The sequence below is a fragment of the Equus quagga genome, chromosome 10, assembly GCF_021613505.1.
Source record: "Equus quagga isolate Etosha38 chromosome 10, UCLA_HA_Equagga_1.0, whole genome shotgun sequence".
Taxonomy (NCBI): domain Eukaryota; kingdom Metazoa; phylum Chordata; class Mammalia; order Perissodactyla; family Equidae; genus Equus; species Equus quagga.
In genome coordinates this window covers 1,929,577-1,996,173 of record NC_060276.1, presented here as the reverse complement: position 1 = coordinate 1,996,173, position 66,597 = coordinate 1,929,577, and the positions used below count along the sequence as shown (strand labels likewise).

At 50.2% G+C, this 66,597-nt stretch overlaps 1 protein-coding gene across 4 annotated transcripts; it reads left to right on the top strand.

The window, feature by feature from the left end:
- The first annotated feature begins 49,443 nt into the window (after positions 1-49,443).
- On the top strand, positions 49,444-59,657 carry DUSP9 (dual specificity phosphatase 9). Of its 4 annotated transcripts, XM_046672716.1 has the most exons (6): positions 49,444-50,039; positions 53,934-54,000; positions 54,610-55,078; positions 55,671-56,072; positions 57,349-57,795; positions 58,138-59,657. In XM_046672716.1, exons 1-6 carry the CDS (start codon positions 49,531-49,533, stop codon positions 58,461-58,463), a joined length of 2,220 nt encoding a protein of 739 aa, XP_046528672.1. In that variant the 5' UTR covers positions 49,444-49,530; the 3' UTR covers positions 58,464-59,657. The 4 variants fall into 4 exon arrangements, with proteins under 4 accessions (XP_046528672.1, XP_046528673.1, XP_046528674.1 ...); XM_046672718.1 differs by lacking the exon at positions 53,934-54,000 and having other exon boundaries at positions 49,899-50,029; XM_046672717.1 differs by lacking the exons at positions 53,934-54,000; positions 54,610-55,078 and having other exon boundaries at positions 49,444-50,029.
- Positions 59,658-66,597: the final 6,940 nt, after the last annotated feature.

The following is a 66,597-nucleotide window of genomic DNA, read 5'->3' as shown; positions in this document are numbered from 1 at the left end:
GCAGATGTTAGCTTAGGGCTAATCTTCCTCAAAAAAAAAAAAAAAAACATAGATCTTCTGTCTTTTAGGTAAACTTACTCCAAAATAAAGAAAACCTTTTTGATGTGGGCTCAGTGAGCTGAGGAGTCAAAAGAAAGATTTCTTGGACTCTCAAGATCTGGTAGTAGTGCTCCTTTATTCAGAGAATAGCATGGAGTAGCATGGGGACAGGACCCATGGGCAGTGAAGAGCTGTCAGCATGGGGACAGGACCCATGGACAGTGAAGAGCTGTCGGCATGGGGACAGGACCCATGGGCAGTGAAGAGCTGTCAGCATGGGGACAGGACCCATGGGCAGTGAAGAGCTGTCAGCATGGGGACAGGACCCGTGGGCAGTGAAGAGCTGCAATGGGTTGAGGGTAGGGCTAAATTTATAAGGCATAGGTATGTGAGTTATTTCTTTATAAGACAAGGGAAAGATCATGTAAAAAAGTCGTTAAAATGGTATCAGGGCAGGTGGGGTCTGGTTATCAGGTGGTCCTATAACTTTGGATAAGAATCAGATTGGATCAGGTCAGGATGTCCTATTCTTCCCAGAGGATGATACAGATCAGCGAGCAGGGCAGGACGCCTTGGGCTTCTCTCCCTGGGGCAGCCTTGATCCTCATCATAAAACCCCCCTGAAATCATTTGGCCCCAAAATCTTTTGGGGATATGGATGATGGTCAATCTTCTGTAACTACTTCCGGCTGTACAAGGTCGTAGAGCTGTCCCGAAATGGGGCCATAGGTACAGGTAGGAGGTTCAGTGGACCGGAATGTTGTGCCCGTGGAGTCCAAGGCTGACAAGGTACACAGATCCTCTGGAGACGAGAGAATCATTTGACGAGAGGTGGTCCAGAAGGTGAAACTTTGTTGACATGAGGTAGACAAACAACAAAATAGACAACAAATTAAATAAGAAATACAAGCAATATGATTAACCCAATGAATAAAGCTTTGATAGTAGTCCAGAGACGGGGACCTGACCAGGAGTCCAACCAATCATTTAGGGATAGGGTAGGGTCAGACATGGATTTAATTTGGTGCCTCATATCAGATAGGAAGCCAGAGATATTTTGATGGTAGTCAGGAATATAGACACAACATTTGGTTTTTATAATGGCACAAGTGCCCCCCTGCGCTGCCATCAAGACATCCAGTGCCATTCGGTTTTGGAGGACTGCCTTATGCACTTGGGATACTGATAAATCGAGCAGCAAAAGGCTATGTCGTGTATCGTTTAATGCCTTCATGGTAAATTTGTTTAGGGCTTCCATGTGCCAGATGACACTCTTGATTCCTAATTGGGGAAGGAAAACTGAGGCAAGGTGATCATACCAGTGGAAGACAGAGCGGGTCCAGTGCTGTTGCAGGTTGGGTAGGTTAGCAGGAGGAGATATAGTAAACGTAGTTCTACCTTGCATCCAGACGAAGCCTAGGGTGCATCGTCCAATCCATCCAGGTGGCAGCCAAGGCCATAAGATGGAGCCACATAGCCACTGAGCGCCATTAGGGGCTAACCAACGCGTGCTGGGCCGTCTATCCCAGTCAGTCCCAAACCAATCAGTATTTTTTTTTAAGGCTATGATATGAGAACACATATAACGGGGAACTTGTCCCATAGGTCAGATGCTATTAGGCCACGTATCACAAGTGTGATTGGTTTCTTCCCAACATAGAGTGGCCTTTTGACTGAGTTGACCACTAATAGGAGTGAGCCAAATATATTTGTCCCAAATATGATGCAGTCCATCCTGTTCGTATCGATAGGTTGGGGACTTTACCTATGCCCTGCTCCAGACTGGAACCCAGCCCAGTTCCAGTCTAGGAACTTGTCGTTTGTGATCCACCTGTGACAAGGCAAATCTAGTTAGTATCTGGGCAGTAGAGTGGAAGGAAAAAGTTTGATTGGGGTCAGGGAGCTCCCAGGTATCAGAGACAGATGGCCACGAGGAGACATTATGATTAGTAACAGATGAATCTTGTAGAAGAGAAGAGCTAGAATCTAATATCCGTGAATGTGTGCTATAGCTTCTACTGAAACATACTTTGTCTCTCTAAATTTATCACCCTCATTTTTATAAAAGATAACCAAATTAAGATTAACTGGTTTGTAAAATAAGTGTAGTTTCAATAAAACTTGGTCCAATTATTTACATAAATTCGGCAAGAATAACAATTGATTGTATAAGCTCTTTTAAATCTGATTGGCTGGAATTTTTTATTAGGAATCTTAGATTCAACTTTAAAGGCCTCTTGATGCCGGGAAAACCAAGCCGAAGACTTGCCATCAGATTTTGCCTGTGATACCTACAGATTTGGGTGGATTCCTCTCTTCTCGAGGTCCCCCAAAATATTTCGAGGTTCCAGGCACCTGCCAGATAAGTGAGCTTCCTTGCTTACCAGGTAAGATTGCTGGAATCTCTGTAAACAAGGTACCAGGCCAATATTTCCAATTGGCTTTATTCCAGAAAGTCCAATCTTTGTTCCTGAAAAGCTGTCTTGTCATATCTGAGCCTGTATGTTTCTCTCAAATATGACATTCCAGTCAAAACCTTTGTAATATAACCAATGTGTCCTGTTATAAGGAGAACAGATTCTTATTGAACTTATGCAAATAACTATATTGCCACGAAATAACCATACTCACTCATAAAGAGTTTCCAAATTCCAGAGGGATCAGGTAGGGAGAAAAAGATAAGTGTTTCAGTTCTGCTCACAAAGGTATAATTTCATCAAATTGCTATAAGTCATAGTTAGTATAAGAGAAAAGAGAAAAAGATTTCCTTAAATCTGAGAAAACAAAACAAAACATCAAAAACTCAACAATATTTCAAACAAAAGTTATAAAAAACTATAATCATCCTCATCAGTTCACACAGTCCTGTATAATCGATTCTTGATCTTAATCTTCTGTTAGCAGTTTTATGAGGTAACAGTTTCTCCATTAGAATTCTGTAATTTCTTAGCCAGTTCAGTTTTACGATCTGAAAGTTTATCGGAAACCTGTGTTTAAGAACCCTGTGTCGGAATCCTTTCCAGGAATTTCTCTGAAGATGAAACATATTTGCAAAAGCAAAAAGCATCAAAGTAAAACAGCAACTATCTGCAAACGACAAGAGACTCAAAAGGGCAATTGACAAAGAGACTTGGCTATTTCTGTGACATACAACTCTTCAAGATAGTAACTAAAATTATGGCTGAGAACCAGGACAGATCAGAATTTTAGGAATGTTATATAATTTTAAAGCACCTATATCAACAGCATCCACCCACACAATACCACCGAGGAAAGTTTATCATCGCTTATCTGACAATGCTTCCCATGTAATTTAACAGACCAAATAAGCCTAATTAGTTTAGTATCTTCTTTATAGGAAGAGAGAGAAATTTCTTAGAGAAGTCTCAGGGACCCTCCGAAAATCCTCAGAGAAATTTTCCTCCTTCTGCCAGGTCAAAAGAAAGCCTTCATTCGGGACTTGAATATTCTTTTGAGGGAGAAGCTTGTCAAAAATATCGAAAAGTTTTAAAACATTTGTTCAAATAGGAAACAACGCTTACTGAGAAACAATGCTCAGGTATCTATTCAAAGTCACAATAGAAACAGTCAAGAGCAGTTAAAACAGTCAAAAAATCTTAAGAGTGACCTCTTTCTTTCTGAACACAGGAAATTATTTTAGCAAAACATAGATTTTCTGTCTTTGAGGTAGAGTTAGAGTAGGCCAAAAGTTCAAGAAAATTATCCTTTGAGAGAAAACCAAATTTTAACTTTTACACCAGCTTATTTTTAACATTAAAACTCATCTACTTAATTGGATTTACTTCAATCTTAGCCAACTTGACCAGGTATAAAATTCTTTTCTGAATTTCTCCTTCACAAACAACTTTCTTTTTACCTTCAGAATTTGTCCCATGCTTTCTTTCTTCTCTTCTAGCACTTTAGGGCAAATTTATCTTTCTTAACCCGACAAACAAAAATACTTCTGTTCTTTATAGCTTCTTTACTGAAAACATACATTTTAGTTTCCTTGAATACAGAGCCATTTTCCTTATTAATTTCCAGTAGCTTTTTTTTTTTTTTTGAGGAAGATTAGCCCTGAGCTAACTACTGCCAATCCTCCTCTTTTTGCTGAGGAAGACTGGCCCTGAGCTAACAACTGTGCCCCTCTTCCTCTACTTTATATGTGGGACACCTGCCACAGCATGGCTTGCCACACAGTGCCATGTCCACACCCGGGATTCAAACCAGCGAACCCTGGGCTGCCAAAGTGGAATGTGCACACTTAACTGCTGTGCCACCAGGCCGGCCCTCTAGCAGCTTTAATTACATATATTAATTACAATTTTTAAACCCTTACAGACCCTAGTGAAAACTAAAAAACCAAGCACTTATGAACTGCCTTTTATATCAACATTCTAAACACTTTTCATAATTTCTAGGAAATATGCTACTACACAGTAATAAAACACAGGTATATTTGCTAATAGACCCAAACATCCTTTAGCCTCTCTGCAATAAGAAGCCAAAAGTAGATAACTTAGACACATTCAGCAATGATGTTTCAGTGGTCCATCCTATCCAAAAATGACCCAAATTCTCAACAGATTTTTATTATTTAACTTAACTTGACAAAACTGAAGATTTTTACCAAAGAGAATTTGGAAGCTAGTTTTTTCCCAAGTATACAGACTATAAAACATAATTATTGTACCCAAAAACTCTTACCCATTTTCATCTATCCAAATCATTTGTTTCCAACAATTATGTTCAGATTTCCCACAAAAACCTCATGAGATATTAGACAAAATTAGCTATCATTTAAAGTTATTATTTTGCTGATGAATTTCTAACAGATAACAGAGCTTATTTCACTAGTGAACCCAGGCTGCATGTCTGCATCATATCCAAATACTGACAACTCTGAGGACATGACTATTTCAATCAAACCAACAAACTTAAGCTTTCGTTTACCTAAGATTAATCTACATCATGTTAACTTAGAAGACATTGAGTTAATTTCTATTACACTTAGAATTTATGTAAGTGCTTACTTGAAGCCAATTAAACAGAGCTCTTGATTTTGGCCATACCATCAGAGGTAAAATACCACACACATACAACATACATATAGACACACATACACAGAGCCTCCCCAGCCATTGTTTTAAAAATTACTGCCAAAACTCACCAATTATGAATCCAAATTTTGTTTTGAGCCTTTTTACTAATGTTTGTGGAGAAGACATTTAAGATGCTAGGTTTTTTGGCAAGGGCATGCTTATGGCCATTTTTCCTTTTTCCCTTTTTTTTCTTCAGTCTTAGGAGTTAGTGATAGGCTAGACAGTCCCCAGAGGATTTGCAAGCTCTTTGAGATAAGGGAAATGAGTGGAACCTGAACTGCCTGTAGAGCTGTATTTCCAGTCTTACAAGGATTTTCCAAGGACAGTTGCTCTTGACTTCTCAAAAACTGGGTTGTAACTCAAATAACATTATAGGTTGATCTACCTGTCCAACTACATCATCAAGGCACAGAGAAACCCCTCAAGTTTTCTCCCAGATGGAGTTTCTTGGGCATATTCCATCCAATTGAAAGTGTTTCCAATTAGTTAAAATTCACCTGAGTGGGGGCTGGCCCTGTGGCCGAGTGGTTAAGTTCGTGCACTCCGCTGCAGGCGGCCCAGTGTTTTGTTGGTTCGAATCCTGGGCATGGACATGACACTGCTCATCAGACCACGCTGAGGCAGCATCCCACATGCCACAACTAGAAGAACCCACAACGAAGAATACACAACTATGTACCGCGGGGCTTTGGGGAGAAAAAGGGAAAAAATAAAATCTTTATAAAAAAAAAAAAATTCACCTGAGTGATGAGGCTCCAGGGATGCTTGGGGCGTTCCCCACAGCAGTAAAGCCGGTGTCCGACTGACTGTGGCTGGAGAAGGGTGCAGAGCCCGACTGCAGGTGTTACCATAGTTATAAGATTTAGTTAAGTCCTGCTCAGCCGGGGTACTTAGTCCCTGAGCCAGCACGAAGCAAGCCAGGGAAGCAGGAGGCAGAGGCATGGAGCTGGCTGGGGGCTGGGGTTCCCAGTGCCAGGGTTAAGAATTAAGTCCCTGGCAGGGGCTGGCCTGGTGGCACAGTGGTTAAATGTGCACATTCCACTTTGGGGGCCTGGGGTTCACTGGTTCGGATCCCAGGTGCAGACATGGCACTGCATGGCCAGCCATGCTGTGGTAGGCGTCCCACATATAAAGTAGAGGAAGATGGGCACAGATGTTAGCTCAGGGCCAGTCTTCCTCAGAAAAAAGAGGAGGATTGACAGATGTTAGCTCAGGGCTAATCTTCCTCAGAAAAAAACAAAAAAGGAGTTAAGTCCCTGGCAAAAGGTTTTCAAGTTTTCGATTTTACAGAAGGTCCAGGTTCTGCTCAGGTCCAGCCTGAACTTAACCTTGACTTGGTGACAACAGAGGAGGTGATGAATGAGACAGACAAAGAAAGGAAAAGAAGAGATCAAGCCTCGCCCTCATGGCCTCTTCCCCAGGATTATCGAGATAAGGGTCATACAACAGTTCCCATGCCAGGGTACACGACACCGGCAGGAAAGTTCACACAATAAATCACAAGTCTCCTATCCTCATAACCAACTCAGTAGGCACCTAAAATACTCAACAAGTCAACTGCCAAGAGAGGGCACCCCACTTGGGGTCACTGGAGTGATCAGGTCCAGAAACCGGGGAGGGGGTGTTCCCAGGGGTGGAGCCTTTAACTCTTTAAAGATTTCTTTGCTTCTCGATTGCAAAGCTCAAGAGGAGCCAAAAATGGCCACTGTAACTTTAAGAGTGATGAAAGAAGAGGGTCCATTACCTTGAAAATCCCCCTTGAACTTAGGGCAGCATCCTACCATTTGTTCCTCCTGTGGGGTTCCTATAGCAGGGGGTGATGGGTGTGTCCCCTGGCATTGCATCCCTTGTACATCTTCCCTATTATGCCTGGCAGTGATAGGTGCCTGGTGAATGGTCCCAGAGATAAAAGAAGAATAGAGAAAAACAGTGAAGAATTTTCTACCAGTCTGAGGGAGGTCCTACCCAATTGTGTCCTGGAGCCGTTTTCCCGAGAAGTGGTTCCCATACTCAGCCAAAGGTTAGAGTTTGGTACTTTCCTTGAGCCAGGACCCCAACTGGGACTTTCTCGCAGTTTGGAGTGTGGTCAGGAGCCATAGAGAGGGATCCCAATCCAGCCTTAGAAAAAGAAACCTGGCATGGAAGTTCTGGAGATTGGCGACCATCCTAATGACTTAAGTGGTGGACTCGTGCCCATGTAAAATTTACATATTAGAGATAGGATTATGAAGGAATGTATTAATTCATTCTTCATTCCCCTGAGGCTTAAGGTACTCATTCTCTTCAGGCTGAATACCACAGTTTGCCCCATAGAGTAGCCATGGGTAGCAAACGTGGATTCATACAGCTATCTGAGAAGGTTCCTGATGTGGAGGTGAATTTAGATCCATCCTTGAAAAAGAGGAAGGCACAAGGAAGAAAAGTGCTCTTACCAGAACTTCAGATCACAAGCCGGTGAAGTAATGTCCCCATACAGGCCACCAGAAGAAATGATGTGGGCTTGGCAAGCCAAGGAGTCAAAAGAAAGATTTCTTGGACTCTCAAGGTCTGGTAGTAGTGCTCCTTTATTCAGAGAATAGGATGGGGTAGCATGTGGACAGGACCCACAGGCAGTGAGGAGCTGCAGCATGGGGACAGGACCCATGGGCAGTGAAGAGCTGCAATGGGTTGAAGGTAGGGCTAAATTTATAAGGCATAGGTATGTGAGTTATTTCTTTATAAGACAAGGGAAAGATCATGTAAAAAAGTCGTTAAAATGGTATCAGGGCAGGTGGGATCTGGTTATTGAGTGGTCGTATAACTTTGGATAAGAATCAGATCAGATCAGGTCGGGATGTCCCATGCTTCCCAGAGAATGATATAGATCGGTGTGTAGGGCAGGACGCTTTGGGCTTCTCTCCCTGGGACAGCCTTGATCCTCATCACTTTTATCACCTCTTTATCAAGAGCAGACTGAGAGTTTAAGAAAATTATCCCTTTGAAGAGAAAGAGAAAACCAAATTCTAATTTTTGTACCAGCTTACTTCTGATATTAGAGCATATTCACTTAATTAAATTTATTTTAGTCTTAGCCAACTTGACCATGCATAAAACTCTTTCCTCAGGGTTTCTCTTCAGCAAACATTCTATAACTTTGTTTTACATTCAGAATTTGTCTCATGCCTCTTTTTCCCTCCTGGTACTTTGGGACAAATTTATCTTTCTCAGCAAAACAAACAAAATATTTCCATTCTTTATACCTTCTTTACTGAAAATGAATTTTTACTTTCCTTGAACACAAAGATGTTTTCCTTATTAATTTTTAGTAGCTTTAACTACATATATGAATTAGAATTTTTAACTCTTTTTTTTTTTTTGAGAAAGATTAGCCCTGAGCTAACTACTGCCAATCCTCCTCTTTTTGCTGAGGAAGACTGGCCCTGAGCTAACATCCATGCCCATCTCCCTCTACTTTATACATGGGACGCCTACCACAGCATGGCTTTTGCCAAGCGGTGGCATGTCCACACCCAGGATCCAAACTGGCAAACCCTGGGCCACCAAGAAGCAGAATGTGAGAACTTAACCACTGCACCACTGGGCCGGCCCCCAGAATTTTTAACTCTTACAGACTTCAGTGAAAACTAAAAAGCAAGCAATTATGAACTGTCTTTTACATTAGCATTCTGTGGCTTAGCAAGTTTATAAATACTTTTCATAATTTTTAGAAACATGCTACTTCATAGCACACTTTTTAATAAAATACAAGACATGTTTACTAGTAGACCCAATGAGTAGACTTATTTCTCTGTAATAAGAAGCCAAAAGTAGATAAACCTAGACGTGTCTAATGATAGCTTTCAGTATTTTATCTTATTTGAAAAATGACCCAGATATTCACAGAATTTTTTTTATCATTCAATTTTACCTAGCAACACTTCAAAGTTTCGAGTTACCAGAGAGATTTTGGAAGTTATCTTAAATATACATGCCATAACACATAATTAAAGTTCACCCAACACTTTTATCTTTTCACATTTATTTAGTTACTTGTTCCCAATAATTACCTAGATAGCTTACAAAACTTCATGAGATGTTTGGCAAAATTATCCATAATTTTAAGTTATTATTTTTGTTGACTAGTTTTGTAGCAGAGATAACATCAGTTTATTTGACCAATAAATGTGGAATAAAGGCTGCATGTCTGCATCATATACAAAGCTGATAATTATGAGGACTTGTCCATTTTAATCAAACCAGCAAACTTAAATAAGCTTTCAGTTACCAAAGATCAATTTTATCATGTTAACTTGAATGACTCTTGGGTTAGTTCTATTACATTTAGAATTTATGTAAGCACTTACTTTTAGCCAACTGAATAGAGCTCTTTAGAAATTATACCATCCAGAGGTAAAAATATCACACATATGGGCACACATACATAGAGACCCCACAGTTATTATTTTTAAAATTATTGCCATGAATCAGGTACAGTAACACAAGTCTCCCTAGCTATGAATCCAAATTTTGTTTGAAGCTTTTTTACTAATATTGTGGAGAAGACACTCAAGATGCTAGATTTTGGGCAAGGGTGCTCTTATGGCCATTTTCCTGAACTTTTTCCTTTTTATTTTCTTCAGTTTTAGGAATTGGTGATGAGCTACATAGCAGTTCCCACAGAGGCTATAATGCTTTTGGAGATAAAGGAACTGGGTGGAATCTGAACCACCTCTAGAGCTGATTTTCCAGTCTTACGAGAGTCTGTAAGTTGAGGACAGTTGTCCTACCTGTCCAACCACATCACACTAATTTGCTTTTTTTCCCTCTGGGTGTTTAGTTTTATTTTAACTTAGGGAAGAAGGCCTGGAAAGAAAATTCCTATCAGGCTCTAACTATCAGCTTCCAGTCTGGCCAAATTTCTGATCTTAGGTTGCTAAATCCTTTTGAACACCTTGCCAGGTTTCAGCCAGGACAAACAGTAACTACCTAGCGGTATTGAACAGTTCCAGTAATCTTCGGTGTAGCAGTATCCCAAAAAATCTCTGAGTCTCATCAACTTGGAGAGTAGATTACAGGGGTGTCTGTAAAGTCATGGCCTAAATATATTCCTGTAAGTGCTATCTATAACTTAATTTTCTATTAGCTTTTTGCAGCAAAACTTTCAACAAGATTATTTTGGAATGTTGAAGCTTTTGCCTTTAAGTGCACTTCTTAAACAATCTTATCTAATCAAAACGTTCCTTCTAATGGCCAATGTGATTCCCCTGAGGCTGGCAGCAGTTTGGTAGGACCCTTAGCCATGAATGGAGTGCAACTCACATTTCTGCCTATCTCTGACCACAAAATGGGATGCAACCACATTTTATCTGACTGTATTTTGGGACCTCTAACCTGATGATTATTAAGCTAAGCCCTTAGGACATGAAACAAGCTTGGTAGGTTTTTTTTTTTTTTTTTTTTTGCTGTTCTTATAAATATTTACAGCTTCTAGAACCTTTAGTTTGAGCAATTGTGCTGGAAGTTGGTGAGCTTGACTCTAAAAATTTTTATTACCTGGCTCTTAAAAAGGAGCCCCACAGTGGCCACTGTAATTTCAAATTATCCGTCATTACCTTGCCAGCCATTTACAGTTATCCTTATTCTGTTAACCACTCAAGAGTCACAGCATGAAGCCAGCCAGAGTTCAGAGGTGAGGCTGCCCATTCTGGAACGGGTCAGCTTTTAGAAGCTCAATTTCTCACTTTTCTTTTAGTTTTGTTTTGCTATAAAGTCTGAACAATTTCTAAGGACACTATCGTGGGTCAGAAGTGTACTTCTTGTGAGTGTTACTCCCTAAGGAAAGGTTGTAAACACTCTCTCACGTGCCTCAGTTTCTCCCGCCAGCAGCCTAAAACTGCCGTGGGGGCTCCGAGCTGGGGTGACCAACCCTCAGATGAGCTTCCCCGGGTGGGCCTTTCATTAATTAATGTGAATGATAGTGGAGTTCCCTATGGGACCACTACACATCATGAGGATTTGACCCTCTGACACTCTTGCTAAGGTTCTCAGTCACCTGAGAATGCCTTTCGGCCAGAAGGAGCAATGTCCATTTTCTTTGGAGCTGAACACATTCAGTCTCTCATTTCTCCACCAAGCAGTTTGTTCAGACATTTTTGTTTTTACAGATTGGCCCTGAGCTAACATCTGTTGCCAATCTTCCTTTTTTTCTTCTTCTTCTCCCCAAAGCCCGCCAGCACATAGTTGTATATTCTAGTTGTAGGTCCTTCTAGTTGTGGCATGTGGGACGCCACCTCAGCACAGCCTGGTGAGCGGTGCCATGTCGTGCCCAGGACCCAAACCAGTGAAACCCTGGGCCGCCGAAGCAGAGCATGTGAACTCAACCTCTCGACCATGGTGCCAGCCCCTGTTCAGACTTTATAGACACAATTCTTTCCAATTTGAAGCCAAATTAAAGGGGTCAGCCTGCCCTATTCACTCCAAAGTTCTTTCTAGGCACCTTTGGTCTAGGAAATTCCCCCTAGGTTTCTCTTTCCTAGGAATCCCCTCCACCATGTTCCTCTTACCTAGGGTATGTACCAGTACCCCATTAAGACACCTAGAACTAAGGTTTGAAACAGCTCATGTACACTCTGGACCTTTGACTTAAAATAGGGAGGTCCATGCTTTAGGAGAATTCACCAGGGTCACCTAAAGAATGCAGAGATCCAGGGGAGCTCCATGGGCCTCTTTTGGCACTAAATGCTGGCTCGGTGTAGATTCCAGGTGGTCTCTGGTGGGTTTCTCTGAAATCCTGATGACTACACCAAGAAATATCAACATAAATCATCCACAGCAAACTTATACATCAAAATTGGGGTGAGTTTGTTACGAGCCAGAGTGAGGATTATAACCCAGGAAGGCCTTACAAGGCGTTCTAGAGAAGCATGAGTTTCAGTACAGTCTTATATCTTCTTAGAACAAAGAAGATACATTAAACACACCCAGGATACATTTCCATCAAAATTTCAAAGAGGTATTCAGTTGCAGTTAGCAGGTCAACATGACCATGACATCAAGAAAGGGACCAAGCCAGGCGTTACCAATAGGATGTTACCAATAGGGCGTAGGAGGGGAAGTCTGCATTCTTAAGAGAGTGTATTCTTTACCTTCGTGGTTAAGCAGATGTACAATGTATGTTTGATAGACCATAAGTCAGGCTTTTTAGTTCAAGCCGAATCAGTTTTGAAGCCGAATAGTTACCCACTATACCTCAATATGTGAAAATCTCTTGTCACAGTGCAGGGAGGACCCCTGGGGGTGGGGCAAGTCCTCAAAGTCTTGAAATGGAGCAAACAGTGTCAGTTCTGTCAACGTAAAATAAGCAATAACCATTCTATAGATGAGAGAGATTGACAAGTTTTACTTGAGCCAGAGTGAGGATTATAACCTGGGAACGCCTTCTCTAGAAAGGAAGAAAGCATTCCGGAGAAGCACTGTTTTCAGTACAGGCTTACACATTTTTGAACAAAGAACATATATTAAACATTCCCAGGATGCATATTCACCAAAGTTTCAAAAAGGTAGTCAGCTGCAAATTAGCAGGTCAACATGACCCCAATGTCAGGAAAGGGAACTTGTTTTAGGAGCACTCATATGGGCAGGTGCTACAATAAGGTGCTACTGCCTTTGTCGGGGGGGAAGTATGATTGTTATTCTAATGGTTAAAGCAGATGTACAACTATATTTGATAGGCCATAAATCAGGCGTTTTTTTAGTTCAAGCCAAAATGAGTTTTGAATCAGAAGAGTTCCCCATATACTCCAATATGTGACAATCTCTAGTCAGTTCTGAGACACAAGACCCCTTCAGTTGGGGAGCTGGAGTGGACTGTTGGAGATGGAGGAACATCCAGGCCTGGGGGTGCTGGTGGAGAACTCCACTCTGTAGTTTTGCACACCCAAAGCCCACCAGCCGGAGAGGGGGCTGATGGGGACATCTTGACCCAAGTCCATCTCATGGGTGATCTCCTTAACCCATAAGCCACGTAAAGATGGAGGCAGGGATTGAAGCGATGTAGCCACAAGCCAAGGGACACCTGGAATGACCAGAAGCTGGTGGAGGCAAGGAAGTTCCCTCCCCTAGAGACTCCAGAGGGAGGCTGGCCCTGCAACACCTTGATCTCAGACTTCTGGCCTCCAGCACTGGGAGAGAAGAAACTTCTGTTGCTTAAGCCACTCGGTTTGTGGTCATCTGTTTCAGCAGCTCTGGGAGAAGTCCCACAAAGGGGTAAGGAAGGGGGTGGTTAAGCCTTCCCCTTGACGTCCGCTGATGAACTTGAGACTGTAGAGAAGATGAATGTCACGTCCAATGCACGGGCCCCTCCTAACCCCTGTTGGAGGGAAGAAGGCCTGAGGAGGCATAATCTTCATCCTGGGGCATCAGGAAATAGAACAGGTGAAAAAAATGCACATGCAGAAATCAGATCCGAGGAAGTCAGGTGGCTTCTCAAGGTCACCCAGCACGTGGATGCTGGTAAAGAGAAAAACCGGAGGCCCTAAATGGCGTCACTTGTGCTAAAGCCCATGATACAAACCTGATTTAATTGCAGCTTGACCTTCCCCAGAAATGTCATCTTAATCAACCAGTCTGTAATTTTCTGCCAGCATCAGTGAGGTCCTCTCTCACACGGGCCCTCTCCACCCCCAAAGGAAGAAGAGGCAGTCTGCGTGATAAAACCCTTGCTTTCCCTTCACCCAAAAAGGATGCCCTGGTCCCAAATAATCCTTTCTTTCCTTTTGTTAAGACCTTCTTGCCCCACCCTCCTTCTGCCCATAAAAACCTTCCATTCTGTACAACTTCTTAGAGAGCCCTTCTAGTTGTTAGGTGGGACACTGCTCAATCCATGAACTACCTAAGAAAGCCAATTAGACCTTCGAATTTACCCAGCTGCATTTTGCTTTTTAACAATGCCAATCAATTGTGGGGCTTTTAGCTCCTGGCACAGTGCTTTCCTTGTTATCCCAAGTAGCCCTCATTGAGATTAGAAAGTGAAATCCTTGCCAGTTTTGTCATCCTTGCCAGGTCCCTCTCACCTGTATACCATGTTGTTGTGCCTCTCTAACTCTAGCGCTCTCAGTTTCCACTGGACCCTCTTGAGGTTGCTGCCAACAAAGCCCTTCCTGTGGTTGGGATCACTGAGGCTCAGGGCCAGAACCACTGCCTTCTCTGCCCTCCTCCCGACTTCCCCACTCCCGTATCTTTGGCCATGGGACCAGAGCAGCCCAGACTTTCACTCACGTACCCACCATCATTTGATAAACTCTGTCTCTAAGGTTCAAAGGCCAGTGGGAGAATTTGGATGAGCCTAGTTTAAGAACATATCCCTCTGACACAGGAAGCCACCTTTGGTCAAATCAACTGGAGGGCAGTCCAATGTGTGTACAGGTTCCTGAGGAAGGGAGTATGGGGAGGGAGGGAGGGATCGGCCACACCAGCCCAGGAGCCCAAGGACATCCACTTGGCAGAACCACTCTAAGGATACCTGAACCCATTGCCTCAGGTGTCACACTTTGTGCATCACCCCCATACACCTAGAAAGGGACTCAGGCAAAAGGCGGGTAAGATCAGTCAGAGATCTTGTCTTTGCTATTTCACTGAGCAAGGAAGTCAAACCCTCAGCTCTCTTGCAGGCAGTCAATAAAGAAGGTCTAAATGGCTAGATGGAGAAATAGCTGTGGAAGCCAGTTGTCGAGTGATGTGGAGGCAACTACCAGAAGAGTTCTGACATTAAGACGAAGGCAAGCGAATGAAGTGATAAAGTGCATCCAGACTGGAAAGGGAGAAATGAAACTCTATTTGCAGATGACACAATCTTGTATAGGAAAATCAAAAGGAATCCATACACAAAAAAACCTATTAGAGCTAATAAACGAGTTCAGCAAAGTTGCAGGACACAAGATCAACATACAAAAATCAATTGTATTTCTATACACTGCCAATGAACAATCCAAAATGAAATTAAGAAAAGAGCTCTATTTATAACAGCGTCAAAAAGAATAAAATACCTAGGAATAAATTTAACAAAAGAAAGGCAAGACTTGTACAACAATATATTATTAAAAGACGTTAAAGAAGATCTAAATAAATGCGGTCATATCTTGCCTAATGACGGGATACGTTCTGAGAAATGCGTCATTAGGTGATTTCCTAATTGTGTGAACACCATAGAGTGCACTTACGCAAACCTAGATGGTACAGCCCACTACACACCTAGGCTACGTGGAACTAATCTTATGGGACCACCATGGTATACGTGATCCGTCATTGACCAAAACGTTGTTATCGGCACATGACTGTAGAAGGACATCCCATGTTTGTGGATCAAAAGACAATATTGTTAAAGTAGCAATACTCTCCAAATCGATCCACAAATTTAATGCAATCTCTATCAAAATTCCAGCTGGCTTTTTTGCAGAAATTGAGAAGCCAATCCGAAAATTTATTTGGAAATGCAAGGGACCCAGAATAGCCAAAACAATCTTAAAAAAGAACAAAGTTGTAGGACTCATACTTCTTGATTTTAAAACTTACCACAAAGCTACAGGAATCAAGACAGTGTAGGACTGGCACAAAGATAGACTTATAGATCAATGGACTAGAACTGAGAGCCCAGAAATAACCCCATACTGCTATGGCCAACTGATTTTTGACAACGGTGACATGACATTCAATGGGGAAAAGACATTCTCTTCAACAAATGGTGCTGGGGCAACTGGACAGCCACATGCAAAACAATGAAGTTGGACCCCCTACCTCATGCCATATAAAAAAATTAACTCAAAGTGGAGCATAAACCTAAATGTTAGAGCTAAAACCATAAAACTCTTTTTTAAAAAAAAGCATAGGCATAAATCTTTGTGACCTTGGATGAGGCAATGGTTTCTTAGCAACAACACAAGCAAGAAAGGAAAAAGATAAATCAGACTTCATCAAAATTAATCAATTCTGTGCTTCAAAGGACACCACCAGCAAAGTGAAGAGACAGTCCACAGAATGGGAGAGCCCACCTACAAGTCACACGGCTGCTACACGAACTGTATCTAGACGAGATAAAGAGCCATTACAACTCAGTGATAACAGACAACCCCATTGAGAGGGGGAAAAGGATCTGATGGGATAGCTCTCTGAAGACTGTGCACAATGTGCCGTGAATTTGTGAAAAAACGCTCAGCATCACTAGACATTAGGAAATGCAAGTCAAAAGCATGAGATAAGGGCCAGCCCCGTGGCTGAGTGGTCAAGTTCATGCTTTCTCCTTCTGAGGCCCAGGGTTCACTGGTTTGGATCCCAGACACAGACCTACACACTGCTCATCAAGCCATGCTGTGGCAGCGTCCCACATACAAAATAGAGGGAGATTGGCACAGATGTTAGCTCAAGGACAATCTTCCTCAAGCAAAAAGAGGAAGATTAGCAACAGATGTTTGCTCAGGGCCAATCTTCCTCACCAAAAAACAAACAAACAAATAAAAACGTGAGATACCACTTCACACCCATCACTGTAGCTATAATTAAAAAGAGATAATAGCAAGTGTTGTCAAGCATGTGGAGAAATTGGACCCCTCATACATTGTTGGTGGGAATGTAAAACAGTGCAGCCACTGTGGAAAAGTTTGACAGTTCCTCAAAAAGTTAAACATCGAATTACCATATGACACAGAAATTCCACTCCCACCAAGAGAAATGAAAACGTGGCCACACAAAATCTTGTACATGAATGCTCATAGCAGATTTGTTCATGATAGCCAAAAAGTGGAAACAGCCCAACTGTCCATCAGCACATCAGCAGATGACCGGATAAACAAACGGCGACCTGTCCACACAACGCAATACTATTCGGCCACAGCGGGAACGAGCACAGGAGTGAAATCCTGATGCAGGCTACAGCGTGGATGGACTTTGAAAACTGATCTCAGTCACATAAGGCTCATAAATGCGACTTATAAAACATAGAAGTCAAAGAAGCCAAACACAAAAGGTCACATACTATGTGATTCCACTTCTATGAAAGGTCAGAAGCGGGAAATTCATAGAGACAGAAGGGAGACGAGCAGCTGCCGGGGGCTGGGGGCAGAACGGGGAGTGACTGCTAAATGGGTATGGGCTTTCTTTCTGGACTGATGACAATGTTCTGGAATAAGATAGTGGTGATAGTTGCACAATGTGGTGATAGTGATGAATATTCTAAAAAGCATTAAACTGTATACTTTAAATGGGTGAATTGGTATGTAAATTATATCTCAATAAAGCTGTATTTTTTCAAATAAGGCCAGAAGGGAATCCTGAAACTGTTACTGCCCTGGGGCAACTCTAGCTAGAAGGTAAAGGAGGTTGTCCTGAGGGAGGGCCACAGCCAGTCTCAGAGGCACCGTGAGGACAACAGGCAGTGGCCTCCGGGGCCAGGTTTGACATCGTGCTACAGTTATGTAAGATGTCACCGCTGGGGGGAGCAGGGGAGGGTACACAGGACCTCCCTGTACTGTCTTTGGAACTTCTTGCGAATCTATAATAATTTCAAAACATAACAAAACAAACAGAAGATGTCAGATGGGTTGGGCTCTTATCTGGAGGCTCTGGAAGATTCTGCTTCCAAGTTCATTCAGGTTTTTGGTAGACTCCACTTTCTTCAGGCTGTAGGACAGAGGTCGAGGTTTCCTTGACACTGGCCCCTTCACCTTCAAGATGACAATGGCAGGTGGAGTCCTTCTCATTATCTTTTCCTCAGTCGGTGAAGCTCTGCTTGTACGAGCTCCAGTGACAACACCCAGCCCAGCCCATAGTCCAGGCTAAGCTCCCTATGTTCAGGTCAGTTGGTTAGTAGCCTTAATTACACCTGCAAAGTCCCCCCGGCCAGGTAACATAACACATTCACAGGTGTGTCCTGTGTACCCTCCCCAGCTCCGCTTGTCAAGCCACGATGTGGCAGGCGTCCCACATATAAAGTAGAGGAAGACAGGCACGGATATTAGCTCATGGCCAGTCTTCCTCAGCAAAAAGAGGAGGATTGGCGGCAGATGTTAGTCAGGGCTAATCTTCCTAAAAAAAAAAAAAAAAAAAACGAGTAAAAAAAACCCACAGAAGCTATTTGGGATGTAGACCTTCCCCAGGATGGGTGAAGAGTTGGGTGCTGGGGAGGAAGAAAGAGGGGCATCAAGGAGGTGTCCCTAGTTTGGGGCAACCTGAAGGGAAAGGCATGGGCAGCCGAGAGGGGCAGCAGTCACCCAAGGAGAAGGTGGCAGGTGGAAAAAACGGCCAGGCAGGAGCCAGCTGCGATCCCCTCCTGGGATGCTCTCGGGAAACAAGCTTAGCCTGCAGTTGTCTCCTTGGACCCAACATCGAAGGATCAGTCTCCTGTTTGTCTCCTTCTCCGAAGACCCCTCGCCTAAGTTTGAGCTGGAAGGAATCCCAGTGGCAGCCTGGCCCCCACGAGTCCAGCGTGCTGGCCGCAGCCTGCCACTAGGGGGCAGAGTCGTCTACACCAAAAGCCACACAGCTGGAGTGTGCGCCTGGGTCTGCGTGTGCTCATCTGTGTGCGTGCGCGCGTGCACGCACGTTGGGGGCTCGCTCATCGCTGAGTTGAAGGAACGCAGCTCACCGCCTGCACCATGTCAGAGCCTCCGCCTGCCTACCTGGAAATGGGAAGCAGGCTCTTAAAACAGGAAGAGGCCACCCAGTGAAAGGGAGCCCCCAGTTGGTCTCCTTGCCACCCCAGTCATCCCCAAAGCACCTATCTTCCCCTGTTCTGGCCGAAGGAGGGATCCGATCGGATGCTAGAGATTGAGTCTTGTGGCAGATACAGGCAACCTTGAAGGTTGGGGTCAGGAGTTGAGACTCTCCTTCAGAGAAAGAAGGGGAGCAGGTCACTTGACCAGCCCCCCAAACTTAGGCCCAGCACCCTCAAGCCCAGCTCTCCAGAATTGAAATTCACAGTAAAATGCAAAACTAGTGAATAACTGGGCTCAGGTCCCAGAAATAGGCTGCCCTTTCCACGGGGCGCCAGGAAGATCCTCCCCGCTTTCTGTTGCCATGGTTTCCACTCAGTGCCAGGCAGCCATTTCCCACAGTGGGATGCTGGTGCAGCCTGGGTGTGCAGCTGGTGGTGGCCAAAAGAGAGAGAGATGGGTGAAAAGAACCTCATCTTAGAGATCCCCCGGCCAGAGATTAAATGTCAGGGCATTACATACTCCTTGAGCACGCAGAGCACAGATCAAGAGACCTCGAAGAGAGACTACGCAGAAAAACATCGCAAGATGCTAAAGCCAGCCCACGCTTGGTCAGAGCAAGCCATCGAATTGAGCGCTGGGCCTAAGTTCTTGGGACAGGGAAGCCCATCTTTTCTTCTGGCCAGAGAAACACAGAGAGAGGGGAGAGCCCTCAGCCATGCTCCCCACAGAGAGGTATCTTGAGGGTCCCCATCCTGAACAGCACAACAGACTCTGCAGTCCAGCTCCTTTGCGCCCTGCCAAACCTAGGACATTGCTAGCAGGCCCAAGCTGGGGGCCCCATGGTCTGTAGCTGCACTGTTGGGCCCAGTCTGTTGGCCGCAGGCCCAGGGATGCCCTCTAGGCCTGTCCACCCCGGTAGCCTGCCACCATCCCAGAAGAGCGGGCAAGGATCTGAGCCCCTCTGGTCCCCTAACCTGCAGGTTGCCCCTGTGCCAACTCAGGGACACTCTCACCTCTGCCTTGTTGTTTGTCCCCAAACCACAGCCTGCTTCTTTTCTATCTACCCTGAGTCTCTCCTCACCCTGCCCAGTAGCCTCTGTTATGGGAAATGTCTTCTGGGGTAGGGACGGGCCACCAGTCCCCCCGGCTCGGCTTTGGGAAAGTAGAGGGTCCCTTGGGGTGCTGCCCTCCTGCCCCCGGGCTCCTCTCCCGGCTGCCTTCTGGGGGAGACCTCTCTCCCTGGGCACTCGCCTGCTGCTCCCTGCTCTACCCATGTGCCAAGCCCCAGCTGAGGCCCACCTGCCAGCCCCTTGTGGAGGGGAGAGGGTAAGGAGGCCACCCCAAGGCCTGGCCCGGGGCTGGACATGCAGAGCACCTGGGTCTGCAGCCCCCTAGCATTTCCTGGGGCTCCTCCGGCCATTCCAAGTCTTTCTTTCTGGCCTAACTCACGATGGGCTTTGTTTATGCCAGTCACGGTGTGTTCTCGCACCTCCCCCCCACCCCCACCCCCTCACCTCGACCATTAACTTTTCTGGTCCTTTTAGATGATTAAAATTCAGCCCAGACTCACGTCCCACTCGAAGCTCCTCCTCCCCATCCCCAGGACTGGACTGGACTGGAATGGAGACAAGGTGCTCTGACCTCCCCTCCCTTCCCGACCCCCTCCCTGGGCTGGGGCAGGCAGGCCTTATCTTGCGCCACCAGCCCAAGGTCCAGGGGGTGGGGAGGGTGCTGCATCTTTGCCTGTGGCCTCTGCCGAGGGGGTCACCCCTTTCCCAGTGTGGGCTCAGCCCCCTTCTTGCTAAGGACTCTTTGGAGTTGCCCAGCCCGGTCCTCTTTGGACGCCACTCATGACCACAGATCAGCCCCCTCTTTCTCCTGAAAGGCCAGCTGCCTAGGCAGCCCTCCCAACCTCAGTCCTCTGCTCCCCATGCTTCCCGCTCCCAGGGGCTCCATCCTTTCCTTCCCAGCACACACCCTCAGCCCCTCCTGGCCAGCTGGGCAGCTCCTCCAGCAAACCTCCTGCCCCTGGAAACCCCAGCGGGCAGACACAGGTACCCCCACGTGAATCCAGCGTGCGCCCCCATTCCTGGTGCCACACACCCAGCTCTCCCCAGAGCTTGCTCCTCACAGGTTCCGCATGTGACGGCGGCCTGGAGCTGGAACTGGGCTTTCCGGAAGAGAGCAAGGGACTCTTCTCCCCAGTGACACTCTGAATCACCCCCTCACTGGGCTGCGGGTTACCCTTCCCCCCCATTAAACCATTCACAGCTTCTGGGAAGGGACAGTGTGAGGGACAGTGAGGGAGGCAGAATGAGGAGCACAGGCCTTGCCCTCCAAAGATGGCGGAGGCTTGGGGGAGGGGCCCAAGGAAGCTTCCAGGGGAGGGTGCTGAAGGGAGAGAAGGATCTAGAGCTCTCAAAGGCTGAGGGAAGGCCACGAAGAAGCCACAGCGAGGCTGTGGGGCTGCATTTGGAAGCTACTTCAAGACTGGAGAGCGCCGACCTCCCAGCCTCCAGGTGCAGTGAGCCGGCTGGCTCTGCATCTGTATCAGGGCCTTATTTTCACCCAACTTTCTGGCATTTTAAGGATTAAAAAGAAAAGAAAAGAAAACAAAGCCTTCCTCTAAAGGCAGCTTGCTTTAATCTGTGTTTCTATAGTAGTTAAAGTGGACCTCCAGGCCAGCTCCACAGTAAACAGTAAGTGGATTAACCCGCCAGCTCCTCCACCGAGCTGAAGGACGCACCATGCTCGCCCCATTTGACGGAGGAGGCTGGGGTGACCTGCCCAGGGTCAAGGGCCAGTGACAGCAGAGCCATTGGGTCCAGAGGCCAAGAGGAGCTGGGAGGGCGCTCAGCACATGTGCAACATCTTTTCTGTTTTCTCTTCTCTGGAATACTTTAAGGGCTTTTTTGCCTTTTGGTATAAAGATCTTTTCCTGAGGTTGTTTTGTTCTAGGAATACGTATATTTTATCAAGATACGTTGTCCTTCATTTTGTGTCTCCCAATCCCGTTTTCCTTTGTGAATTTGATAGAGTGAGACATAACCTGCAGCTCAGGGCATTACCTCGCCACCCCACTCGCCCCTTTGCCGGACAGACCCAGGCGCGGCAGCACCAGGGCTGCAGCGAGCGCCCACCTCGGGCACATGCTGGCCACCTGGTGCCCAGGCAGAGCAGACCACTGCCAAGCCCGAGGGCGAATGGGCGGCTCTAGGAAACACTGCAACGTGGAGACGTGTTTACAGCTAGACACATCTACTTTTGAAAGAAGAAGAAAAAGAGCCCCCAGGAGAGCAAGTCACCCCTAACCCAAGTGCGAAGCAATCCTCAGAAGCAGCCGGAGACAGAAGGGCCTTCGGTGAATTGGTTTCAACATGCTTAATTTTTTTTAATTAGGCAAATTGATCATTAGAGAACGGATTAAGCTGGAGCCACTCTTAGAATAAAAGCTGAAAATAAACTCCTTCATTTGAATTCCAAATTCAGGCTTGGAGGTGACCTGGTAATTAGGCGAACGGGTCGTTAGGCAAACTGGCTGTGGGTGGACTGGGTGGCAGACAGACCTGGTGGGCGGGTATAACCTTGAGTCTTCTCTCCTCCAAGAGTGGGGGTGCTGGGCTTTGCCACAGAGCAGGGGCTGCAGGAGGTGGCGTAATGTTCCTCTAACTTGACCCCAGGGGACCCAGGCGCAGAGGCCGCTCAGGGGCTGGAGCAGGATCTCAAAGGGCCTCTGCTGTGCCCGCCTAAGCACTAGTCACAGGATCAGGATGGGGGCAGGCGGCCCCATGGAGGGGAGGCTGCTGCAATCAGCAGGTGGGAGCATTTGAGCTGCAATTTACCAGTGGGTGCCGAAGTACTTCAGTACTTACTCACGGGTGCCACCCTACCCAGAGTACCACCTGCTGTGGCCGAGCCTGCAGGCTCAGAGCACTGGGCTCTGCTCCCTGGGGAGGCCCCCGGGCCGAGGGTGACTTCTGAGGTTCCCAGCCACAACAAGATCACCATAGGTAATTCAGCAGAGCTCTTAGTGTTTAAAATTGTTTCTATTAGATGTTAAGAGGACATGAAAGAATATTTACAAAATATGTGTGAGTATGAAGAACAATTCCAGGAGCTCCTGTGTACTCACCACCCAGCTTGGAAAAAAGAAAGGTGATATTACCTGTGAAGGACCTAGGGTGTCCCTTCTTGTCCCCTCCGGGGGTCAGAGGTAACCTCTGTCTTGAATTTTCCATTTCCCACTCCCAGGCTTCTCTTTCTCGTTTCACCTCCTTTATATGCTTCCCCAAACAATGTGTTCTTTCCTTTTGCCTGATTCAAACTTCATATAAACGGAATCACGCTGTTAGTATTCTTCTGCAACCTGCTTTTTCACCGAACATGGGATTCCCAAGACTCATCCACACCACTCCCTGAGAGCAGAAATCCCTTCGTCCTCCCAGCATTCCTTTCCGTTGCGGGACTAACCTCCATCATTTAGTCCCATCGTCAGCCTGACGGACAGTTGGCTTGTTTGCACTCTTCGTGCTGTTACAGACAGGGCTGCTCTGCGTGCTCGTGGACAGAAGTCCTGATGCCCTGAACGAGGTTCTCTAGTGATCACATCCAGGGGCCAATCCCTGCACCCCAGGAAAGGTACATCCTCCACTTTGTGAAGGAATGACAAGTGGCTTTCCCAAGCAGCTGCCCCAGTTCCCAGGCCCGCCTGCAGTATCTGAGTTTCCTTGTGGCTCCCCAGGCTTGCCAACACCTGATGTTGCCCGACTTTATTTTTCATATGGATAACCAATCATCCCAGCATTATTCATTGAAAAAACATCTCCTTCCCCCACTTACCTGCGATGCCAGCTTTGTCATAAACTGAGTATCTACACATGGCTTCCGCATTGTCTGTTCTGTCCCATTGGTCCATCCGTCCATCCTTTTGCCGATCCCGCACTGTCCTGTAGAATAATTCTCAGAATCTGCTACGGCAGCCGCCTCTACATCCTTCCGTAGGAGTGTCTTAGCCATCCGCTCTTCCATATAAATTTAAGAACCACTTTGTCAAGCTCCATTTAAAAAATGGCATTTAGATTACAATTGTATTCAACCTATAAATCAAATGGGAAAGAATTGTCATGTTCAAAACATTGATTTTTTTGGAGAATTCTGGGTAGCCAAGATAATGGCAGCCACGTAAATCTGGAACTCTCAACATAGCTTCCAAACAAAAATCAATTTAAAAACACAAGAAAAAATAAAACCACACAAAAACCATGCCCTCAGCATAACTAGAGGACAGAGAGCATCCAAACTTCGGATTATCTAAAATATACGCAATCACAAGGAAGGGGGTAAACAGCCAGCAGCTGTGAGCTCCCTGAAGGGGAGAAAAGAAGGTCCCCTGTGGACACAGTCTGGGACTCGTGCCCTCAAGCTAAAGAGAAAAAGAACTAGAAACAAATATTGAACCCTAGAGAGTGGATTTCTTCTTTCCGGAGACATGAGTTGACCGTTCTGCAGCTCCATTCTGAGTCATCCAGCGTCAAGGAAATCCGGAGACGTGATGCGGGTGAGGGGGGCCAGCCTTCCCGGCATGGAGTGAGGACTCACCAGGAAGCAATGGGGATGAAGACTCAAACGAACCTGGGACTCACAGCGTGAGTATGAACTCGTGGACGTGGATGGACGGACGATAGATAGGTAACTGATACACACAGAGATAGATAAAGAGATAGATATTAGATAGATACATAAATGCTAGATAGATAGACGATCAACACAGATGTGTGGAAGTGTCCATACACATATGTATACGTACATCTACATATATGCATGAATGTTTTATATATATATATATATGTATGTACGTATGTAGTGTGTTTGTGTGTGATTTTCCGATAGGTTTCTAAGTGAAATTACCCATTCAAAATGAACCAGGGATCCTAGGATAAATGGCTGATTCTAGGAATGGGGCATAGGGAAAGTCTGGAGGAGCATAGAACATCTTGTTCTTCTAGAAGATAAGGAACCCGTGAGTCCACGTTGACATAAATAAATAAGTAAATGGGGAGAAGGGAAGCTCTTCCTCACAGTGGAAAGTCAAATAATAAGTGTAGAAGGAATGATAGAACTGGAAAATCACCATTTGGCAGCCATCATAGTAATGATTGATTCAAGCAAAAATTATCAATGGATTAAAAAAACTAGTGGGTGAAAGTTTGATGAGGAAAAGGATATTTAAATAGTCTCAAAATATCTCCCCATAAATGGAACATAATAGCAACTTGACAGTGGAGAAACCTGGCAGACACCACCTTAACCAAGTGATCAAAGGTCCCAGTAACGGGACCAACTGCCACTGCGTGCCTCCAAATCTGTGCACTGAGACGGACACATCACTTCTCTGACACTCCTGCCCAAAGTGCAAAAGCTGAGGCTAATGGTGAGGAAACACCAGACGAACCCAAACAGAGGGACATTCTACAAAATAACTGGCCTGCACCCTTGAAAAATGCAATGCCATAAAACCCAAAGACCAAAGAACTGCTCCAGATTAAAGGAGACTCAAGAGATACGACAATGAATGCACTGCGTGATCAGAGATTCGTCCTGTTCTAGAAAGGACGCTATTGGGACAGTTGGCAAACTCTGGATAAGGTCTGTAGATTATAATATTGTACCAACGTTAATTTCCTGATTTTGATAGCTGTACCCTGGTTAGATAAGAGAATGTTCCTTGTTTTTAGGAAATACACACTGAAGTATTTAGAGGTAAAGGATCATAATTTTTCAACTGATTTGGAAGATTCAGAAAATAAGTGTGTGTATATATGTGTAGATATATGGAGACAAGAATAAAGAAAATATAGTAAAATGTCAACATTTGAGGAATTTATATGAAAGGTATAGGAGAAATCTATCTACTATTCTTTTTTAACGGCTCTATTGAGATCTGGTTCACATGCCATACAATTTATCTCTTGGGACTATACCTAGGAGTGGAATTACTGGGTCGTATGGTAACTCTATGTTTAACATTTTGAGAAACTGCCAAACTTTTCCAAAGCAGCTGCACCACTTTGCATTTCCATCAGCAATGTACGAGGGTTTCAGTTTCTCTACATCCTCACCAACGTGTTTTGTCCATTTTTTGCTTCCAGCCATTCTAATGGATGTGGAGTGGCATCTCATGATGATTTTGGTTTGCATTTCCCTAAGGACCAATGATGTTGAGCATCTTTTCATGTGCTCATTGACCACTTGCACATCTTCTGTGGAAAAATATCTATTCAAATTCTTTCCCCATTTTTAGAGTTGTCATTTGTCTTTTTATGGTGGCGTCATAAAGTTTCTTTATGTATTCTAGACACAAGTCCCTTATCCGATATAAGATTTGCAAATATTTTCCCTCATTCTGTGGATTGTCCTTTCACTTTCTTGATGGTGTCATTTGCAGCACAGAACTATTTTAATGAAGTCTAATTTATCTGTTTTATTTTTTGTCACTTGTGCTTTTGGTGTCATATCTAAGAAACCATTGCCTGATCCAAGGTCATGAAGATTTACACTTATGGTTTCTTCTAAGAGTTTTACAGTCTCAGCTCTTATATTTAGGTCTCTGATCCACTTTGAGTTACTTTTGGTGTATGGTGTGAGGTAGGAGTCCAACTTCACTTTTTGCCCTTGGTTATCCAGTTGTTTCAATGCCATTTGTTGAAAAGACTATTCTTTCTCCCATTGAATTGTCTTGGCACCCTTGTTGAAAGATTAATTGACCATAAATGTAAGAGTTTATTTCTGGGCTCTCAATTCTATCACATTAATTTATAAGTCTATTCTTACACCAGTTCCACACAGTCTCGATTCCTGTAGCTTTGTAGTAAGTTTTGAAATAGGGAAGTGTGAGTCTTCCAACTTTTTCTTTCTTTCTCAAGATTGTTTTGGCTATTCTGGATCCCTTGCATTTCCATGTGAATTTTAGTATCAGCTTGTCAATTTCTGCAAAAATGCCAGCTGGAATTTTGACAGGCATTGCATTGAATCTGTAGGTCAGTTTGGAGTGTATTGCTATCTTAGTATTAATTCTTTGATCCATGAACACTGGATGCCTTTCTACTTATTTAGATCTTCTTTAATGTCCTTCAACAATATACTGTTGTTCAAGCCTTGCCCTTCTTTTGTTAAATTATTCCTAAGTATTTTAATCTTTTTGATGCTTTATAAATAGAATTGGGGTTTTGTTTGTTTGCTTGCTTTGCTGAAGAAGATTAGCCCTGAGCTAACATCTGTGCCAATCTTCCTCCCCTTTATATGTGGGTTGCCGCCACAGCATGGCTGATAAGTGATGTAGGTCTGTGCCTGGGATCTGAACCCACAAACCTGGGCCACTGAAGCAAAGTGCACCAAACTTAACCACTATGCCATGGGGCTGGACCCCAGAACTGTTTTCTTAATTTCATTTGGATTATTTATTGCTGTGTATAGAAATACAATTGATTTTTGTACATTGATCTCACATCCTGCAACCTTGCTGAGCTCATTTATCAGTTCTAATAGTTTTTAGTGGGTTCTTTGGGATTTTTAATGTATGAGATCATGTCACCTAGGAATAGAGATAATTTTACTTCTTCCTTTCCGATCTAGATGCATTCTACTGTATTTCTTTTTCTTGCATAATTTCCCTAGCTAGAACCTCCAGTACAATGTTGACTGGAAGTGACAAGAGCAGACTTCTTTGTCTTATTCCTAATCAGTCTTTCACCATTAAGTTAACCATAATGTTAGCTGTGGGGTTTTCATACATGCCTTTTATCAGGTTGAAGGTGTTCCCTTTTATTTATTTCTACTATTCTTATAAACTTTCTATAAATTTGAAATTATGTTAAAAAAGTTAAAAGGAGAAATATTATGTGTTCCAATCCATGAACATAGCATATTTTTTACTGTTTTTTGTCTTTCCTTCAATGTCTTTCAAATTATTATAGATTTCTACATAATGGTCTTGCATGTCTTTATTAGATTTATTCCTACATAGTCATATATTTTATCCTATTGTAAATATTATCTTTCCTTTGATTACAAATTCTGTCTCTGAGGCTGGCCCCATGGCCGAGTGGTTAAGTTCGCGCGCTCCGCTGCAGGCAGCCCAGTGTTTCGTTGGTTCGAATCCTGGGCGCGGACATGGCACTGCTCATCAAACCACGCTGAGGCAGCATCCCACATGCCACAACTAGAAGGACCCACAACAAAGAATATACAACTATGTACCGGGGAGCTTTGGGGAGAAAAAGGAAAAAAATAAAATCTTTAAAAGAAAAACAAAACAAATTCTGTTTCTGTTTACTTTTATATACTGATTTTGTATCCAGGAACCACGCTAAATTTTCTGATTAATTTGAATAATTTATCTGTGGATTCTTCAGATTTTTTGCATAAACTATCTTATCACTCACAAATAATTTCTAAATCTTTTTTATTTGCCTTGCCTTACTGCACTAACCAGGAACTCAAGTACAATGTCAAATAGAATTGGTGTTAGCCGGTAACCTTATCTTTTGCCTGATCTCAAATGTAAAGCTTTCAACATTTCACAATTAAGTAATTTGGTTTTTAGCTATTTTGCCCTGATGTCCATTTCTCTTCATTTATTCTGCATGGAGTTTCCAGGCCCTCTTTACTGTGTGGTTTGAGGTTTTCCTCCATTTTTGGAAAGTTCTCAGCCATTATGCCTTTTAATATTGTTTATGCCCCATTATTTCCCTCCTCTTCTTCTGGGACTCCAATTACACATGTGTCAGATCTCACTGTATCCTCTCTGTCTCTTTCTCTCTCTTTTTATTGTCCATTCCTTTGTCTTTCCATTCTTTATTTTGGATAGTTTCTTCTGACTTACCTTCCTGTCCACTGACACTCTCTTCAGCTGCAGATATTCTGCTGTTATGCCCATTCATTCATTTAATTTTGGTTACTCTCAGTTTTAGTTCTAGAATTTTCAAATGGCTTTTTTATAGTTTCAGCTCTCTGCCGTAGTTTTCAATATTGTCATTTACATCTTTGAACAGTGTATGCTTAGTTATTTTAAAGTTTATATTTGATAATTCCAATGTCTGGAGCCACTGTGGGTCTTTTCCTATTGTCTGTTATTTCTCTTGATTTTCATTCATATTGCTTTCTCTCTTCATATGCCTAGTTATTTTTGTTGTTTGCTGCACATTGTAATTGCAAAAACGTTTGTAGCAATAACTTGAGGGTGAGGATGATGCTATCTTCCTCCAGAGAAGATTCCACTCAGCTTTATGAGCTTCTGAGGACACTACCAATCTAGGGTCATCCTAATCCACTTTCAGGAATTGAGAAGACAAAGAGATAGCTGAAGTCCTAGGAGACTCTTTCTCTTTCTGGATCACCTTAGTCCCAGGGAGCAGCTCTTCAGTGTCTCAACTAAAATGAGGGATATTCACCAGGGTGCTCCCATGGTAGGCCCTAGATTCTGATGTCTGTCCTTCTAGCCCTGTGTAGCTGTCAATACCCATCTGGAGTCTCCAACTCACCCATTCTAGACTCTTCAGAAGCCCCCAGGGGGTAATCAGTTCCAAACACTGGCCTCATCTCCCTCTGGTTCTGCCCTTCTCTGCATCTTGGCCTGGAAATTCTTTGTCCTCTTTTTACTCCGTGATGCCTTCAAGCAGGTGATTTTTATATTTTTCCAGCTTTTTTAATTGTCCTCATCAAGAAATGAATTAACTAATTTATCATTACCAGAGGTGGAAGTCCTTCATTGAATTTTTTCTTTTTTTAAAGATTGGCACCTGAGCTGACATCTCTTGCCAATCTTCTTTTTTTTTTTCTTCTTCTCCCCAAAGCCCCCCAGCACATAGTTGATATTCTGGTTGTGAGCGCCTCTGGTTGTGGCATGTGGGACACCGCCTCAGCGTGGCCTGATGAGCGGTGCCACATCCACGCCCAGGATCCAAACCGGTGAAACCCTGGACTGCCGAGGCAGAGCACATGAACTTAACTACTCGGCCATGGGGTCGGCCCCCTTCATTGAATTTTTAAATTCAATTATTTTATTTTTCACTTTTAGAAGTGTTATTTGGTTCTTTTTCATATGTATTTATATCTATTCCCTTTTTCACTTGTGTGTTTAGATTTTCTGACTGGATATGTTTGTTTCTTAGAACTTCATGGTGAAAATGCCTTGAAACCTGAATGAGAGGTGGTTTCCTCCAGAGGGGATTTGCACTGGCTTCTGACGATTTTCTAGGGGCACTCCAACCCAGAACCATCTTAAACTAAATTCTCAGTGTGAGGAGTTTACAGACTATCCAGGTGTTATATTCCAGCTGCAGAGCCGCGTGATGCTGGCTTGTCAGTACAAACTTGCAGAGCAGATATTTTCCCCTCCCTCTCCTGCTAGGGTTGGAAATAAGACCTGGTGGGCGAGGAGGTGAGGTTGGCGTCTCTAGGTCACCCTTCCAATGATGACGGTGTAGCCTTTTCCATCTCACCTTTGCGTGGCAGGGGGAGGGGGTGTTTCCTATCGGACTTCTTATTTTGCAAGCCTTGGGCTTCGTGGCCTGTCACCACAATCCATGAGGCCATGACAACTGAAGCTCAAGGTCACCAGGACCCACAAACGCCCCTAGGCTGAAAGTTGGCCTCAGTGTTCTATTACACTCTGGGTTCCTGCCTTAACTTAACTTTCGGACTCTGAAGTTCCATACTTTTTCACCATCTCATTGGTGCATTTAAAAAGATGATTTTAAAATCTTTTATTCAACAATTTTCATTATTTTCATCAGAAAGGTCATTCAGAGCATCTAGTTTATAATACTGAAGGAAACAAATCAACTTGTACCTTTTGAAATGTCACAAAACTTACACGCACACCGACATAAAAGCAGCTTCCTTCTGGGTTTTCTGATTGCAAAAATCTGGATGTGTTCCTCTAAGGTGAGCCTCTCTTTCACTCTTGGTTTTTTGTTGAGGGGCAGCCTTATATCTTTTTCACAGATATTTTTGCAATAGTAATCACACACTTACTTATTAGATGTGTCATCAAATGGCTGTGCCCTCCCTAGATAAGAACAGAGACCACGGCTGTTTGGTTTTCTCCTCTGTCAGTTAGGATTAGGTTCAGGTACACATATGAGAACAACCTCCTAATAATGGAGGCTTACCCAGGTGGGCGTTTATCAGTCTCTTGCGTTAACGGGGCCCAGAGGGAAAATGTTCAGGACTAGTACAGATATTCCACAAAATCATCAGGGATCAAGGGTCCTTCCAGATCATTCCAATTCACTGCTCCATAATCCCTAGGGTGTGGCTTTCATTGCGTTGATCCAAGCTGGCAACTAGAGCTCCAGCCGCCACCCATGAGGGAGACAAGGAAGAGAACAGCGCAAGGGGAGCACGGGAACAAGGAGAATCCCAGCATCTCTGAAAGGCCCTCCCGGGAGCTGCCAGTCAAGACTCCCAATCAAATTGTACTGGCTAGAACTGGTCACGTGGCCACCCTTGGCTGTGAAAGAAGTTCAGAAGCGGCCCCGGCTGAGGATCTGTCACTGGAGAAGAATGGGCGAACAGAGGCTGGGGAAGCAACCAGCAGATTCCATTGCAACCACTGCGTCCAGAGAGCCTGGCCCAGTGTCTGGCACACAGCCAGCACTCTGCATGTATTGAAATAATGAAGGAATGGGGAGAGAGAGAGGGAATCTGACAGACCTGTCAAGAGGAGGGACTTCTCAGTAATGGCAAATGACTAGAAATGACGCCACCGCCTGTCACTCAGGCCTTATTGCGTCAGCTGTGCTAGGCCTGCCTCCTGGAGCGCTCTGCGCTGGGTGAAGGATGTGAGGATGCATCTGAAAGCAAGGCACAGGGCAGTATGCCACCTTTGGTCTAGCAAACCAGGGGATCAAATTATACAGATAGGGTTTCATGAAAAATGTTTTCTGTAATTTAAAAAACCCAAAAGAAAAACAAAGCAATCCCTAAGTATCAAAACCAAACAGAAACAAATGAACGTGACCATGTAAACATTGGTGGCATAACCGGACAAAGGAGAAGAACTTCAAGAGCCCTGAAAGCATGGTATTTCGATTGTACAAACCTAACGGGACCTACCTGGAGGATAAAAAGGACGGCGAGGAAATCCGAACCTGGACTCGGCAGGGCCCAAGCGTGCTGTCTCAACACCACTTCCTTCCACAAGGCACCAGGACTCCTTGGAGAAATGTCACAATCCAGGTCTGGAGCAGGAAATGTACAAGATAAGCCTCGGACATCCTGCTGTGGCAGAAAAAGAGGAAGTCCTCAGGCCCCTAGGACCACCTGAGGGGGACATTTGAGTCACCTCAAAGGAGCTCCCGCGGGCCAAAGATGGGACCCTCTGAGTATTGGCAGGAAGCTTGAGGGTGACGGCTGCAACCTGTTCAGTGTGGAAAAGCCTGGGTCTCCTCAGTGGCTGCTCGTCTGGCAGCTGCTGGGGAACCAAGTCATTACTCTGAAGAAGAAGAAACCAAAGAAGGACTGTGCATCCATCCTGCTTTTCCTGCATCACCTGTATTTCATAATATCCAAATAGTCAATGAGGGAAAGCACTTCCGTTACAGAATTCCAACTCTGAAATGCATGAAGAATTATAGACAGGGACAATTGTCCCTTTGTCCCTAAACGATGGACCTAGACGGAGATCATTAATGGCTACTAAACCGCTGGGTGGAAGGTTGCTGGGGAATTTTATAAAGGCTGGATCAAGCTGACCCCACCTGCATCTACGGATACATATTAATGTCATTGAAAGTGGGCCACAGGACACGAGGAGTGCCTCGTGGGGTCATGGGATGGGAAGTGCTTGGCCCCACCCAGGGAGTCATCTTGCCACAAAAACCTAGCCTGAATCTGATCATGCCTCTTGCTCTAACCACTGGTTTATAGGAAATTCCGGGGTCCGAGGAACATGGCAGACACCACAGGGGTGCCACCAGCCACACCCAGACTGTGAGAAATGCTACAGGACAAGGGACTGACTGGCTTTTCCAACAAATAGATGGCATGGAAAAGGGGGAGGGGGTCTGTTCCAGATTTTAGAGGACATAGGAGATGCACCAACCTGTCCTGATCACACACCAGCTGGTGCTCACATCCCAACAAACCGGCCATAAAATGGCATTTGTGAGACAATCAGAGAAAGCAGGTGTTAGGTGGCATTAAGGACTTACTTTTAGTATCAATCATTAGGTGTGATAATGATGCTGTGGGGTTGTTTTTAGAAGCCCTGATCTGTTAGAAATCCATGGGTGAGTATTTATATGTGAAATGGCATGATGTCTAGAATTTATTTTAAAATATCCAGACTAGAAGCAATGCGGGGTCCTGGATGAGATCCTGGAACACAGAAAGGACATTAGTGGAAAAACTGGTGAAATCTGAAGGAAGTCTGGAGTTCAGTATCAATGTTAATCTCTCAGTTTTGACAAATGTACCTTTGTCATTTAAGCTTATTAGGAGAACCTGGGTGAGGGGACATGGGCACTCTCTGTACCATCTTTGCAGCTTTTCTGTAAAACTAAAGTTATTCCACAAAAAAGTTCACTTTAAAAAAATATTCCAGGAAAAAAATGGGAGTTTTCACGAAAAGGACAGGCAAAACTCCACAATAAAAGGGCAACAATTGGGGCCGGCCCAGTGGCATAGTGGTTAAGTCCACGCATTCTGCTTCGGCGGCCCAGGGTTCCCAGGTTCAGATCCCTGGTGTGGACCTACACATCACTCATCAAACCATGCTGTGGCAGAGTCCCACATACAAAGTAGAGGAAGATTGGCACAGATGTTAGCTCAGCGACAATCTTCCTCACCAAAAAAAGGGCAACAATCCACTTCGTAAAGGGTGAAGACGCACACGAAAAGCTGCTCAACATCACCAGCCGTCAGGGAAGTGCCAACCAAACCCACAATGCAATATCACCGCGCACCTACCAGAATGGCTACAATGAAAAATAGGGACAGCAGCAAATGCTGGCGAGGCCATGGAGAAGCTGGATCCCTTCTCTTGCTAGTGGGCAAGTAAGGAGGGGTGGCTGCTCTAGGAAACCATTTGGTAGTTTCTTATACAAATAGACCTCTATAAAGAGGTAGCATAGGATCTGCGTGGTGACAGAACAGGGTCGTATTTGCAGTGGTGTCACACGGATCTACACAGGTGATCAAACTGCAGAGACGCACACGTGTGCAGGCACGCACGCACACACGCACAAGTGCAAGCACGACGAGTGCTACCCTGAGCAGCTCTAGGCTGAGACCTCTGTCACCTGCCAGATGTGCAAGATGCTGCCGCCGGGGGAGCCGGGCAGAGGGGCCACCGGCCTCCTGTACGTTTCTGTGCAACTTCCTATGACTCTAATGATTTCAAAGTAACAAATTCCAAAAAAATACTCCAGGAAATGAAGAACAATGTACTTTTGTATGTGTAAATGTAAAAATAATGTATAAATGAAAAATACAAGCGAATTATTGATCATTGTTGACACTGGATGCTCAGTCCCCAGGGCTTCATTAACGATTCTCTCTCCTTTTATTTGTGGTTGACATTTTTCCATGATAAACACTTTTCTTAAGAGTCACTGCTAAACTAATGTCTGTTGAATGAATAAATGAAGGATTAATGAATAACCCCAGTCTAAACTGTGGTTCTATAGATAATGGAAGTGAGACTTAGAGGGGGAGAAGCCGGCTCAAGGCCACATGGATCAGCAGAGGCCATGCCAGGCCTCCAATCACCAGTCAAGCTCTTTTTAAATATATTTTTTTGAACTTTACACAAGCAGAACATAAACACCTGCTTGTTGTAAAAAAAAAAAAAAAAAAAGAGGGGGAGGGAATTGACCATCAGCTGGGGGCTCCCACATGGGAGGCTTCCCCAGGAGACGGCAGAGGGAGCCCAGGAGGGCAGCTGTGCCTGAGGACAGGTGCCCAGGCAGTGGCACAGCCTGCAGCCAGGCAGAGGGCTCCGCTGAGCACAACTCTCTCCAGATGAAACCACTAGAATGCCTGGCGTGTTTGAACGTCTTGAGAGAACATTTACACACCCGGACGAGTCTGGGGTTGAATTAGTGATAAGTGCATGGGAAGCTGAGCAAACAGCAAGCCAAAGGACAATTATTAACTCCTAGAAAAACAAAATGTGTGCAGAGAAGAAAAGTAAGCATGGCTCGCACGGCTTAACTGCGAGTGGCATTTACGTGGCTGCATAACTTTCAAGGAGGGGGGACAAGAGGGGGTGGGGAGAGCAGAAGCGGCATCTTATGAAGGAAGCAGGCCGGAGCTGTAAGGGTGCCCAGCCTCCCAGTGGGGCACCCTCGTGAGCAAAGGTTTGGGGGCAGGACGGAGGGAAGCATACGAGAAGGTTTTCAAGATGTGGCTGGTCCCTCTTCCAAAATGCTCAAGGGCTCAGAGGATGTTTCTTCACTCTGCACACTCCTCCCCCAGCCCCGCCATCCCCCGGGCCCCGTATTTCCCTGAGGAAACTGAACCCACCACCCTAGGTGTGCCTCTTGCCCCTTGCTTCTCCCTGTCCCTCCTGATGGTCTGTCCTTGCTCCCATCTGAGGCCAGCCCCTCCGCAGGGGCGCTGACCCCTGCCCCACTGGCCCACTCCAGTCAAGGATTTGGTCCTCCAATGCCACCACTCTCTCAGTCACACACAGAGACCTCTCAGATACTAACCTGGGCACATGCCCAGGCCACAGACACACCCAAGCTGCTGCCCACCCGTCCAGCTTCATGCTGGACAATGGCTGGGTGGCAGGGAGAAGGAGGCCATTCAGCTCACCATAGCCAGAGTGGGAAAGGGCTGCAGAGTGTGTGGCTTCAGTGGACAGCCCTTTCCCGCCTTCAAAGGAGAACAGCCACCCCACAGAGCAGAACACAGCATGGTGTGGGCCACCTGGGAACCCCCACAAATCGCTGTCTTCAGAAGTGGGGTGCCTGAGAATGTGACACAGAGTGAGTGTGGTGGGGTGAGCGGTGGCTCCCAAAAGGTATATCCACATCCCGGACCCTGTAAATGTGACCTTATTAGGGCAGAGGGCCTCTGCAGATGTAATGAAGTTAAAGACCTTGAGATGAGGTCATCCCGGAGTAGGGTGGGCCCTAAATGCAATGACAAGTGTCCTTATAAGAGACAGAAGAGAAACAGAAAGAAGTTCATGTGAAGACGGAAGCAGAGATTGAAGTAGTGTCTACCAGCCAAGGAATGCCTGGGGCCCCCAGAAGCCAGACGAGGCAGGAAGGATCCCCCTCGAGCCCCGGAATGCCCTCCCATGCCTTGATTTCAGACTCCTGGCCTGCAGAGCTGTGAGAGAAGTCGTTTCTGTGGTTGTAAGCCCCTAGCTGTGGTGATCTGTTAGGGCAACCCGGGACACTCCTACTGTGGGGGAAATGGGGGCGTGAGATGGAGCCCCTTCACGCACAGGGATGGGGGGCCTCGAAGCACGGTGTCCAGCTGGCCTGCCTGACCCACACTGGCCTGGGCTGCGGGGCAGGAGCCGTCAGCATCTGTTCGGTAAGTGTCCCAGACCCAGCCCACAGCCCAGCCTGTTCTCGCTGACTGAGGCCTGAGTCACCAGAAAGAAGGGGCGGGGGCCCCACCAGCCACTGCTCTCTCGCTCACAGTCTCCGCTCATTCAATTGCCCCCCACCCCTCCTCCGACACAGCTCTGGCCAAGGTTGCTGGGGCCCTCCATGTGGCCAAACCCAGTGGCCACCCAGGGCCCACCAGTCACCAGAGGGCAGAAGGCTGGAGAGTCGGGGACCTGGCACAGCCATGCTGGCCCCAAGGGGCTCTGGGAGGGTCCTTTTATCTGGCTAACCATCTGGCTCCCCTGCTTGAATGTCAGCGCCATGACAACTGTTGCTGGGTTTTGCTCAGCTTTTTATCAGCACACGGCACAGCACGGGCACGTGGGGGGTACCTCACCATTTGTTGAATGAATGAATGAATACCTGAATGAATGAAGGGGCCCAACACTGCAAGAGCAGGGGCAGAGGGTAGTCTGGGCAGCCCATGCCCTGGGCCACTGTCATCAGGGTATGGCTGCTGTGCCCTCTTCCTCTTTGGAGGGTGGCCTGGGGACCAGGGGCATGGTTCACAGTGCCCCAGGGGCAGGGGCCTCCTGATCAAAGTCACACAGCCTGGAGCCTGGGGGCCCTGCGGGAACATATCACACAAGTCCTGCTCCAGCTCCTCACTGCCCCTGGGTCCAAGTCTCTTCCCCGTGGTCAGTTCTCTCGGATGCCCCTTTGGGGCTAACACTCACTGGGCACAGAGGCCGCATGCAAATGGGCCGTAGCCTGACCTGGCCAGCGGTCCAGGAAGGGAGCAGGGGTCTTCCCTTTGAGGGAGGGGGAGGAGCTGGAGTGTAGGGGGAGCAGAGGAGGAGGAGCTGGGGAGGAAGAGTGGGGGGCTCTCCTCCCCAGCCCCCCACACCCCTGCCTGGCCTCTTCCACATCTGGCTGGCCTGGCCATCCTCAGCTCTGTTCTCCCCTTGTTTGAAGCTGCCTCAGGATGGGCTGCTGAAGGAGCTGGGGCACAGAAAGAGCTGGCACTGTCCCAAGGCCATGGCACTGCCCACAGTGATGGGGGTACTGGCCAGACCAGAGGCAACAGCCTCCTGGGGGCAGGTGGGCAGCAAGGTACTCCCTCTGCAGCAAATCCCAGGGGCCCCAGAAGGGAAGGGGCCTGGAGAAGAGGCCCAGGGAGAAGCCAAGTGGCCAGTGGGAAGTGAACAAGCCCTTCTGGAGGGAGGGGTCCAAGCCAGCAGTGGGGAGACCAAGCCTAAGGGGGCCATGGGCTGACTTTGCAGGGGGAAGGAGCCTGGCAGCATCTGCAGGAAGTAGGCATCTCCCCAAGGGCCACCACGTGTGCCACATGGACTTGGTGGGGAGAAGGAGAGTGGTGGTTCTCCTGAAAGTCTGGGGATGCACCGGTCAGCATCAACAGCCATCCACGCAGGGCCATCCTGCTCCAGCTCTCCTCCAGCCACCTCCTTTATCATAGCCAGGAGGCCTGGGACCTTCTCTGAGAGGTGGCCTCACCCACGGCAGGAAGGGACAGTGCCCCGAGGGCAGCAGGCCCAGACTTGGAACCTCGGCCCACATCTGCACCAACCAGGGCAGGCGGCCGGCCCACTCATCAGGGAGCCTGCAAGGGGGGCCTGAGTTGGGCTCAGGCTGCTGGGCGAGGAGTGCCCGGAGCTCTGAGTCCCCATCAGCCCCTGGTCCACTGCAAGACCGGGTCAAAGCCAGTGTGGGTAGGAGGTGTCTGCAAGGGCCCCAGGCGGAAAGCAGGGTCCTGGGGTGGCGGCAGGCCCAGACAGCAATGGTCCCAGGTATTCGTTCACGTGGGGAGGCAGAGTCAAGGGGAAGCAAGGTCGTAACCAGAAGAGCCGGAATGTGCGTCAACTGAGTGCAAAGGTCAAGTGTGACTGGAGCTGGAGCAGAGAGGGCAATGACCAGGAGCCTCAAGGGGTGGGCAGGAAGGAAGCCAGGCGTGCTGCCCCTGGGGCTCTCTTCCCCACTGCCTGTGACTCCCTGTGCCCGGCCTAGGCTTGCAGCCAAGCCCCAGATCTGGGGCCCAGCCACCCACCGACCATCTCACAGGGATGTTCTGGGCAGGCCCATGTCCTCCAGCCCAGACCTGCCTCCCTTACGGGGAGCCTGGAGGCGCCTCCACCACCCAAGTGCCCTCGCCATGCGTCTGAGCCATTCAGCGATGCCCAGCTCCCCTCCGCCCACCCCTCTCCGGTGTGGCTCCAGGTACAGGTGTCCTAAAGCGGAGGCCACAGGCACTGGTCCCCTCAACACCCTCCAAAGGCCCTGGTGGCCTTGAAGATAAAGTCCAAGCTCTGTGGCCCACTGGCATGGCCCTGTGTGACGGGCTCCTGCCACCTCTCCAGCCCCTCTCTCCCAGGACACTCCTCCAGCCCCAGCTCACTACAACTGGTTTCCAGAATGTACTAGGATGTCTTGTGTCCCTTCATCTTATTCTAAATAAGCCCACATTCTGAGGCTCCAGGTAGACATATATTTTGTGGGGCCACTCTTCAGCCCACTACAACCCACCCGCTGCCCCCAGTTCATGTCCGGCCCATGTGCAAAATATATTCCCACCATCCCAGTGTCTCCACTCGCCACGCCCGCCGCCTCCTGCCATCACAGCACCCTCTGCCTGGCTAGGGCACGCTCACTTTCCTCCACTTGCCAGGGCCCTCCCTGCCCAGGGGCCACCCTCCTGCTCCTCCCTCTCTCTTGGCACATGCAGTATGTACTGTCTCCTCATGCCTTTGGCCTTGTCCTGCCTCCAAGGGAGGACTCTGAATTCCTGGGGTGGGGCCCAGATGATTGCCTTCTCCTCCACGCTTTCTGTGCCCCCAGCCTGCAGGCACCAATCCTCACCTGCCTGCCCCGTCTGCTTCCCCTCCGGGGGGGGCTGGGGCCCTGTGGCTGCTCAAGCTCAGAGGGCTGAGTGTGCGCTTTCCAAGGATGGGGCCAGCCCCGCCTCGGGGTGCTTGCTGGGCACAAGCTGTGGAGGGAAGGTGGGCACAGCCGGGAGGAAGACAGGCTGCCATGTCATCCCTTGGGCAGTCCTCGTGACACCTCTGTGGCAGGTTTTGTGACCAGGCGGCCACAGGCCTTGGTGACTGCAGAAGCTGAAGCCATGTGTGAGTTCTTGTCACCTGGGAGGAAGGAGACAAGCAGAGTACGCCTCTGCAAAGGATGAGGGATGGGGCGTCCATGCAGCTGCACAGAATCCCACTGGACAGACCCAAAGATGGGCACCGAGGGCCTGGCTTACCCTTGGGGCTGCGGTGCCCCCGGGGGCTAGGGCTATGCACACTGCAGGCGGGGGCAGGGGAAGCCTGGGCGCATTGGCTGCTTCCTGGCATCGGTGCTGGAACTTGTGCCAATAGCAACGCGGCAGCCACACATACCTGGAACCTGGGCCATCACATGGTGTCCACACGTGGGTGTATACGCCCCTTCACAGGGCGTACATATACCTCTCCAGCCATCCAGGCAGACTGACAGGGAGCTGCCAAGCTTGAGATACACACACACAAACACACACACATATAAACTTAAGATTTAATTGGACCACATAAGCTGTAGCCAACATAAGGGACAATAACCAAAAAGACTAAAATATTCTACTGTAAAGTTAGTATCGGGGCCGGCCCTGTGGCCGAGTGGTTACAGTTCTGTGTGCTCTGCTTTGGTGGCCCGGGGTTCGCAGGTTTGGAGCCCGGGTGTGGACCTACTCCACTCATCAGCCATGCTGTGGAGCAGCCCACATACACAAAGTAGAGGAAGACTGGCACAGATGTTAGCTCAGGGCGAATCTTCCTCAAGCAAAAAAAGAGGAGGATTGGCAACGGATATTAGCTCAGGGCGAATCTTCCTCACAAACACACAAAAATAAATAAATAAAAATTTAAAAACCATCTGGAGCTTAAAAAAAAACCATTAGTATAGAGCTTATTTGGGATTGAATTGTGTCCTCCCCCCCCATACCCCGGTTCGTCTGTTGAAGTCCCAAACTCCCACATCCCTGAATATGACCTTATCTGGAAATAGGGTTGTCAAAGATGTAGCTAATTGAGATGAGGTCGTACCAGAGTTGAGAGGGGGGCTCTAATCCTATATGATTGATGTCCTTGTGAAAAGGGGACATTTGGACAGAGACACACACAGGGAGCACGCCGTGTGAAGCTGGAGGCAGAGCTGTACGAACCAAGGCAGGCCACAGACCGCCAGCCCGGCGGCAGAGGCCGGGGAGCCCAGGAGAACCCCTTCCCCGCGCCGCCAGAGGGAGCACAGCCCGCTGACAGCTGGACCCCGGACGTCTGGTCTGCAGATGGTGAGACAACACGTCTGTAGTTTGAAGCCCCGCAGTGTGTGACGCTTTGTTACAGCAGCCCTAGCAAACTAATACAGAGCTTTACTGTTTTCAAAATGCTTTCTCGTCTGTTGTATTGTTTAACGGTCTTAGCGTTTCACAGATGAGGAGACTAAGATGCAGAGCATTTAAAGACTTGCACAGGGTAATTTCATCAGTTTGAGGCAGATGCAGGGCTCAGTGCAGCTCTTCTGATTTGAAATCCCAATCCAGTAAACATGAAGAGCTCTAAGTCTCCTGGCTTCCTGATATAGTCAGGTTTTAATTTTATTTTAGAATGTATATTTCTGAAGCTTTGGGCTTGACAGATTTTGTTGATTGAGTCAAGGCAACTTGCCCACCCTTACCCTATCTACTGTCTTACCTCTGATAAATGGATTCTTTTTTAGGGCTAGAAATAGTCAGTCTTTCTTTTTTTGCTACAAATGTCCCTCCTCAGCACAGCTTTAGCTGGATCTCACAAATTATGCTATGTTACAGTTTTATTTTCATTCATTTCAGTGTATTTTTAAAATTTTCTTTAGACTTTCTCTTTGCCCAATGGATTATTTATTTAGAAGTGTGTTGTTTATTGTCCTATTGTCTGGAGATTTTTCTCTTATCTTACTGTTATTCACTTCTAGTTCAACTCTATTATGGTTGGAGGACACACTCTGCATGACTCCAGTTCTTTTCGGTTTGTTTGTGGCCCAGGATAGAGTCTATATCAGTATGTGTTCCATGGGTGCTTGGCAAGAATAAGTGTCTGCGGTTGTCGGGTGGAATGTTCTATAACCGTCCATTAGATCCTGTTTGTTGTTGGTGGTGCTGAGTTCTTCTATATCCTTGCTAATTTTCTCTCTAGTTGTTGAGAAAGGAGTGTTGAAGCCTCCAACTAGAACTGTGGATTTGTCTATTTCGCCTTTCAGTTCTACCAGTTTTTGCATCGCATATTTTGCAGTCCTGTTGTTTGGTGCACGCACACGCACACTGAGGAGTGCTACGCCTTCTTGGTGGAATGATCCTTTATCATAATAAGCTTTTGTTGTCGTTGAAATGAAATTTTTGATTTTTACGCAGATGATTTTTTTTTTACCAGTTATAGTTTTTATGGTGTAGGGGGCCCAGCAGCAGAAGAGGGTCTTGGAGAGAAAGGCAACTCAACTCAGAGGAGATAGTTTTGCTTTTTTGGCAATTCTGGACCCAGATTAAGGAAAAGGAAGGGTGGCCTGCACCCTCCGCTCCCCCTTATCATGGAAAAGGGAGGAAGCCGCCAGTGAACATCCCCTCCTGCTTGGGAGTTCCAACACAACAGAGGCATGGACGGGGCGGGAGATCGACAGGAAACTTAGAGTTCCACGAAGAGGTGTTTGCTTATTCCGCCTCCAAGACAGACCCAGTACTTAGCAAGCAACGGTGGTTCATGGTTAACATTGAAACAGGTCTTAGTTTATTCTTAATTAACGGCATTTCTTTAAACTCTGCTCTAAACTATAGATTTCCCTAAATATGTATCCCAACGTACTAATTGAAGATTAGTTATACTAACCAAGAGCTTATCTTTAAGGAGAAAGTATAATGTAGTTGGCATCCAACACACACCTGTGGCATAAATGAACAAACTGATCGGATTGGTTTCCAGGGATAATCCAAGTTTGGGGATGGTTACTGAGATGGTAGCTGAGGACTCAGGAAGAAGTGAATTACCTTCAACGAGTAGCCCACAAAATCCACAGACAGGGCAGAACAGAGGTGGGCCCCTGAGCAGAGTCTTGAAGTAGGAATTCACCAGGTGGAACAGGGAAGAAAGTTGTCTGAGGCAAGCGGAACAGCATGGGCAAGAGGCCTCTGGGCGGCCCCAGCCTCCACCCGGCCCAGTCAATACCCCTTGGAGGCTGCGGAGATGCTGCCACCCGTGGGCCTCGCGCACCTCGTGCACCTTCTGGTCCCCAGAGCCTCTGGAGAGCAGCACCCCGTCTCTGCCTCCACATGTCCACCCTGTAGCGGGTGGGAGGCAGGGCTGAGCCCAGAGGCTGCACAGTGAAGAGAGGCCAGGACCCGGCCAGGTACAGGAGGCGATGAACTTACAAGCTCTTTAAGTGGTAAACTCAGCAGAAACTGGCAGGGCAAGGGGGCGATGGAGAGAAAGAGGAATTGAGTGCAACCCCCGAGGTTGCGATTTGGGCGACTGTTGGGGAGACAGTGAGTTCCCTGTGGGACACAATGCATCTGAAGGGCCAAGGGGCATCCAGGTGGCAATAGTCAGCTGGCAGTTGAAGCTGTGGGCACGGCCCCCAAGAGACACTGATGTCACAGTCATCAGCCGGTGGGAACACGTAGATGGAGACGAGGGCCATGGAGCCCAAGAGAGACTTGGGACACATGGCCAGAGTGGCGGGAAGAAAACAAGGAGCAGGGGACATTGTGGAGGGCAGAGGAAGAGAGTGTTTCAGCAGGACGGTGCCGAGGGTCTGAGTAAGAACAAGTCTGGGGCTGTCAAGGGCAGAAGTGGAAGGACCAGCTGGGGATGGGAGGAGGCCCCCACCTCTTCTGAGCCTGCACACCGGGTGACCAGGACTACAACTGCTGGTGGCTTCACCTGGGGAGGGGCAGGAAGTCCAGGGAGCTCTCACCTGATTGGCTGAAGGTGCTTGATGTTGTGGGTGGCAAAGGCGCCCACTGGGAGGGACAGGCCTGAGCTGGGCTCCAGGAGACTAGTGGAGGTTTGGAGCGGCCACTGAGGATTGTGGGAAGGAAGGTGGCCAGGAGCAAGTAAGGGATTCAGCAGGCGGAGAGTAGGGTTCCAAGTGGGGATGGGGCCGGGGGCACCGGAGAAGCACTGAGAAGGGGGACGAGGGCTGGCATGGCAGGAGGGAGGCCTTGAGCCTGGAGCCAAGGCCCCAGGAGTGGGCCCACAACCAGGGGGGAGGGGTGGGGTGGCTGGGAAGAAGAGGCTCAAAGGCCCTGGAGTTCGACAGGAGGGCAGACGAGTCATTTCTGGAAGCCACTGCCTTGGGAAGGTCTGGGAGGTGGGTGTCTCCACTCTGAAGGCACAGGGAGGTCATGGGAGGATTAGCAGAACCGTTTAGGGACTTGGGTGGAGGCAAGGCTGGTCCTGGGAGAACAGGGGCCAGGGGTGACAGCCGGGGAGACACGGTGATTGGAGCCATGGGAGAAAGGTAGGCTTGGCTAAGAAGGAGACAGCATTCCAGGCACCGCAAGTCCCCCTTCCTGAAGACAACTTCCGGATACTTCTCTCCCTTGTAACTTGCAGAGCCTGTCCAGACAGGCTGCGGTGCATGGGGCTATGACTGAGAGCCGGAAGTTTGGTTTGGGCCACCGTGACTTTGCTCTGACGACTGGGAAGTCCCCCTAGGCTTATAGCCTTGGGAACCCCATCTTTGACCCCAAACCTTGCAGGTTGACAAGCTGGGCTCTGTGTTATACTCCTGGTCACACCTCATGCCAGCCCCAACAGCTGTCCTTGGAGTGGGGGTGCAGTGAAAAGAGGCTTCCACTGCTAGATGATCAGCCTCAGGCCACTGCTCCAGGTTGGTGGCAGCAGAGTCAAATGGGACTTCAGGCTGAGCCATACCTCTCAGAGCCCCAACAGATCCTGGCCTTTTCTCTCTGTGATAATGAAATGGTGCTGGGCATTTCCTGAGGCAGGCAGCTGGCAGGAACTTGGCGCTCACCACACGCTGGGCATTGGGCCAAAGCCCTTCTGTGCATCCCCACAAGAGTCAGGGAGCATGGGGGGCTGATTCCCCACAGTGGCCAGCACACAGTGATAGAGGGAGATGGCTCTGAGGACCGGTACCCTGTCATCTGCAGGCAGGACAGTGAGGACCCCGGCAAGGGGCTCAGGGACTCATCAAAGCCCCCCACTGGGAGGGTCAGCATCTAGGCTGGGCTGTGTGCCTGACCCTGAGTGAGGGGCCCTGGCTGTCCCCTTCCTACTTGCGGCGTCTCTCAGGCAGGGGCTCAGGGGCTCTCACCTCTGGGTGGATGCATGGATGTGACTGAGCCCTCTGGCTTCACTGCCACCAGGTCCTGACTCTCTCTCTCTTCTTCTCTCCCTCTCTCTGCCCAGGGGCTGGCCCTGAGGGGCGGCGGGGTCACGTGGTCCTGCATCTGCGCTGCTCTCCTCTCAGAGCTGGGTGCTCTCGGGATGCAAATCAGTCAGCAATGTGGGAAGCAGGGACTGCGGGGTAATCGCTCCTCTCTAAATTTAGACGGGAAAAATCCCCATAGAGTTGGCAGAAATATCCTGAGCCTTCCTTGTGGCAAGTGGGGAGGGGGCAGCGAGAGCCTGGGGGACTGCATGGAGGACAGGGGTGGGGGGACCAAAAGAGGGTGACAGAGGGGAAGGCCCTCATCCGGCCAGGGTGCGTCTGTTCTAGGAGCCCATCTCTGTCACCCTGGAGCCACAGACCAGGGCTCCGACCTGGCGGGGTTGGCCCGGACTCGGAGGTGGAGCAGGCCCTCTCCGCAGCGGGTTTTTCGCTGATCCCAACTGCTGGGACCGCTCCCCAGGGCCCCGCTGCAACCAGGAGCTGCCCTCCTCCTCGCTCTGGCTGGGTCGCTGGCCCCGCTCCTTGGCTTCCCCCAAGCCTGTGAGAAACAATTACTCAGACCACACCCAAGCCCCCCGAGGGCAGAGGCAGTCCCCTCTGGAGGCTGCGGCCTGGCTGGGGTCCTCAGCCTTGACTCTGTGCCTTGGTGTCCTCATCTCCAAGGTTCATCTAGGACTGCCAGGACGGTGCGATAACAGCATGGCTGCTCATCGTCCTCGTTCCCAGCACGGTGGGTGTGATCTGCCGCCTCACCTTCTGGGATCCCGGCATGGGGCCTTCCCTGAAGTAAGGAGGACTGGCTCCCCAAGTTTGAGATCTGTGAGCTGGAAACTTCGGAGACAGCAGGGCTTTCTTCAAAGGACGGAGAGCTGGCTGTGCGACATGGTGACATGGCGTGGCAGGGCCCTTCCCGAGTCCCCTTCCTGGTGGCCAAGTGGCTCTATGAGCTGGCCCGCCCATAGTACCTGCTGTGTCGCTCTCTGACCCCGGCCCTGGAAGGTGCTTCCTGCCACGTGCAGCTCTGGGTTCTGGCTCCAGTTTCACCACCTCTGCTGTAGGGGCTTGGGCAGGTCACTGCCCCGGGTCTCAGCTCCCTCCTGCCTTCACTTTTCCCCACGGTCACTGTGAGGGACTGACTAGGGCTTCCAGGGCTGGGGCTGGGGACTCAGAGACACTCCTAGACCAGCCTAGGGGGTAGAGACCTCCCCCAACATCTGGGACAGCTCCAGCAGTGAGGGAGAGGTGCAGAGAGGTGCTCAGGGGCCCGGCTCCCCCAGAGCAGCACGCAACTCAGCCAGCCTGGTGTCAGACCTTGGTCTGGGTGCAGGGAGCCAGCAGGGGCCCAGCCTAGATCTTGCGGTGTTGGGAGGTAGTGCTGGGGGGAGGCAGCCAGACAGGGTGCTCAGTGCTATGACTGAGGGGGGGCAGACCATTAAGGAGCAAGGTGATAAAAACCCACAGCATCCCCAGGAGCCCCCTCACCGACCCCCACAGACATCTGAGCCAGGGGACGGGGTCAGAATGAGCCCCCGCCTGGGCCTGGCCTCCCTGACTGCTTCATATATTATCCTCTTTCCTGTGATGAGAGGGCCTAACTCGAGGCACATTCCTAGTGGGGGGTGGGGGGTGATGGAGAGATGTGGCCAGAAAAGCAGGTGGGCACTCAGAGGCCTTTCTTGAAGCAATTGAGAGAGGGCAGCAGCAGGGGAGCGACTCCCCACAGGTCCTGGGTGCCCCCAATCTCCCCAGCCTGTCCTCCCACCCGTGGGGGCTTCCCCCTCTCCTCCATCTCCACTGTGTGGGGGCTGGAGGGGCTCTTCCCTCTCGCCTCCCTTTGCCTGTCCAGCCAATGGGCGTGGGCATCCGGCTGTCTCCCGGTGAAAGGATTATATCATCTGTAATGTATATCCAGACACGCGCACTGCTTCTTGGGAGGACAATGCAAGGAGAGGGAGCCCGAGCAGCTGGCTGGAGGGGGGTTATAACCAGGTTATTGAACCTGAACCTGAGCCCTCCCGGAATGGGGGTGTTAATGGTTTCCGAAGTCCCGGCCCTTGGAAATCAATCACTGCGCAGGCTGGCTCTCCTTCCCAGCACGCCCCTCCCTTGTCTGCTCTCGCTCTCTCCTGTCCCTGCCTGGCCATACAGATCTGGAAGATGCCACAGGGGCATTTTGTTTAAAATGTCTGGACGGGGTCCCTTTGGGAACTGTTGCTGGCAGGTGGGGTGCTCCCGAACAGGGTCTAGAATGTGCTCCTGAAGGCATGGCAACTGGTAGCGAGATGGGTTTGGAAGATGCTGGGCTAGATGCCTCGGATGGGGGCAGAGCAGAGTGAAGCCTGGTACCTGATGGTGGAGGGATGGCGGCCTGGGGGCGGTTGTCACGGGAGCAAATGGCTTCAGTGCAGATACTGCTCTCAGGAGGACCCAATGGCTGCCCAGAAATAAAACCTCGGCTGTGGGTGTGCCCAGGTGCCGGGGCCCCCCAGCTGGCAGCAGGATCTCCATGCAGGGGCCAGAGGGGGTGGGTCTCTCCTCAAAGCTTCACTCACCTGGAAAGTGGCCCAGAATGGGGCATGAAAAAGGTGTGCGTTAACAGGTACGGCCGCCTCCAGCCAGAGGGCCACCATGGCAGAGAGTGTCAGAGCTGAGTCAGTGGTTGGTGGCACTGCCAGGCTGAAGACCGCTCTATCCCAAGCAAGGCCCAGCTCTCTGCCCCTCCACCTTGCACAGGGCTGGCAGTTCCTGGGGCGTTTTCCTGAGTGCCTTGAGTTCTGCAGTGAAAGGGAGCAGGACCACAGAAGAGAGAGGGTGAGGGCTGAGATTTCTCTTAGGAGCAGATGGGGCCTGAGCACGTGGGCTTGGCTGCTTCGCAGACAGAGGCCCCGCTGTGCCTTCAGAACAACCTTGATTCCGAAACAGTCGGCCTTGCACTCAAGTCCTCTTCAAGAAGGTTCTCCACTTTATTCCTCCACAGGGCACAGGCCAGGCCTTGCTAGCCAAGACAAGTCCGTGGGGCAGAGGAAGGAGGCCTGGCCATCGGGTCAGCTTTCTTCTCCTCCTGGGCTGGGTGGGCCTTGCTGCCTGGAGAGCAGAGGTGCTGTGGGAGGGCTGGGATGAGAGCTTGCAGGGGTGGGGGCAGCATCATTCAATCCAAATGTTCCTCCTCCAGCGGTTCAGGCCTGAGTCACTAAAGCACAGGATGGCAGGGGGTGGGGAGAATTGGTTACCCAACCTGTCCAGAATCTCCTCTGTGAGTCAGCTCACCAAGCCTTTGCCTGGGCCCAACTGAGTACCTAGACCACAGGCCCAGCCGCCATATGTCTTCCCCAAATGGGAGGACCACCAAGGGGTGAAAGCCAGCCCCATCTTTTTTAGTCTCCACGTATTTTCAGTTTTGACTGATAAAATGGTCCTGTTGCTGCGTGGCACAGCTTCTAGCATATGTTGATTTCTCAGCAAAGGCCCCCTAACTTCAGGACAACTGGCAGTGTGGACTGCTACAGAAGTGCTGGCTCCAGCGGGGGGGACCCTGCACACAGTTTCGTTTGCTTGCCCGTGTGGTGTCATTTTGGCAGTTCAGCTCCACATTGGCCCCTGGAGCCCTGATGCTGAAGGAGAGGTGAAAGGACACCCAGCCCTGGAGCACCTTGGGCCTGCCTGGCAGATGCACCTGCCAGTGGGTGCAACCCAGAAAGGCCCAGGGGCCCAAGCAGGGGGAAGGTTCTAAGGGCGGGCGTCTGCTCAGGCTGGAAAGAGGCAAAGGACAGAGCGGGCAGGGCCGCCTGGTGGCAGCAGGACCCTGCCCCAGCTCACACATCATGGATGGAAACTACAGCAAAGCTAGGAGGGCCCATGGAGATCAAGAGGTCCTGGCCTCTACTCCAGTGTACAGATGAGGAAACTGAGGCACCAGAGACAAAGCTGTCCCTCTCCTCTCTTTTTCCAGGGGTGATGACTCAGGGGAATTCAGCGCTGCCGCAGACGCGAGCCAGACGGCCAGGCCTCCCTTGGCCGCCCATCATCCATGAACAGCTGGCATCCGGCTCTGCCTGCCTCCCTCTGGGTGTAGTCCTGGCCTGGCCTCACCGCATTCTGATCTCCCTGGGCCAAACATAGGGGAAGCCCCAGACCGAAGCCAGCCCTTGACGGCCCAGCCTCACACTAGTTCTCAACATCCCTCTGCCCCATTCCAGGGGTGAGCCTCCTGCGTGCTCCTCCCTGCCTCCCCCTCCCCACAGCAGTGAGCAGGCCAGAAACCCACTGGGTCTTGTCCACGCTCAGCTAAGGCTTCTGAACACAGCCAGCCTGAGCCCAGTCAGGCTCTGCCACCACATTATTGCCTGACCACCAAGAAACTACTGCCTCGGTTTCCCCAGCTATAGTATGGGAACGTCTCCTCGGACTCTCAGACTGGTGTAAGGACAAAACGAGGTGCTTGGTGGGGACGCTCGTGGCCTTTGGTGCAGAGGAAAGCAAAGTGGGCCTGCCGAGAACACCCCTCCCAGCCCCTCCCCCACCGCCCTGGCTCCACCTCTTCCAGGCACTGAGGCTCTGATGCCAGAATCAGACAGAGGAGAGTGGGAGAACACAGCGCAGGGGGACCTGGGGCTTGGGGGCACTTGCTGCGCTCTCAGCTGGGCCTTACGCCCTCTCCCCTATGGCAGCAGGAGGTGGCCCTGGGGGCCAAGGTGTGCTTGGTCCTCAATGGGCCCCTTTGCTTCTCTCGCTGGAAGCAGGCTCTTTGGTGCAACCCTCTCCCAGTCCACGTCCGGCCTAGGTCAGGCCCCCACCCCCTCCTGCGCCCCAAACTCGGGGGGCCCGCACGCGGCAGGCACGGCGGCGGGCGGAGCGGCAGAGGCTCGCAGGTGGGAGGAAGGCAGGCGGGGACGCGGGAGGTGGAGGGAGACGCCGGGCAGGCTGCCGCCCCTCCCCACTGCCTGCCTGCGAGCCGCCGGCGACATTGCCCCTCCTGGGCAGGGGGCGGAGAAGACGGCGACGGGAGGGGAGGAGGCGGCGGCGGAGGCGGGATTTGGAGTTTCCCTCCGCAGCGGCGGCGGCGGCCCCCTCGGCTCCAGGCGAGGCCGCCGCCCGAGGCTCCGGTGGCGCTCCGTGGCAGCAGCGGTGGAGCTTCCCGCCGCCCGGGCTTCGGAAACTTCCCGGCCGCGACGCGCGGAGCTGGCACAGGAAGCCGAGCGGACCGGAGGTGAGCGGAGGTGAGGGGAGCACGCGGCGCCCAGGCACCCACCCCACCCCCACCCCCACCCCCACCCCCACCCCCACCCGGCGTGGCAGCCCCCCGACGTGCACTCCTCCGCCCTGTACCCCCAAAGTCTTGCCAACGCGCGCCCCATGGGGCCGACGCACGCGCCCCAGCGAGACCCACGCACGCGCCCGGGCGAGGCCCACTCGGTCCTCCCGCCGCACGCCCCCCCGCATCCCACCCGTGCACCTCCAGTGTCCTGCGCCACGCACACCCCCTGCCACTTACGCGCGCACACAAACCGTGCACCGTGGACCCGGGTCCCTGCAGTGCACCTAATCCACCACCCACCACTGTCCCCAACTCAGGCAGGCACCCATCCCAGACCCTGCCACGCCTCAGTACACACTCATGCACAGGCACACACTCCCAACACATCCCTGTGATATCTGCACTAACAGAGCTCCCTCACCGTGCCCCCACCATCTCCAACTCCCCATATGCTCATTACAGACACCCCACCCACGTTCCCAGCCTGGAGACAGCAATCCACCCACCCCAGAGCAAAGCCCCAACACTAACCCACACCACAGCGGCCGACACTCCCCACTCGCCATAGCTAGGCCCACTCCCCAGGCATACACCCTAGCATGCGCTCTCATACACCCCAACATGTCGGCACACCTGCTGGATTCACACTTTCAGCACCCTGCCCCGCCCCCATAGCCCTCAACGCCCCTCAGCACAGCCCTGACTCCCTTCCACCACCACCTGCAACACCTGGCCCGTGGGGTCTAGAGGCTACAGCATTTGGGGACCGTCAGGCACCTCTGGCTCACCTTGGGCAGCCACTCACTCTCCTGAGGCCCCCCAGGTGCCTCCCTAAACAGACCTTGAGTCTCTCCAGTGACTGGCTTGGCCTCTTCCCTAAGAGATGAAGAAGGCACTTGGGGCTCAAGGCACCCACCCTACTTAGATGGCAGGGCGCGGAAGGGCGGCAGGGAGGAGGAAGGAAGAGGCAGGCATTGAAATGGAGGCGGCCCAGCTGGGATCAAACGGCTGCCAATTGCCCAGCCCGCACATAGTAGGTCGTGGATTCCATGAGGATAGGAGTCCGGGTGGGTGCAGTGTGTGCGCCTGTCTGCGAGTGTGGTGGGAGAGGACTGTGTGTGCACGTGTGCTTGTGTGTGTCTGAGAGGGGAGCCTGTGGCCCGCTGAGAGAAAAAGCAGGAGCAGCACCCTCCTGGGTTCCCTCATGCAACAATTGGTTTCATTCATTCTTGCCTTTGTTAACGAGCATTTCTTCCGGGAGCACCGAGGTGCATGCCTGGCCCTGCACTGGGGGCTGGGGCCAGCTTAGGGCCGGGCACACACCGGCTCCTGCCTTGGAGGAACTCCCAGTCCCGCGAGGAGACCGACCAGGAAAAGCAGAAAGCCATCCCCAGTGAAAAGTGGATTTGGTGGAAAAGACACTGGGTTTGGCAGGAACGCTGTCGCTGGGAGTTGTGCTCCTGGCCATGTGACCGGCTGTGACAGCCACAGCCGAAATCTTGCCACTCAGCCCGGTGGGAACCGTGCATTTCGGGGCGGAGGGAGGGAGGGGGAGGTGGGGCGCCACTCTCTGGAGGCTCCAGGGACCAGAGGGCGCACGCGGCACGCTCCGGGCCTACTGGCAGCAGCGTCCTCCCGGCCTACAAGGGGCATTGGCCCGGCCGGGCGGAGGCTGGGAGTGCCCAGAGAGGGCTGGGGCAGCGGGCGCAGCGCCCACCCTGCGGCCATCGGGTGGCCTGGCTCTGCCTGCCCCGGCGCGCGGCACCGCCTCCCCCTGCCCAGCCTGCCTGGGGAGCTGCGTTGAGGGGTGCTGGCACCCAGAGCGGGCGCTGCATGGGGCCTGAGTGCGGGCCACCCGGCGAGGGTCGAGGGAGGGGGCACTTGGCTGCGCTCAGCCCTGCAGTGCGGAGGTGGCAACAGGTTCCAGTTTGTCCTGCTGCTGGCGCAGCAGGCACTGCTGCCGCCCGGCACATTAAGCACTCGCTTTCAAGACTGAAATTCCCCCTCCTGAAAGCTTTCTCCCGTGGGAGAGGCTTGCCAACAGGGGTCTGGAGCAAGGTGCAGGAGAGCCACTCTTCAGGCATTGGGAGATGCAGGTGACGGCACAGTCCCATCCTGGGGGGTTTCTTGAAGCCTAGCTTCCTCTCCCTTCACCAGTGCAGAAGTCGCCTCCCTCCCCATCCTCATCTTCCCAGCCTGACTCCCATCACCTCCTCCAGGGAGCCCTCTCCAGAAAACATGCCTCCATACCTCAGGAGCTCTTACCTCCCTCGGGGTTGGTGACCCTTCTTCTCTCCAACCACACTGAGCCCCATGACAGTCCAGGTAGGGGCATGTGTCTCTCCACCTCCCCGTCGGGCATTGCCACCCCCACTGCCCACAAGGCAGCCAGGCTGGCACATTGCAGAGCCCCTTGGTGCCTTCAACCCCTGCCCACCCTAGCGTCCCTCCTCCAGCTGCGACTGGCCTGGGGGGAGCCCCCAGGCTTGGGACTCATGGCCAGGTGGCAGCCCACCTCTGCCTCTGGGAGCTAGGATGGGAGGGAAAGGCGATGACAGAAGACTGAGTCCCTGCCCTGGAGCAGCGAGACAGGGGGAAGCCGGCCCTGCTCGGCCCGGCCTCCCAATTTGCAGCTCTCGGGCATTGCAGCCTCACGGAACTGAGGTCTGGAGCACAGAGGAGGAAGACTACAGGCTGGGAAGGCCTCCCCAGAGGAGGGTGCCTAGGGAGGACCTGAAGAAGGCGCAGAATCTGGACAGGCTACAGACGCGGGAGGCCTGGGCTGGGGGGCAGGGGGACACAGCCCAGCTGCCTGAGGCCCCTGAACACAGGCAGTAGGACTCATTTCAGAGGCTAGGACATGGTGGGCTGTGGCCAGAGATGAGTCCCAGGCAGCCCGCTGGGGCAGGGAGGGAGGGAGGGGGCCTGGTTGTCTGTAACCCGCCCTCTCCCCAGCATTACCTCCCAAGTTTGTGTTTGTGAGAGGAGTCTTCAGCAGCCACACTGGACTTAACTATCTTCACCATTGGCCTTTCAGTGGCTTTGCGTCCTTCTCTCCTTAGGCACATGTCTTGTGGTGCCAGAGGGTGTGGATTTCTTCCTAGCTCTGGATGCATATTATCAAATTCATTTCCAGAAGGGCCATACCAATAGAATCCTCCAGCCACCAGCAATAGAGCCTCAGGCCAATTTCACAGCATCCTTGCCAGCACTGGGTGTTCTTGTTTTGAGAGCATTTTACTAATGTAATGGGGGGAAGTGCTCCCTTGTTTTCAGTTGTTGTTGCCTTGTTTTTTAAATTTGCTTTCCTTCCAAGCCTGAAGTTGAACCTTCCCCCAAATGGCTTGTCCCTGGTGTATTTCCTCCTCCATGCAGTTGTCTCTGGTTCTTTGCTCATTTATCTATCGGAGTCTTAACCTCTTTTTTTTTTTTTTTGAGATTTTATTTTTCCTTTTACTCCCCAAATCCCCCCGGTACATAGTTGTATATTTTTAGTTGTGGGTCCTTCTAGCTGTGGCATGTGGGACGCCACCTCAGTATGGTTTGATGAGCGGTGCTGTGTCTGTGCCCAGGATCTGAACCGGTGAAACCCTGGGCCGCCTAAGCAGAGCACGCGAACTTAACCACTTGGCCACGGGACCTGCCCCTTAACCTTTTGATTAATTTGTATGAACTTTGTCTTATCTGTTGCACATTCTCCTTCAACTCTGCTATTTGCTTTAGAGGGGTTCTAAGCAGAGAAGGGACACAGGTAGACTTTTCCAGAACTCCCCCACTTCGTTTCATTGTCTCAGCACTTATCACAGCTGTATTACCTTGTTCGCTCTCCCTGTCTATTACTGACCTGTCCTACTAGCCTGGGAGCACCATGCAAGCAGGGACCTCGTGTGTCCTACCTGCTCATCATCTGGTGTCCGTGGAAGGTATGGAGGCCACCGGCCTTTGCTGACCGCTGCTCGGTGCAGGGCAGGGCCGAGGCGGGGGGAGGGCTTTGGAAGCTGTGATGGTGACCTCCTCATCAAGAACTGGAGAATGCAAGCCCTTGGCCAGCGCAGGAGGCAGAGGAGAGAGTAAAGATGAGAGAGAGATTTAAGTAGAAAAGAATCGACTCTTGACTAGGGAGGAGGCAGAGGGAGAGGGCGGGGGGCGACTCCCAGGATCAGAACCGTGATAAGAGCAGAGCTCTCCAGTTTAGGGCTGGGAGCGTAGAGCTCCTGGGGGCCTTTGGCCTGTGTGAAAGAAGCCCCTGGGGGTGCCCAGAAGCTGCCTTCTGCCTGCCTAGCCCTCCAGCCAGCCTTGGGTAGAGTTCCGGGGCAGAGGGCAGCAGCAGCTTTCTGATCCCGCTTCCTCCTCCCCTCCGTGATTTCAGTGGCATCCCAAGGTGGTGACCATGAGGAGCCATTATATAGATGGGACTGCTGAAGTCCAGTCAGGGGGCATGACGGTCCAGGGTCAAGGAATGAGTAGGGCAGGAGGCAACCTCCAGGGCAGGCGCACTGGGCTCTTGTCCTCACCCCTCCCCCTGCCTCCAGGGACCCGACTGGCGCCGGCCAGGGGAGCTGAGGCCGGTCCCCTGCTGGGCCCCTGACCTGCCCTTGGCCTCTGCCCCAGCTCTGTCCCGCTTCGGTGGAAGCCCCAGCTCAGCGCGCCCGCCACTTGCCGGGCCCACCCTACTGCTTTCGCTGGCACCCGTTGGCTCGCCGGCCCCCCTGAGCCCGCCCCCGCCGCCCCCGCCGCCCCCGCCGCCCCGCCCCTCCAAACGGCAGCTCCACGTCCAAAGGCAGCGGCTTCCAAGGTGGAAGCTGGGTCCCGCTGCCAGAAAGCTGCCGGCGCGCAGGCTGCACCGGACTGAGCTTCCACGTGCGCGCCTGCTCCGCTGCCCCGCCCTCTTCCCGATGGCCGGCCCCGGGGACACCCTGCCCGGGGACGGCGCCCTGCGTCCCGCGGTGGCCGTGGCCCGGATGTCCGCGCGCGGCCGCCCGCTGCTGGAACACGCTCCAGGTCTCTCTCCTTTTGTTTTCTCCTCCCGGGGGACCCCACGGCCAGGTCAGCTCCGAGAAGGCCAACCGAGGCCCACTATCTCTTTTCCCCGGCCCGCCTGGCCGTGGGGGAGATCTCGGCCTCGAGTCTCTCTCCCAGGCGCATGCCCCCGAAGTCAGAAGCTGGAACTTAGGGAGTGATTGCGGCCGGGCCGAGCGAGAGACGCAGAAAGGGGGTGTGAAGGGACGTGGCTGTGGCCTTGGGCCACCCTAGGAGGGCTGGGAAGGGACCCATGGCTCTCAAAGGAGCCATTGGACGCCCAGCCTTCCTCTTCTGGGGGTCCTCTCACACTTCCCTTCCTGGGGCGTGGAGCAGCGCCGGGCGCCGGAGTGGCTGCCTCCGGCGTTTTTCGTGGGGCGCACGGGGCGCCTTGCTGCGTGTCCTCACTGTGGGAGGGGTGCCAGAAAAGAATCGGGCTGTGGACCTGCCGGACCCTGGGCGCCCGCCTTCAGGACACTGGGTTGGCTTCACGTCTTGGCCCCTGGGCCCGCGCCCCGTGGCGGCTGGGCGTGGAGGACGGCGGCTCACGCCGCCGCCTTCCCTCTCTCTGCAGCGCCAGCAGCCCCACGTGCCGGGAGCCGGGAGCCCATGGAGGGTCTGGGCCGCTCGTGCCTGTGGCTGCGCCGGGAGCTGTCGCCCCCGCGACCGCGGCTGCTGCTCCTGGACTGCCGCAGCCGCGAGCTGTACGAGTCGGCGCGCATCGGCGGGGCGCTGAGCGTGGCCCTGCCCGCGCTGCTGCTGCGCCGCCTGCGCCGGGGGAGCCTGTCAGTGCGCGCGCTCCTGCCTGGGCCGCCGCTGCAGCCGCCCCCGCCCGCCCCGGTGCTCTTGTACGACCAGGGCGGGGGCCGGCAGCGGCGCGGGGAGGCAGAAGCCGAAGAGTGGGAGGCTGAGTCCGTGCTGGGCACCCTGCTCCAGAAGCTTCGGGAGGAAGGCTATCTGGCCTACTACCTACAGGGTAGGTGCTGGTGGTGGCGCAGCGGGCACCGGCCCGGGGAGGACCCCGGTCTGGGAGGCAGGGCCCCACCTTCCGCAGGGATTCATAATTGATTTGACCTTGGGCAGGCCCCACTTCATTTTGTGTAAAGTGGAGGTGAGATCCTCTCCCCTGAGCATGACTTGGGGCAAGCCCTTCACCCTAGGGAGCCCCAGTTTCTGAGTCTAGAAAATGGGGAGAATCAGGCTGAGCTGACCTGGCTCCCAGGGATGCCCGGGAATGGAGTCCCAAGTGCAGGCTCCCAGCCTCCCAGGGTGGTATGGCCACCTCCCACAGCTATTCAGCCAGGGCAAAGGAGGCAGGGACCACAGGAGGACAAAGGGTGGGGGGAGAGAGAACCCGTGAAGGCTAGAGGAGGTGTGAGGAGGCAGAGACCTGTGCCCCCATAGTCACAGCAGGGCTGGGGAGGAGAGACAAGCTGGTACAGGCCGGTAACACACACATGCCACCTTCGGCGGTCCAGGGTAGGGACAGAGTTCCCATGAACCTACAGAGTCAGCTGCCCCACCTCCCCATCGAAGAGGATCATTGGGCTGTCATCCTTTGCTCCATTCTGAATCCACAGGAATATAGAAATATAGAAAGTGGATTTCCAGGCCCCCACCCCCAGCCCAGGGACATAGTAGTTACCCGTAGATGAGGGAGACCCTGGCTTCTTGGGACTTTGGAACCATCCCGGTGGAATGTCTCACTCTCTCCCAGGCTCCCTGCCTCTTGGGGTCCCACTTCATCCCTAAAGAGAGCGCAAAGATGGCTGTGACTCTGCCCCTGTCCTCAGGGTGCTCCTGGTTGAGCTGAATCAGGAAACACCCAGGCAGAGAATTCCCATCTGAACCTTTCCTCTGCTTTAACTGATGGCCACTGTCCTCCCCAAGGCTGGCAGGACCTCTAGACTCTGTTGAGCCTTCGTGCCTGCCTCAGCTGGGTCCTGGGCGTGTCAGATCCTCTGTAGGTGGCTCTGCCTGGATCCAGCTCTTGCACCCCCAACAGCTGCAATGGGCACATGCTCTCCAGAGGAGTGGCCAGCAGTGCTGAGCGAGGAAGGCTGGGCTACCCATAGCGTACCATATGGGTCCCCAGTATAGATCAGGCTGCTGGCTTTCAAGTCCCCTTTGGGGACATCCACAAGCCCCTGATGGCACCGGGGTTGTCTAGGGTCAGTTCTGTATCCCGAGCCAGGGACACTTGGCTGCCTAGAAGGCCAGATCAGCAGGACCCCCTCCCTCTCCCTTTCCAGGTGGCTTCAGCAGATTCCAAGCCGAGTGCCCTCACCTGTGTGAGACCAGCCTCAGCTGTGGGGGCCCAAGCACAGCCCCGGTGCCCAGCCCAGTGGTGGGGTTGGGTGGCCTGTGCCTGGGCTCCGACTGCTCTGATGCAGAATCTGAGCCTGACCGTGACACTATGAGCTGTGGCCTGGATTCAGAGGGTGGCACGCCCCCCCCAGCGGGGCTGCTGCCCTCCTTCCCCGTCCAGATCCTGCCCAACCTCTACCTGGGCAGTGCCCGAGATTCGGCCAATGTGGAGAGCTTGGCCAAGCTGGGCATCCGATACATCCTCAATGTCACCCCCAACCTCCCTAACCTCTTCGAGAAGAATGGTGACTTTCACTACAAGCAGATCCCCATCTCAGACCACTGGAGCCAGAACTTGTCCCAGTTCTTTCCAGAGGCCATTGCGTTCATTGGTGAGTCCACCCTGCCCTCCTGCTCCTCCTTCTCACCTCACCCCCAAAGCCTGGCTCCTGGCCTCTCCCATATCTTCCCTCTCTCCCTCACAAGGGTTCCTCCCAGGCTTGGCTGCCATCCCCAGAGCCCAGAGCCGGGATGGCACTTCTGGGGTCAAGCAGTGCTGGGCCCACTCCCAGAGGCAGCCCGTGAAAGCTCCAGGACTCCTGAGGCTGGCCAGAGCTCCCAAGCTGAACCTAGCCAGAGCCACCTGCCTTGGAGGGCGGAGCGGGGGCTGCGAGGGCCCCTTCGGAAGGTCACTGGCCTGCACCTCACACTGGGCCCGCTCTGCCCCCTCCTAGATGAGGCCTTGTCCCAGAACTGCGGGGTGCTCGTTCACTGCCTGGCGGGCGTCAGCCGCTCTGTCACTGTCACCGTGGCCTACCTCATGCAGAAGCTCCACCTCTCACTCAACGATGCCTACGACCTGGTCAAGCGGAAGAAGTCTAACATCTCGCCCAACTTCAACTTCATGGGGCAGCTGCTGGACTTCGAGCGCAGCCTGCGGCTGGAGGAGAGGCGGGCACAGGAGCGGGGCAGTGGGGGGCAGGAGTCGGCCGCCTCCGACCCGCCCTCCTTCTTCACCACCCCCACCAGCGACGGTGTCTTTGAGCTGGACCCCACATAGGGCACCGCCCTGCCCCCCAGTGGGTGCTCTGGCCCACCTATGTGCTGGGGGGGAGGCGGGAGCGGGCTCAGCTGTAAGCAGGGGGGATTGGGGGGAGCACAATACCTCATGCGGGGGCTGTGGGAAGAGGCAGGAGCGGGAGCCCCTCCAGGGTGGCTGCAGGGAGAGACCTGTCCTGCCCACTTGAAACATCCACAGGAATCCTATTAAACGTGCCTATGGGCCGGGCCCGGGGCCACCGGCCTGCCCTGCGCCACTTTCAGGCGGAACCATGCTCCAGAACCTGCCTCTTCTGCGACTGTTATTTTTTTCTTTGGGGGGAATGGGGGTTCCCATTTCGAGGGACCATTCCAGGTGGCTGCCTGTGCCCCAGGCCCAGGCCCTGTGTGCTCAGCCAGCTGGGCCAGCCCTGAGCCTCCCTGTGGTTTCCTTGTCCAGGAAGGGCGTGTGTCTGCTCTGCCACCTCATTTGCCACAGGGACCTGCTCCCAGTCCCATCCCTGTCCCCAAATGGCTACTTATGGGGAGGGGTTCGCCACCAGCCGCACTGTCACCTCTCTGCTTCTCTGCTGAGGGCTCGGGCCTCGCGGGGCTGGGGTCCTCTCAGGATGCAGACTCAGAGGTGCAGTGGCCGCCCAGCATCCACGAGGACAGCTCCTCTCTGTGTGGCTCCTTGCTGGCAGCACCACAGGGGAGGGCGCCGACCTGGTAGCCGCTGGGCAGGTTCCCGGCCGCACATCTGGCGCCCTGACTGTTTATCCACTTGACATCTCAAAAGATGCTTTTCTTCCTCTTCCCCCAGATGTCTTTATGGGATCACTGGGGCTCTTTGTGACTGAGGGTGGTCAAACTGCCACCGGAGGAGATGGGGTCTCAGAGCAAGAGCTGAGGGTGGAGAAGGGGAAGGAGGCGGCCAGGATTTTGCTGCTGCGGGTCCCGCACAGCCGAGGTTGGCTTGGGGGGATGGGGAAGAGGCCAAGCTGCAGACACACATGGTCATTCATTGCAGTGCACACCCCTCGTGGGCAACTGGCGTGCATGCATGCGTGTGTGTGTGTGTCAGCACTCGCACACGCATGCCAGTCTGCTTACACACCCAGGGCCAGCAGTCCCTGCAGTGGGGCCACCTCACGGTTGGGAATCCACCCCACAGTTGTTGTCTTTAATTGTTCCTGAATAAATGGTTTATGTAAGATACTGAATGGAGGGAAGCTGCTTCCCGAGCACCTTAGAGGGTTTGGGGGAAGAGGAGAAGGAGGCCACACCACCCCCATGTCATCATTTCCCATCTGGCGCCCACGCACCTGTTGGCCTAACCTCTGGCCGACTTTCCCTTCACTCCTGACCCATTGAGCCCCTACTTTGTGCCACACAGGGCTAGGGACCAGGACGCAGCAGTGAGCCAGAAGCCTGCTGCTCAGAGCCAACTTCTTGGAGGGGGAGGGAAGACACTAAACAACAGACCCCACGAAGCAGTAAACGATGCTGGGTGTCCAGTGCGGTGGAGAGAGTAGGGGAGCAGGAACCCACACGTGACCACAGAGTTTGGCAGCTGAGCCCTGAAACTCAGTGCGGAGTCAGACCCAAGCCTCAATATGGGGTGATGGGAGCCACAGAAGGACCTGAGCTGGGGGGGACATGGACAGACTTGCGCGTCCAAGTATGTGTCCCTCTGGCTGACGCAGTGTGGAATTTGGACCACAAAGGTCCAGGTTGGAGGCAGGGAGAGCCTGCAGAGGCCACTGGGCCACCTAAAGTGACAGATGGGTCTTGCTCCTCCCTGGCCTCCCAGCCTCAGCTCTGGGCGCCTCCAGGGCCTTCTGCACACCACAGCTGAAGTGATTTGCTTTTTCTTTCTTTTTTTTTTTTTGCTGAGGAAGATTGGCCCTGAGCTAACATCTGTGCCGGTCTTCCTCTATTTTATATGTGGGACACGGCCACAGCATGGCTTGATGAGTAAGCAGTATGTAGGTCCGCGCCCAGGATCCCAACCTGCGAAACCCAGGCCACCAAAGTGGAGCGTGCCAACTTAACCACTATCCCACGAGACAGGCCCTTGAAGTGGCTTTCTGAAGTCATGATTACCAACCGTAGAGACACAGTAGGAAGTGGAAGGGAAGCTGGAGGGTGAGTGGGGACAAGTGCAGTATGAGAATACAGTGGGGACTTTGTGAGCAATGTGGACTGTGTGTCCAGAGAAACCTTCACGGTCCAGAACCCCTGAAACGTAGGATGAAATCTAAACACACATTTGAATGAGTGGCTGAGCTGGTGGGAAAATAAGAGAAAGCCTCTGAGATCAGAAACGACGAGGATCCTCGAGTCCAGAGGAGTGAGCCAGCTCCAGGGCTACACCTGTCCCAGGGGCATCTCCACTCAGGAGCCAGGAGCCTTGGGCTGCCCCTCCTCTTTGAACACCCTCCTCCCATGGCTTTCCTGATGCCACCCTCGGGAGCTGGGAGACAACACTTGAGCAACCCCATAATGCCAGGACTTTTGAAGGGCAATGCTCTCGGTAGGTATAGTCAGGAGAACACGGGCCCCCCCCCCAAAGATGGCCACATCCCAATCCTGGGACCCTGTGAATATGGTACCTTACATGGCAAAAGGGACTTTGCAGATGTGATGAAGTCAAGGATCTTGAGATGGGGAGATTGTACTGCTTATCAGGGTGGGCCCAGAATGCCATCACATGCACCTTTATAAGGGAAAGAGGGAGGCAGGGGAGTGAGAGAAGGAGATGTGACGATGGAAACAGGGGTCAGAGCCAGAGAGAGATTGGAAGATGCTACACTGCTGGCCTTGTAGATGGACGAAGGGGCTGCAAGCCAAGGAATGCAGGTGGTCTCTAGAAGTAGGAAAAGGCAAGAAAATAGATTCTTCTCTCAAACTTTCTCAAGGAATACAGCCCTGCCGACACCTCAATTTTAGCTTAGTGAAATCTATTTTGGATTTCTTACCTCCATAACTGTAAGATAATAAATTTGTGTGGTTTTAAGCCACTAAGCTTGTGGTAATTTGATACAGCAGTAACAGAAAACTAACATTTTGTGACCTAGAAAAAAACATCCCGCAGAAAGAGGTGAGGATGTTTGCTTATCTTGACCTTTAGTCTGGGCTGAAGTGGAAAAAAAGAAGAATGCTGCCCCTGAGAATTTACAGCCACAAGCTGAAATTTTACTTTATGGTGGTCTAGGCACAGAGGAGTAGATGCTCCAGCGTTTCTCTCTTGGACGGACTTAGGGACAGCAATCTAGTTGGGGGTACAGCTCCGTTTTTGCCTTGAAGCTGCATCTGATTAGCTTGCACACAGAATTTACTTAGATTGTGATAGCCCAATAAAAATAGCAAAGTTTTAAAAATACATTTTTTAAAAGTTCCAAATGAAGTGGTCCAGAGGGTGTCTTGTCCATGAGTGCATGGCAGAAGCAAGCACAAATCCTCCATGCAGGGATTCCCTTTAAATACAGGCCTCAAAGAATTCCTACATAAAAATTTTAAATATATAATGAAAAAAATCACAAAACGTACAAGAAAACAAGCCACCATACATGAGAGAAACATACAAGCATATAAATTTAAGTATCAACCCTGCAAAGATAGTAGATTTTGAAATTATGTGACACAAATAGAAAATAAGTATGATTAATATGTTTAAAGAAATAAAAGGAAGTATCAAAAATATAGCAAAAGAATAAGAGACTATACAATGACCAGGTACTCTTGAAAGATGACCAAATAAAACTACTAAAAATTAAAAATATAATAATTGCAATTAGAACTTCATGATATGAGTTAAATAGTATATTAAACAAAGCTGGAGAAAGAATTAGTGAACTGGAAGATGGACTCAAAGAAATTATCCAGAATGCAGCACACAGTGACAAAGAGAGAGATTGAGGTCACATAAATATTTAGTTGGATTTCTAGAAGAAAAAAATTAAAGATAATAGGGAATGTGCAATATTAAAAAAGACAATGGCTGAGAATTTTCCAAAATTGATGAAAGACACTGTGGAAGAGAATGCTAAGTATTCCCCAGTGTCCATTCTCCCCTTCCTACTTTTAGAAATGAAATTCCCTTGGGGCCAGCCCTGTGGCTGACTAGTCAAGTTCACGCGCTCCACTTTGGCAGCCCAGGGTTTCGCCAGTTCAGATCCTGGGCACAGACACGGCACCACTCATCAAGCCATGCTGAGGCGGCATCCCACATGCCACAACTAGAAGGACCCACAACTGAAAATATACAACTATGCACTGGGGGGCTTTGGGGAGAAAAAAGAAAAATAAATTTTTTTAAAAAAAATAAGTAAATAAATAAAATAAAATAAAATAGAAATGAAATCCCCAAAGTTTAATAGGACATATGGCTTTCGAGTTAGAAATTTATTTCCCATCCTCCCTTGCAGCTAATTGTGGCCATGTTCTTACATGCCATCTATTTTTTCCATTACAGCCCTCAGCATATTAATCATAGTATTTTAAATTGCTGGTCTGATATTTACAACATCCCTACCATAATTGAGTCTGGTTCTGAGGCTTGCTCTGCCTCTTTCAAATGTGTTTTTTGCCCTTTAGTATGCCTTGTCATTTTTTGTTGAAAGCCAGGCATGATGTACTGGGTAAAAGGAACTGCAGTAAGTAGGCCTTTAGTAATGCGGTGGTGAGGTGTGGGGAGAGGAGAATCCTTCTATAGTCCTATGATTAGGTCTCAGTCTTACAGTGAGCCTGTGCCTCTTGGCTATGACCTTTACAAATACTTCTTATTCCCCCCCCCCCACCACCTAAGGTGGGATAAGATGGCTAGAGTGGGCTAGAGTTGGGTATTTCCCTTCCCCCAGGTCTGCTGGACTCTGATAAAACCCTACTGGCCAGGCTCTAGTATAATAGTTTGTCTTGAGGGTGGGCCTTGTTAAGAACAGGATGCTTTGGTGTATTTCAAAATGTCTGCCTTCCCCCTCCCACTGCCAGAAGCATGAGGAAATTTTTCTGGAATCTTCACTGTGAAAACCTGGTAGGGCTCCTGGAGGTAAAATTCACAAAAGTGTGGGAACCTCCTTAAGACTGGGCCCCCCTGGAATTTTTAGCTCTCTGACTTGTTCACACTGCACTTCCAGCAATTCATCAATTACAGTTCAGGTTTTACTACCCAGCACTGTTCCTGCTCAGGGGTTTCTACTCTGGTAAGTTGTGATTCTTTGTATCTGCCCGTCTGTCTCTCTAGTTTTTGGAGCAATGGTTTGCCCTGTGACCCTAATTCTCTGAAGGATCTAAGAAGAGCTGTTGATTTTTCAGTTTGTCCAGCTTTTTACTTGTTGTTAGCATAGAGTGATGACTTCCAAGCTCCTTACGTGCTGAACCAGAAACTGGAACTCTCCTGGGTCTGATTTGATTGGCTGATTTTTATTATTATGGATTACATTTTTATGCTGCTTCTACCTCAGTCAGAAAGTCTTGGTGGTAGAGTTCACCTAACTTATGTCCCCTCTTTCAGGCACCACAGGGTCTTTTCTGACTATTGTCCACCATCTGAAAATGGTTCATATCTTTTGCCAAGTTTTCCAATTGTGTATGTTGGGAGGGTAATTTTGGACCCTGTTACTCCCTCATGGCCATATCAGTATTGTATAACTTTGAGCTTTGTTAAGATAAAATATGCGTGCTAAATTTTCTAAAGTAACTACTAAAAGAATATAAATAGAGTGTACTGCTTCCAAACTAGTAGTGGAAAAATATCAAATAATGAGGGAAAATCTCAATCCAAAAGAAGTCAAAAGAGGAATAAAGAAACAGAAACATTGGAATAAACAGAAAGTATGAAATAAGATTTTAGAAATTAATCCAAACATCAGTAAGCAAAACAAGTACACTAAATTCTCCAGTTAAAGACAGGATTTTAAAAAATCCAGCTATATGCTGTTTGTAAGAGATACATCTAAATGATACCACCAAAAAAAAAGGGGGGGGGGGGGGGCGGCCCAGTGGCACAGCAGTTAAGTGCGCATGTTCCGCTTCTCAGCGGCCCAGGGTTTGCTGGTTCGGATTCCAGGTGCAGACATGGCACCATTTGTCACGCCATGCTGTGGTAGGTGTCCCACGTATAAAAGTAGAGGAAGATGGGCACAGATGTTAGCTCAGGGCCAGGCTTCCTAGGCAAAAAGAGGAGGATTGGCAGCAGATGTTAGCTCAGGGCTAATCTTCCTCAAAAAATAAAAAAAAGATTGAAAGGGCAGGACTTCCAGCTATGGCCAAGTGAGGATACTGACAAATAATCTCCCTAAAAAAGTAGTTATAAAGCTGGACTAAATTGATAAAAACAACCCTTTATGATCTGGAAATCAACCAAAGGTATATATTAAACTGAGAAGCTGAAATTTGGGAATCTGTGGCATTCTTGCCTATGGCTGCTCTCATCCCTCCCAGCTTAGTTTGGAATGGGGGTTCTTCTAGGGTAAGGCAGCTCATGAAGATCAGCAGCTTCTCTGCCTAGGTTTGAAGAGGCTGACTCAATTTGGAGTAGTGGGCAATATCCACACCCAGGGGCATTGTCAGTAGAAGCAACTTCTCAGAGGCAGACCAGCAGGGGAGAGCCAACAACTCAGCTCTACTAGACTGAAGTGAATGTGGTTGGGGCAAGCATGTTCTTGCCTAACTGGAGAATGGAGGGGTCCCAAGCTATTCCTGTTCTCTTGGACAACCTTGAGGCTACATACATGTATATAGGAGACTCAAAAGGGTCCAGTGGAAAGAAAACCCAGGGCAGACCTGAGAATAGCCTGAAGATTGAAAGAACTCCCCTACCCACACACAGATCCATCAGCAGAGTACACAATCGTTACTGTTTCAAGATGTTTGAGCACAGTTTCTGTCTAATCATTGGCTGGTCACTAAGCTAGGCAGATACAGGGGCAGCCCCTAGGAAACCAGGCTTAATATTTAAAACTAGAATATTTTTTTAAAAAAACTAAGCAAGACACTAGTGACTGCACACTGCAGGGGGACAGACTTCACACATTTAGTCCAGAAAAGTTGCACAACAAAGAAACAAACAAGTTACAAAACACACACATATACACAGAGAAAAAACAACAACCTCTAGGGGGAAAGGGAATATCAGAATCCAGAGTTACTGGAAAATATTATCTAAAATGTTCAATTTTCAACAAAAAATTAGAAGACATGCAAAGAAACATCAAAGTGTATTCCACATTCAGGAAAACAATCAGTCAATAGAAACTGTCTCTGAGTGTTCCCAGATGTTGGAATTAGCAGATGAAGACTTCAAAGCAGTTATTATAGATATGTTCAAAATACTCAAGAAAACCATGTTTAAAGAGTTACAGGAAAGTATGACAACAATTAATCAACAAATAAAGATTCTCAATAAGGATACAGAAATTATGAAAAATAACTAAATGGAAATCATGGAGTTGAAGAGTACAATAACCAAAATAAAAATTTTTCTAGAGTTATTCAAGAGCAGGTTCAAGATATCAGAAGAAAACATTAATGAACTTGAAAATAGATCAATATAAGTTATCCAATCTGAAGAACAGAGAGAAAAATGATTGAGCCTCAGAGGCCTGTAAAACAACAACAAGCATACAAAAATATGTGTAATGGGAGGCTTTGAAGAAGAGGAGAGAAAGAAAGGGGCAGAATAAATATTTTAAGAAATGATGGCAGTAACATCCAAAATTTTATGAGAAGCATTAATCAGATCCAAGAAGTTCAATGAACCCCAATTAAGGTAAAACACAAAAAGAGCTAATCGTAGACATTTCACAGTCAAACTGTTGAAAGCCAAAGATAGACAATTTTGAAAGCAATAGGAGAAAAATGACCCATGTAGAAAGGGACCACAATAAAATTAACAGTTAGCTTCTCATCAGAAACAATGGAGGCCAAAAGACAGTGGAATGAGGCTGGCCCCATGACCAAGTGGTTAAGTTCACGCACTCCACTTCAGCGGCCCAGGATTTCACCAGTTCCAATCCTGGACGCGGACATGGCACCACTCATCAGGCCATGTTGAGCTGGCATCCCACATGCCACAACTAGAAGGACTCACAACTAAAGAAAATATACAACTATACACTGGGGGGACTTGAGGAGAAAAAGCAGGAAAAAAAAAA

Excerpts from the sequence above, each read along its gene's own strand:
- DUSP9 (XM_046672716.1), top strand. The coding sequence starts at position 49,531 with ATGGGCCCCTTTGCTTCTCTCGCTGGAAGCAGGCTCTTTGGTGCAACC. Across the intron at positions 54,001-54,609 it reads TCATCTGGTGTCCGTGGAAG|GGACCCGACTGGCGCCGGCC; the intron begins GTATGGAGGCCA and ends CCCTGCCTCCAG. Across the intron at positions 56,073-57,348 it reads TCTGGCCTACTACCTACAGG|GTGGCTTCAGCAGATTCCAA; the intron begins GTAGGTGCTGGT and ends CTCCCTTTCCAG.